Here is a 72,089-nt window from a genome sequence, read left to right as displayed (position 1 = left end):
TGGTGTTCCTACAGAGCAGCAGCCAGGTTCCTCGGTCACAGCAATCATAAACTCCTGCAATCACGCAACAGCTGCTTCCTCCCTTCACAGTATTGCTTTGCCTGTTTATGTCTGTCAAGCCTTTTATAAAAAACCGTGCTGCTAGCAAGGTCTGTTTTGGGATTGTTGGTGTTTTTTTTTTTTTTTTTTAAAGTTGTTTTGAAGGCTCTTTTTAGTTAAAAAGTGCTTGCCACCACAGTTAAGACATGGACTGGATTAAAGTTCAAAACCCGCTCACGTCAGCAAGTGGATGGAAATTGTTACCATCTGACAGCTGGTGGCCTAAAAGGAAAATGTAAAAGTCACAGCATGAAGGATTGGTTCAGGGCAGTGCCACGAGAAGTGACATGGCTTTGTTTTACATCCTGTGAGAGCAGCTCTCTGTTCTGCCTAAGTTTTGCTCAGGGAAAGTGTCCATGGAGATTAACGATACCTGCAGCACCTCCCTGTCCGTGGTGGTCTGGTCTTACTGCATGTGAAACCTGCTCAGGAGAAGCTATATCTTCTGTCATAGGTGACACGTGACAGGACAAGAGTGGCAGGCCTGGCTTAGGACACATAGACTTCTCTATTAACTTTCACCCTCCTGAGCCCCTCTCCCAGGACTTCTCCCATTGATTTCAACCAGGAAAATGCTGAACTAATGAGAAAACAGTCTTATCCAGGCAGCAAGAAATCAGATGAGGTTTAACAAAAGCAAGTGTGGAGTCTTGCACCTGGGAAGGAATAACCGCAAGTATCAGTACAGGTTGGGACATGACCTGCCGTAGAGGAGCTCTGCAGAGAAGGACCTGTGGGTCCTGGCAGATGACAGGTTGGCCATGAGCCAGCAATGTGCCCCGGTGGCCAGGAAGGCCAATGGGATCCTGGGTGCATTAAGGAGTGTGGCCAGCAGGTCAAGGGATGTTGTCCTCTCTCCCCCCTACTCTGCTCTGGTGAGGCCTCACCTGGAGTACTGTGTCCAGTTCTGGGCACCCCCATACAGAAAAGTCCAGTAGAAGGCCACGAAGATGATAAAGGGCCTGGAGCATCTCCCTTATGAGGAAAGACTGAGTGAACTGGATCTATTCAGCCTTGAGAAAACAAGACTCAGAGGTCATCTTGTTAATGTTTATAAATAACTTAAGTGTGGGGGTCAAAGGGACATGGCTAATCTCTTCTCAGTGGTCTGTGAGGACACGACTAGCAGAAATGGCCATAAACTGGAACATAAGTTCTGCACCAATATGCAAAGGACCTTCTCCACAGTAAGGGTGACAGAGTGCTGGAACAGGCTGCCCAGGAGGGTTGTAGATTCTCCTTCTCTGGAGACATTCAAGAGCAACCTGGACATGTACCTGTGCAGCCTGCTGTAGGGAGCCTGTTTTGCAGAGGAGATGTACTTGATGATCTTTAGAGGTCTCTTCCAGGGATCTGTGATTCTGTGATCTAGTCACCTATGTTTGCTTTAATAATGAGCCAGAATTATTGTTTGATATAAAAACACCCCGAAGAAGCCAACTTTCAGAATGTCTTATACTGACTAGTATGCAGACTCCTGACAAACTCTATCACAGAATAGAGGGAGGCAGAGTGCAGAATGCAGATACACATCTTCCAGCACCAGCAATGCCAGCTGAAGAAATTACTATCTTGAGCCCACATATATGCATCACCTTTTATATTGTCAGCACTGGTTACTGCCTTCCCCAAACATACAAGCCAGCTAAAGACATTCACTTCCAAATGTATGTCAGTCATAGTGATTTGCATTACCTTAAACAGATCTTTTTTTTTTTTTTTTTTTCTTTTTTTCTGATACAGGTTATTTTCTATGAAACAACTTAAGGATTGAGCATAAGAGCATTTGAAGATGCTGCCAGACCTCACTGGACCAGTTAGTTACCTGTTACCTCCAGGCAGTGCAATTGCACCAGAAAGGCATAAATGGGGCTCAGTGTCCTCCCCAGTGAGATGTGCAGCTGCTAGGAGATGGAAGCCAGAAGAAGAATGAGAGCGGCAACAAATTTCACAGCAAAACTCAAAGACTTGCTAAATGAAATCAGGAAAACAGAGTCCAAGACAACAAACAGCAGTGACAACGTCAGTCCTGAGTTAAAGCCTTTGGGGTATGGAAGGGGTCAAATAAATCATTGCCTGTGGCTTCTGTACTGCAAAGGAAGTGTTGAAATGTTCAAGAGTGAAGGTACAGACAGCCTGCTTACGTAACCAGGAAGATTACATGAAGTTAGAAAGCACATCCACGTATTTCAGGAAGTGCAGTTTTCTTAGAGGAAAAGAGATGAATGAGATAACTGAGAAAAACTCTTCATCCCGGATGAACCCCAGAATGAAGTTCTTTGGAATCTAGGTCATCTTTTAGAGATGAGATAAGAAATACCATAGAATACTGGATCTGGTAACTGGCACGTAGGGCCACTGTTCTAACATTGCTGCCTGTGTTCTGCCTTCAAGTGCCTAATGGTATGTTTATGTCACTCATATTTAATGGAGAAAAGCGATTCCTGATTTCTGTATGATCTCGATATTGAATCCTGTATATTCTGCATTGCATTCTGCATTGTCTACATATTTTAAGATGCCCACTATGTTAAAAGGCAGATCTCAGAATCTTAATAATTTTTTGTCTAATGAGATTGGCAAAAAACCTTTGGCATATCTTCTTTTGGATTTTTAATTATAAATCCATAATAAGCACAAGTTAAATTTATCTCCATGTGCTTCCTTATCTTCTGCAAAACCTACTGCACTGTTTACAGATTTGTGTCAATGTCAATCAGTGATACTAGACAGGAAAGGAAGTTTTGTTAAAAAAGAAGAAAAAAAAGACAGTATTAATAATAGAGAGCAAAGAACATGATTTCTGTTTTCTGTGATTTGTTCTGTGGTGACTGAAGGTTATTACTACCTACAGGCTGCCTGCTGTTCTCATGCATTTTTCCTAATGGGGAAAAAATTCCAAGAAAAGCCAATATTAATCTTAATAATCACCCTGTCTCCAGAAGGCTATAGAACGGAGCTGTCTTCCTATCTGTGTGTTTTTTCCCTTTGGTCAGATATATGACATGCCAGACAGAGAAAAGGGGTCTCCTCAGCTGTGCCTTCTTGGCAGTTAAAGCAGGAGTTAGCAACTTGGGTCACCTGTAAATCTACTTTGGATGATAGTTAAAAACAAGAAAATAGTCAAATCTGAGTAGTTATATTTCTAGTCCAGAGTTGTAGACAACATAGAATGCAAAATTAATTGCCTTTTATTTGTGTATGTATCACGATAGAGTTGAAGGGTAGTGATACCTTTGCAATGATTGCAGAGCAGTGCCTGTGAGTATGTAACAACTGTGCTTCACAGTATGAATCAGGATGAATACGGCACTGCAGGTGTTTGTGTCAGCACTGGCATGGGGAGTGACAGAGAAGTCTGTCATTTTGTTTTATAGAAGCTGTTCCGTAAAGTAAGGATCCATTGAGGGAAAGGTGAGTAAAACACTCTTCCGTTACCCAATGCAGTTGTGCAAAATGAGAGCCCTTATCTCATGAATTTCTCTACTGATGTCTTATCAATCTATATAGTCTGATGAGCTTAACAGGCATAGAGGCCACCTTTGCATTTCAAATATCTCACCTTCACATTAGGGAGCCATGCTTACACACTTGTTTTCTCTTCTTTCCTCTCCCTTTCATGAAATCAAAGCTTGGGGAGGATTCAGTTCATTTGCTAAAGATGATGAAGACTTGGGGTGTCAACAACTGGGAATAGTGGTGGGGGGCCTTGACTTGAATTTCCTCTAGAAATGAAGGAAATCAAAATTTTTTCTTACTCTATTGTCAACTCATGGCTAGGAACAGAGTGGGAAAGGCAGAACTCTGCTTCTGTTGGCCATGCTTTTTTGCAGGGGAGTTTTCAAGTATTTTCTTAAAGGTTTCTGAGATAAGTAACGCAGAAGACATAGAAAAAAGAAAGACTTCTATTGACACCAAAGAAGCATAAAATAAGCTCACAGCTGTTACCATTGAGTGCATGGGCATCTGGAGGAATTTGCTGATGAAAACTTTTTTCATCATTTGCTGATGAGGCCTCTGTGGTTGGCTGGTGGCTTACTAGGGTGTTGCTGAATAGGTGTTTAAATCAGAGTGGAATATAGAAACGACTTTTCTCTTGCTCTTCATATTGGTTCAAGCACCTCACACATGCATTCATGACCCTGAAGCATATCCCCCTTTTTTTTTTTTAACAAAAGGGATGTGACACATACATAATATAGATAATAATAATAATAATATTAACTTTTATTTTAAAATGGGAATTAGGGCATTTTCATAAATGATGAAGATAATAGAGTGTCACTAATGTTCTTAATTACAATGAATGCCACAGGAGGATCCCCCGTGCAGAGTTCATTTTCTTTTGTTGTTAAATGAGTCCCAACGCTAGTTATTGTTAAACTGTGGGAATCAACATGACCTGCTGACAAAATAGGCAGTCTGCACGTTCTGTAGCCTTATTGCTCCTTTTTATAAGCTCTTTCCTTACCTAATTCTGCTTTCTCCCACCATACAAAAAGAGTATTTTACCCCACTGTTGAAAGAACTCTTGATATACAGCTGAAAAGTGCTGTAGAAGTGCAAACAAGGATGTTGTAGTTGTTGTCACAGAGGTAGTAGGTGTTAACCACAGTCGAAATTAGCATTTTAGTTCTTTGGAAACAATTTGGCTTACTCTTTCAAAGAAAACATCATCTTTTCTAAGTATTTCTATTATTCCTGGTCAGGCTGGAAATTCTTCAACAGGGAACACTGTGTTCTCTTCAGAAAGTCAAAAAACACATTGACTTTTAGGGGTATTTTTTAATGCCCTTGTCTGTACATTGGAAACAAGAGATACCCTTCAGCAAAGCCACAATTCTTCTCCCTGTGTGCCTTTCTTTGCTAGTCACTTCCCTCTCAGTGCTTTCAGAGGATGGGGTGTGCAAACAGGGTCTGATGTGCTCACATCAAGCACCAGCACTGAATTTTCCATCGAAACACAAGCACTACCTGGGCATCCATATGCAGTCCCAGAAGCAAACAGGGATTAGTGCATCAGTAACACTGAACTGTGCATTTTGTGGAACTCTGTCATGAACTGCTTCTACCCCAAGCCTGTTGTTCCACTCTGCTTCATCCCATTCAGTGCCGTATATGAAACTAGTCTACTGTATGATCTCTATACTGTTTAGTGTTGGACTTTGCATTGACTTTTACTCTCGCAGCAGATTTCAGGAAGGAGTCAGAAATATGATAAAAATATGAATAAAAAGGTAGAATTAGAAGACTGCACCTCCCACTGCTTCGTAACTGGCTCAGTAAGGTAGGAAGACTCAAGGTGAATCAAAGTCATCTAATTTCTGTTCTAAGTCAAAGGCTTTAGTATTGCTGTGCTGCACAGTGCTGGAATCCATTAACTGCTAAATCTACCAGTTTCTCAGTTCCCTCTGATAAATCTGGCAGTACCCTCATGAGCTAGAGAGGAATGAATATTAACTGGGATAACCCTAAAATCTGATTCTACATTGATAATGATGCTCATATCACAGACATCAGGGTTTCCAGGGGTCAAATGCAAGATGCTTATGTTTTCCTCAATGTGAAGGTTGGGTAGCTGTATCTGGGAGCTTATGGTGCAGGTAGAGTAGAAGGAAAGAAGTCTTTCCTGTGCAGTATCAATGACGTGTTATTGGCAGTAACTGGGGAAGCAGCTATTCTTTAGAGGAAGGAAGAGATTTCTTTTCCCTTAGCAGAATTTTCATCTTCCCTTTTAGCATGTTGCACAGGTTGTTTGCTAGGATCCTGAGAGTCCTTGGACACTGGTGACACCTTGGTATCTCTTGTCCTCAGCTTGGGGCATGCAGCACTTAAAAGAACAGAAGGCTTCAGTAAGTCATTTTGCTTAGTGTAGACCAATATCTATTACAGAAGCATGTGACAACTGTACCACAGAGACTGATAGAGGATTTTGTCAGTCCTCTGGGCTCTGGTGAAAAATAAAAGTGCAGCAGAGTGTAGTACACATGCTATACCTTGTGTTATTCCTATCTAGACATCTTTCAAGGAGGTCTCCTGAGTTGTCACAAAAGTGACATTTGCATACCCTGTATTTGGCAGAAATAGTGCATAATGAAAAGGCAGGCATACTTAAGGGAGGGAGTAAGAATTTGTGGGAAATCTAGTGTTTTGATTAGTGTGTTTTTGTAGGCAAAAAAATATGAACTATACTTTTGAACCTTGTGCCTAGCTTAATTACTGTTTTACTGTACCTCTAAAATGTGATAATTCTAATAAAGACTAATTTTGTCAGTCAATATTCATAACAATTAGCACAGAACTGGCACTACAGTGTGTTCACAGTGTAAAAGCGTGGCTTTAACATTATCCAATTGGACCAAACAAGAGCAGCAGTGTGCCATGACCAAGCTTCCAAGTAGTAGTAATGGCTGAGTTTCATTCACATATTTTCTTTTGCCTTGGTCATCTCTTTTAATAGAAGGAGCTGCAGAAGGAAATATACTCTGAAAGTACTGTGAATAGCTGTTTGTGGTTATCTCACCTCATCATCCTCGACTAGAAGAGTCACTCAGCCAGAAAATATGAAAGAAACTTAATTTTAAAGCACATGGACCCATGACCACATGACTGGAGCAGCTGGCTTTCACATAACCCTACCTTGGCTCACCAGTGGCTTGCTCTCTTCTCTTGTTGCCAATGGAGAGTCCTTCCATCCCAGCTGAGAGGACTACATCACCCACAGATGTATATTGCTAATGTAGAGAGATTTATCTAGTTAAGACTATGCTCTAACTATGGAGCAACCTGACCCTACCTTTAGGATCTGTGCCAGTTTATAATGGTTATAGCCCTGTACTGCCAGGCTGTGAAACCACTGATCTGGAATGCTCCAAAGAATCAAGTGTAGGAGGAACATGAAAATACAAAGTCTGTGTCTTCATGTTACTTCTGCTCATGTCTTCTTAGGCAGTGAGAGAGTAACTAAAGATCCATGAAAGGGTGCATCTGATGATCAGCATTGCTGGCTGTATACACTTCTTATGACTGTACCACAAGAACCAGCCAAAGGGTGATTTCTACTCTCATTCATATCAGGTTGGCCACATACACCCTGTTGGTTATGAGGAAACCTCTTCCTTTCGCTGGCCCTGGGGTAGCCCCAGCACGTAGGAGTGGTGAGAGAATTACAACTTCGTTGTTGCTGCAACAATTTTCATTAGGACAGGTGCATATTGCATGCTAAGAAAGAAAAGGCTGAATCTGCAGTAGCTTGCAAAGTTGCTCTGGAAGTCAGATTGGTGATGCATTTCCAGAAGTTGGTGGGGCAAGAGGCTTAAAAAGAGACAGACTTGCACTGGCATCCTGGAGCTCCCACAGCTTGATGCTGACGGATACACTCCCCCTTGCCGCGACTCCAGGCACACAGCCACATCATATACAGACTGCAGTGAGCCCACCTTCCCTTGCTAAACTCTCCCTGAGTGCAGCTGCTTTTTCAGTAACATCACTGCACAGGGACTGCCCAGCTCTGCTACTAGAGACTCATCCGTGGCTCAGGCTTAGTCAGATCTTCTGATTTATTTTCCCTACTTCTGCCATGAACATTAGTGTAACATTAATAAAATTCTATTTCCATTCAGTTCTGTGTTGTTGTGAACTGCATTTCTCTGGTAGATATTTGTTTTTGCAATCACAGTGATGAAACACATTTATCGACTGTGGCAGTTACAGGAATTCTAAATAAATATCTGTCTTTGCTTGATTTCAGTAAATCAGGACATTTCACTAGCACCATACTAATAGGGATTTGGGGAATACTATGTGTCTTTGAAATAATTCTTGAAGCAATTCATTCTTGCATCAGGGCAAGAATCCCTTCATTTTGGGCTATTCCCAGAAGATAAGGGATAATCTCTCTAAACTAGATGTTGGTTTGCTTGTTTATTTGTTTGTTTTAAATACAGATTTTGCTCTGGGTTTATATCAATTTTGTTTTGCAACTTCAGTGTGTAAAAACATGTAATTGCAGTTTTCCATCGAATGTAAGTGGTACTATTTATAGTATCTGGCCATCCTAACGTCCAGGGACGTGTATCTAGTTAGTTTCCAACTCCCAGAGGTACCAGTTCTGCTGGTGGGATCAATACCACCTTATCATTCCCCAGAAAAATACACAGACATTGTATATGTTTTAAATGAATTTGTTTTTCTGTACTGATCTTGCCTTGGCTTCTCTTTTGAATGTACTTTTTATGTATTTCCAGATGATAGGAAGATGCTGTCCAGAGATATACCTTGCTAACTCTTTCCAGCTGAATGGGAAGAGATAAATGCATTTGAGAATTTGGGAGGACATGAAGAGGACTGCAAACTGGTGAAAATGCAGGTAAAATTTCTCCATGTTTTCTCTTTAAAGAGCATTACGCTCCTTGTTTGTGCTTCTTGCTGCAGAGCTATGATGGATATTGATTTTATCCCATCATTTGATGTGGCTATTCTTATTTTTTTAATGTTACTTAAAAAGTAATTTCAAATTACAGTTCAAATGTAGAAGAGCTATCCAGTTGTGAAACATCGTTTGGCAATCCCGACCATTTTCATAGATTGAGGCATTTCACTGATTTCATACACCTGAAATCCAGGGATTACTTTCTGAGAAATTCTTTCCCCACTGCTCTCACTTTGATGGAAAGGGTCTATTGTTTTGGGGGCACGTCTGAACACACAGCATACCAATTTCTGGGACAACTCTGCCTTTCAAATGAGACACAAGAGGCAGAGTGTCAGCTATGGCTGTGGAAAAGCAGATCGTAGATAATGGACCCAGATTTTGCCAGGATTAGCCTGGATAAATTGACTTTGCATTGAGCTGCTGCAAAAAACAATGACATCAAACTCCATTACATGTACCCGTGATACGGAGAATTTCTTAAATCTGCCTATGGAAAATTGTCCCCTAAAGTCTTCTCAAAAGTAGCTAAATGAATTATGTAATTCTTTCAGGATGATCATGATTCATAATAGTACAGAATATGGGCTTTATTATGTTACTTTTATGTATGGGTATCTACCGCTGAGATCTATGAGGATCCTTCCGTGAGAAAAGTCCTCAGGACCCTGCCGAAAAGTTGCATGTTTTAGGGTTGCAAATGGTGTATATTAATAGGAAAATTCAATTTATTTCTCTCTTCATCCTTCAATAACACGTGAAGAAAACAACATGGTCTGAACCTAAGCACAGTATTCATGCTGGCCAGCAACCCACTGTTGCGCCACACACAAAATTCCCATTGAGGTCAGTGGAAGTGCCCTGAGCAGAGAAGCTCTTGGACTGAGCCCGTTTTTGTGTGCGTGTATATGAGTGTGTGTGTGTGTTGAGTAATAATTTTCCACACCAGAAAAAAATAAAAAAAAAAAAGAAACCCTAAAACTTTGTTGTCATGCTATCTTACAAGGAAGCTAGTTTCACCCACACAGAGTTGAAAGCACATACCACTCTGTTACAGCACATAAACACTGTTATCACGCTAGTTGCAGAAAGAGCACTGTCACTGGGACATTTTATAGGCATGGGCTTTTATAGTATTCAGCAAGCTATTGAAAATTAAAATGTAATTAGTGTAGCAAAACAATAGTTTGCATCTTTTAATTACAGCTCCATTTTTTTGACAGAATGTTTTAATTATTGTTTTTTCTTCTGTTCTGTTTTTATTGATTTCGTGCCAGTTCAATTGTGTTACCAAGACCTCCCAGTACTCAATGAATTTACCTCAGGGGATTCTGCCTTCTTCATTGTTTTAAAATAAACCAGATCTCCAACTACCTACAAAACAAAATTAGAAGTGAAGGAGGAAAAAAAGAAAGGCAGAAAGAATGGGAGAAAGGAGGAAAGAGGGGCAGGGAGGGAAGGAGGAAAGTTGAGGGAGGAGAAGGATAGATGGAAGGAAGGAGAAAAAAGAGGAAAGGGAGAAATGGATAACGATGCAGAGAAAAAAGACAAGAAAAAAGAGAGAAAAAAGAGAAAGAAAGGAAAGAAAGAGAACAAAGAAAGGAAGAGGGAAAGCAAGGAAGAGCACGAGGAAGGAAGTGAAAAAGAGGAAATAAAAGGATAGGAAAGAAAAGGAGGAAAGGAGAAAATGATTATCTGCTGGTGCTACATGCCTGATTTTTTTACCCATATGTGTGAGTGTGTATCTGTAATCTAGCTATATTATCAGACTTGTTTTCAATTAATTTTGTTAAAAATGTTGCTGTGATTTATTGAAAAATAGTAGCAAAACTCAACTCATAAAGGCATAGCATTGATAAAAATTTGAATGTTAAAATCCTCCACTTTGATAACTTCAGCATAGTCCTTTGGGGAAGAAAATACATGTCCTGATAGGCTAGGTTATGGTAGTATTAACTGCTGTTCTCTGTGGGTGTGCATGCACTCAATTTATTGCAGCTTTTCAGCTGTCAAAAAAAGTGCAAAGTAAGCGGGAAATGACACAGAGCACTGATTTAGAACACTTTCATCTCTATATGGTCTGTTTTCGTTAGTGATCAAGAGAGAGGAAAGTAGTGGTTAGGCACTATCTGTACTACAAAGCAAATGCTGTGGAGGCTATACAGCACATGGTCTTTTGAATGACTGTGTACCTCTAACTAGAAACAAACAAACACACAAAGCACTGTATTTATTTGCGGGACTTTAATAGCTCCTTTGCAACCATCTTTGTACATAACAGGAAGAAAACCATTCCAATTTTCAGTATGCTTTATCCTAAACTATTTTCACCCAATGGGTTAGTCACTATGTATTTTATAATTTTACTTATTATGTATTTGAAAAATCTAACAAATGCTTACTTTTTGCATATTTGAGCCATTATGAAGCAAGGCATTATTTATGTACTGTGCTAATATTTGATTATTTATTATAATTCAGAGAGGCAAACAAGAAGAAAGGCAAACCCGAGAAGACTGACTCTGCATTTTCAATATCAAGATCCCTCAGGAGCCAGGATTTTCAGAGCAAAACCTTTTTCTCCCACTTCCAGAAAAATGTGATCATACGATTCAGACATAGCACTGGTGGAAGGGAGGGGTGGGAGGTGGTGGATGAAAGCCCAGATGAACTAGCTGAGAAACTGATGAATTTGGGAGGGTTACCACCATGTCTCTCCTGGGGTTTCATAGTTTTGTTTCCTTCCTTTAATGAAACATCTGGTTGCCCTTCCTCATGGAGGGTGGCCTCCAATTACTCTGAGTTAGCAAAGAAGGTCTCCTTCGCAACCTCCATTCTTATAGTATTAGGTCTTTTATAGTATTAGATGGGTCTGGGACCATCAGTAAGTACAACTCCCCCATTTTTCAGAAATAATTAAAATCAATCTTTGTCAGGCAACACATTTCTCCATGCTGCATTGCCATTCCTGGACTTTCCACACAAATATGTGAGAAGAAACAGTCTACAAAATTTTATCCAGCAGCTGAGAAACTCTATGACAGGCAGCACAAGGTAGCAGAAAGATATATAACAGAATCATAGAAAGGCCGAGGCGGGAAGGGACTATCTGGTTCAACCCTGGCTCAAGTACCTATGGCCACTACCAGGACCATGTCAGACTTCTGAAGATCTTCTCTATGCCCATCTTCAGTCACTCTCCTTGCAAAAATGTATTTTCTCTTTCAGATGGTCCCATGTGTCAGTCTGTGCCCAACGCAGCTTGTTCTGTCAGTAAAGGAGAATGTAACTATCTGTGGTGAACCAAGCAGGTGAAAGCTAATTCATGTATTTTGTTCTAGTGTTCAGCTGCAATGGGTAGCACAGGACAGTCCTTTGCAAAATCTTTGGTTCATTTCAGGGAAAGAAAGATGTGAGTCTGGCAGTTCATGCTGAAACATCCTCATCACTGTCAGTCACTCATGACTGTAGTGTTTGGCACTGGACATGCTTTTAATTCCAAAGGTGTGAAATATTACCTTCAGGCAACTCAACAAGCATTTTCTTTCCAGAATTTAGCCTTCAAATCCACAAATAGCAGCAATAGCACACAAATCTTTAAAATTAGATAATGGGTAGAACCTGATGCTTTCAATTCTCTTTTAACCTTTGCTGAGCAGCTGTTCTTTCAGTTGCTACTTAATTTCCCTCCGGTGTTATCAGCTGTTGTGTTTTTTTTTAGTCTGTTTGCTTCTTCTCACCTAAATGGTGGAATACAATAACTGTCACAGTAGTGCACCAGCCCTGATGATGTCATGGTCATGTCACAGCGGGCATTAACCCTGGCAGCGCTGTGGCTTTGTCACAGTGAGCAGAATGCTGGTGTTGGCCTGTGTCACAGGGGGTTCACAGATGTGTCACCTGTCTAGGAGCCTGTCTGGGATGGGCAGTCTTGGTGTGAGGCTGAGATGCTGCCTGGGCAACAGAAAGTGGGTTCTCCACTTGTTGATTCACCTGTCTTTGGCAGCCACAAGAATGCAACCAGGAACATGGCCAGGTCACAGCACAACACTGTGCCCCCCTCCTTTATCACCCCACTTGAAAGCATTACACTTTTCTACAGTGATGTCCACCAAGGGATAAAGAAATACACCCCTCTGTCTGTACCCTGCCATGGACCTACAGGCAACTGGAAGATCCCCACAGCCATGGACAAAGGGATCTCCACAATACTCTCCTTCTCTGTGTATAACCTCCTGACAAACTTATGAGGGAAAAGCTGTTGTTTACATCATCAAGAAGACAAATTTTGAACTTCATCAGCATTATTTGTAATAAATAAATATTTAAATAAACTTAATCGGCATTAAACAGACATGATGAGAGCCACTATGAACTACATGCTAGTACTAAAATATCTCGTAGTTGTTTCCTGCTAATTTGCTAGATGCTTGTTCTCCCAGAGAAGCAATGGAAATTTATTAATATCCATTGTTCAGCCCCAAGGACTTATTTGCATTTCCCATATGTTTTATGCGTAAAATATTAAAGTATAAACTTAGAGGCTGCTTTTGCACACGTCTGGAGAGGATCTCTTCATGAAGAATTCACTACACCTAACTCCAGACATTTGTAATATAGAAGTCTACACCTGAGACTCCTAGACTCCCTTTAGAGTCAGTGGAAAAAAATACGCACAGGAGATGATTCATCTGACCTATTTCAGATGTCTACGTGAGGACAAGATTAACTGTGCCCTAGAAGTATCTATTTCCACTTCATTGGCTGTGGAGGACTCGCTGCACTGCAAACATCTCATGTTGGATGCAAAGTGAATTATCCTCAGCAATCCCACACTGTTATCTGCTGTTGCTCCTCACAATATCAACCACCATGAAGCTCAGAAGTTGTAAATGTATGTCTCAACATCAGAGGTGGTTTTAATTTAATTTCTGTCCATGCATGACTCCTGGCTCCCATCTTCCCAAGGACATGAGGTATGAGTGCTGTTGGTGTGGAACTTCATGTAGGACAGGTCTCCTACAGCAGAGGAAGATGGAACAGATCCTCAGCTGCCAGACATATGGGGTTGTGTGTAGCCTTTGGATCTATATATCAGCCCTCCTCAAGCTATGACAGCGCACTGACAAGCTTATCTCCCTTCTCCCTTCAATTCACAGCCCCGAGGATTGTAGCTTTAATGTTTGCCATGCTGCTATCATGGAATTGTAGAGGTTGGAAGGAATCTCTGAAGAAAGTCCAACCCCCTGCTATAACAGTTTCCCTAAAGTAGATTACAGGGGATAGCATCCAGGTGAGTTCTGAATATCTTCAGAGAAGAAAACTCCACAATCTCTCTAGGCAGTGGTCTGCCCTCAAAGCAAAGATTTTTTTCCTCGTGTTTGTATGGAACTTTCTGTGTTCAGGTGTGTGCCCACTAACCTTTGTTCTGTTTCTGGGCAACACCCAAAAGAGTCTGGCCCCATCCACCTGACTCCTGTCCTGTAGATATTTATAAGCATTGAGAGGATCCCTCCTCAGTCTTCTCAAGGCTGAACACCCCCATGTCTCTCAGCCTTTCACCACATATGAGATGCTCCAGGCATCCCATCATCTTTGTGACCCTTCACTGGGCTCTCTCTAGAAGTTCCCTGTCTTTCCTGGACTGGAGAGCCCAGAACTAGACAGAGTATTCTGGATGTGGCCTCACCGAGGTAGAGTAGAGCAGAGGGGGAAGGCAACCTTGCACTTTGCCTCCCATGCCTCAATCTACTGGGACCATGAAATCCCAGGGAATCAAGGACTTGTATAGTTGTCATGAAGTACTTCTGAACAGTACTAAGAAGGTGTTTGTATGCAAACAGTACCTGCACCAATAGTTTGTGTGCTAAGAAGTCAGAGAAGGCTGGATAGAAGAAGTCACCACGCGACAGTGTTTCAATATTAGCATTCAAGTATAAGAAGGGTAAATCTGCAGTAAAGGAGGAAAAACGAAAGAAAGAAGGCTAGAAATAATGTTAGGTATCATTTTTTCATATCAGACCCAGCCATGCTCAGCAGAGCACTAACAAATGTTCATCGGTATTAAGCCTTACAATACTGTATTTTTTTTCATATCATTAGCAAGACAGCCCAAGTGGTTCCCTCCGACAAAGTGTGGTGCTTCTGGCTAGTGATTTGCTCAGCCAGCTCAGTTCAGCTTTGATGTTTATTTACATGCACAATATTGTGAAATTGTTATGCTGCGAATGGAGGTACTGTGAGCCATTAATCTGCCCAATAATACTGTCGTAAGTAGGCTCTGACCCTGTGGTCTGCATAAGATGGGCAGATCCTCATGCTGGGGCAAAGCATGATGCAGGCTGGAGGTCTTACACAAGTGGCACAGCAAGGATGAGCTTACATTTCCGACTGCAATTTCCCAAATGTTTGTTTGTTGATCTCTTTCCCAGAGAACTGTGTTTGGCAATCCATGGACCAGCACACCAGGACTCCCACAAGATAGTGTGATAGTGGCCAGGCTCTTTTATGGGAGAGATGGAATAAGCAATGTAGGTTATTCTCCCCTCTCCAGATGCTTCTGCAGAGTCATCTTTTCTCTCAGGAGGCAGCCTGGCAGCCTCCTGACCTTGCCAGCAGCCAGGTGAGGCACTACTAGCTTAGAAAAGACAAGCATTGCATTTCTGTCCTGCACAGCATTCCCAGCATAGATTGTGTCAGCAACGTCTCAGCACAGTAAAACTTGGGGTAAATACCTCCTGGAGATGGAGGAAATGAGTTGCAGCTCTGGAATAATTGTTTCAGGCTATCTGCTGACTCAGGAAATCATATCTACATCCGACAAAAGCTGTTCACATCTCAAAAGTATTTTATTGGGCAGTAAAAGGAAGAGAATAATTCAAAAACAAGCCTGAGCCTGGTATAATCAGATAATTCTGAAGCTGTAGCCACAAACAAGACCAACTTGCTTAAATATAGCCTATTTCTCTTCTCATGAAATTATCCATATCTTTGTTATATTACAGTAAAACTTACATGTCTTCATCTATGTACCCCTGCAGCCTTCTGCATCTTTTCATTTACATCACTTATTCCTGTGTTTCCAATCCTTCATGTTTTCTAGAGAGAGTGCCTGAAGTTTGAGAAATATTGGAATAAACTAAACTGGGTTTTATATAATACTTATTCTTGTCACATGTGTTTTTTCCTTCTCCAAGTTTACAAAGGCCAGACCAGGATTAAAAGATTTATCTTCACATTCCTAAAAGCAGTGCAAAATCTTCCACCTACATTAGCAGGCAAGTTATCTTTGGATATCATGAACATAAAAATATATTTTAAAATACAAATCAAGTCTGAATCAGCTCAGGTAAAGGGTAGAATCTTGGTAACAGTACAGGTGCTTCTCAAGTTCCTTCAATTTATTAGAAACATAAGAGACGTAAACTCTGAGCTGGCAGAATACTTTCAGATGAAGAGACTTTCCTTTTTTGCTTTCACCTTTTTTGGACATCGTCATGACATTCAAATATAGATGTGAACTACTTGGGTTTAAGAGGAAAGAAATTATCATAGAATCATAGAATGGCCTGGGTTGAAGAAGACCATAATGATTATCTAGTTTCAACCCCCCTGCTATGTGAAGGGTCTCCAACACTAGACCAGGCTGCCCAGACCCACATGCAGCCTCGCCTTGAATGCCTCCAGGAATGGGGCATAAATTATGAGCAAATATCAACTTATCTTAAAACCAAAGAGAGGTATACACTGAAATCTGCAATTCTGAGTTGTACACTCATTTAAAATGAACGAATGCATTACCACATTGTATTAGTAACTTAGCAAGAATCCTGCATGCACAAGTGGTATTTCCTCTTCTCGGTACCAACAGATTTCACAGTGCTTCCACACTGTATAGACAGCATTGCTGCTTGTACCCCGTAGGAAGCAGGGGTGAGCTTGCACTCACACCCTGGCATTGCCTACAGAAGTTGGACTCCAAGTTGCTGCAGAAGCTTGAGAAATCTTCTTTAAGGCATCAGCTCAGCTCCTTAAACTCTGAAGAAGTCCTGGACAGCCTGAGGTGCACCAAGAAGTTGGCTGTGATCTGGAGCCTATAAGAATCTCCCAGTGTCCTTGCACCACTGGGTGCTCTGGGGTCCCTAGGAAAATGCAGCCTGCCAGGAGATAAGCTTTTTTCCCCCATGTATTTGCTTGTGGCTGTTGTTTAAACCTTCAACTGAAACGATCAACTTGTTCAGGCCTGAGCTGTGATGCTCTGTCTCCACAAAAGGCCCCAAAACTTCAAAGGATCAGTTTCTGATGGATCCAAAATCCTAAAAAGAATTGGTTGTCCCTTTTTTTCTCCTGGCTTCAAATGGAGAAGACAGAACTCGAGGAGCAGGGTGGGTCATGCTGAAGACCACATCTGTGGAGAGGAGGGCAGGTTTCTCCTCAGGGTTGGGAGGGACGAGTGGAGATCTTCAGGCTGAAGGACGGTGCTGTCTCAGGAGTGAGCAGGTTACAAAGCACACATGGATAATTCGAACTGGAGTGGTTTCCAACCACGGTGCCCCAGGGCAGCTTTCTGCCAGGACACAGAGCCTGTGAGGTGGAGATCTTCAGTTGGGGGCTGTCAGCTGTTCCCAGAGGCATTTTGCTGTCACCTACACTGCACCCATGCAAAGCGCCTGAGCCTGAGCTTCAACACATGCAGTGTTCACAGCAAATTATCTAGGGCATCTAGTATCATGTGTATGCTATTTAATGTGACTTTGCTGGCTTTCTGCTGGCTGCAAGAGCATGGATGATGCCAAGTCTGCAGCTTGCTGATAAAATGCTGAGCCATCAAAAAATGTTACCACAATTAGACTGGTGCCCTACAGCTGTATTTACTGCACTGCTGAAATACAGCTTTGGTCTAAGAGAACCCTAAGCTTCCTGCTCATTCAGCAGGGAAAAATACACATTTTTGGAAAGCTGTTCTCATCCTATGAGAAGTTTCTGAAGAAAGGGAGTTAAAATGTCTCCTGAGTGCACTTCTTCTATGTTATTGCATACAAAAAAAAAACCCCAGGTTATCAGTTCAGCCTGCAAAAGCCAACTTTCAGGCAGGTGAAGCCTGCTGAGGTTGGGTCCCCTGAAACACTTAACAAAGCTAGGCAAATGCAGCTGGTTTTGGGGCAGTCTTTACACTGAGCTCAGAGGATTTGATTTTCATTGCTACCAGATTCTTGGGCAATCACTGAAGACTGTCATATGCAAGTACATCAGCATGCCCTGCCCTCCTGATATGGAAATATTTTATTTTTTTCACTTTAAACTATCCATTTGAACTCATTTCCAGTCTTCTGTTACTAGTGGGATTTGTAATGATTGTTTTCAAAGCAAGTAATGAGGAAAATAGTCCTTGCCAGTATCCCTTGTGGGAGTGGTTGACATGAATTATTCTGTTCATGTGCAAATTAAGTAGCCACTGTTCTTCTGTGTGCCAGACATCTTCTGTGTTCAGCAGCGTACATGAAACATGTGAGTACAGGTTGTACAACCCAATATCCTATGTATATGTATACATACATACATATATATGTATATATAAATTCTGGTGAGCACATAGCAGAAATTGATTGTTACGAAGGAGAGAGAAATTGGCAGCAATCTCAGCCCTTGCTTGGATCCATTTTCAATAACTTGAAGCTTGTCAAGATCTGTTTTCAACTTGCAGGGTGATCTGAGAGTGCTAGAAATGCCTCCTTTGCCATCTATTCTGTGGGTTTCAGTGCTTGTTTTTACTCCGACTGCAATGGGATGCCAGTATCAAGACAGCTTGTCTCCTTTTTCTGAGTTGTGGGGCAGGAATTTGAGTGGGTGAGGTCTGAGGAGCCGTTTAGACTTACAGTTTTGAAACTTTGTCTTCTTTAGATCTTTACTTTTCCCTTCATGTGTTTCCATTCACACCTGAATCATTCATTATACTGGCAAGCTGGGAAGATCCCTCTCTTCTTCAAGGTAACCACACATTTCTGAAGTAAATTATAGGTTTGGAGATTATAGAAATTTGTCGTCTAGGCACACACCCTGGCTCCTTTCCTTTTCCAAAGCATGTAATAATGATTTGTTTTTCTTTTTTTCCACACAGCTAATGTATACCTAATGTGGGAACAGTTGTTTTTTTTTGTTTTGATGGAACATTAAAGCAGGCTGTGTAACAAGGGAGGAAGTCTGAGAAGTGCCATTTTACTTTCAAACACAGCTTTGAAAATAAGTGGCGAGTCAAGTGATGGTGCTGCATTGCTGTAATCCCCTCTGTGATTTTCTGCTGGACTGTCAGTTTAGGCATGGATTAAGCATTTAACAAAAGCTCAAAAGCCCCATTTGAATCTTGAGCTTGAATGCTCCTGTCCAAGTTCACCTCTCCTTTCCCACTCTGTGATGCTTTCAGCACAAGTTCTGTGTTCACTCTAGGAAAGGACAAAATGGCCACTGCCAAGTTATTTTGACTCAAAGCAACGTCAAAAATAGCAGGCTGGCCTCTTCTATGATACTGAAGCCATGAAATGCATTCTGCCACTCAAATGTAGTACGGATGGCTTCTGGTGGGATAGGAGGATGAAAGCATGATGCTTTGTTGGGAAATGCTCATGTTCACGGTTATCACTCTCTTATACTTCCCAGTCTTTCGTGTCTCATACATAAAGAAATGTAAACGGTTCACCCCATTAATTTAAGTGCAATACAAAGCTGAGCACCCACTGTAGACACTTTGACAGTAGATGAGCTGTCGTACTGCTAGATGACGAGACACTGAAGTGCAGTGGAAAAAGTACTAGATGTAGAGAAAATAATCTGTGCTTGCTAGTAAGTCTTGTTCTTAGTCTCTTGCAAGCAACTGCAGAAAGCATTGGTCTGCCAGCTCTCTCACTCTTGTCTGCCAAACTTGGCCTTGGCACATAGGAGTGATACATAAAGGATGAGGGCCAGGGCACAGAGAGAAGGAAATGAAATGTGAGACTGAGGAGAACCTTTGACACTGAAAATTTCTGAGGAAAAGTTTTTACTTCATTTTGTTCTCCACAGAAGAATAAACACACACACACAAAGGCGAAAAGTAGTGGAAAAGTCAAAGGAAGAATCAAAATCACATATAGAAAAAAGTAGTTCTCTTTTACATTTTTTTCTTATCAAATTTATTGACTAAATAAAAGTTTCTATGCACAGCTTTATTTGAGAAACTCACTGTCTCTGTAAGAAAAAAAGAGCAAATTAAAAGACATTACATGTCTTGTTGGAAAAATGTGGAGGAAAATAGGGAATGGGCTGAGATTAAAAAAGACAGCTGAAACAGGCAGAAAATAAGTCTGTGACCAGGACATTCAGGAAAAAACAAACGCTGCCATATCTGGTGATGAAAATTGGGTATATGAGCCCCATCCTCTGCACCTAAGATTCTGGAAACCTGAAACTGTGAAACATGGGATTAAGGGAAAATCTGAATCCACCAGCAGCAAGAGGTTTGCTATTTCTCTGCTTGTTAGCCCCCAGCTTTTGTTACAGTGAAATTAAACAGGCTATTTGAAGCCCAGAGATAAAAGAACATACAGCATGAGGCACAATTCTTTTCTTCACTTCAGCAAATAATTGTTTCAAACCCTTTATTCCAGAAAATGGACCCTTCTAATCCTTCTTTTGGAGCATCTGTGATGACCTAGATGCATTTGCTAATTGCTGTGTAATGTACTGAATGTATTTATTAGGTTAAGTTCATTTAACAGGGGTGAGATAAAGGTTTTATTAAAGTTTGTTATACTCAAGGATGAAAATTGCAGCCCTTTCTTCCCCCGCTCTCTCTACATGGATAAATTCCAGAAAATACATGCTGGTCCCCTCCAGTATGAGCCATCCACAGATGCATGTTTTCTTTCTATAACCAGCTGTAGCTAATTGCATCAGTGCCGCCTCTACTGCTGCACATGAAAAAGAAACCTGTAATTTATTGCAACAGACCATACTATTTCTGCTGTACATCTTGCCCATTCTGTCATTCCAGTGAAGGGATTTCTCATGGTAAATTGGCAGTTCAGAAGTGGAAAACAACCTTGCTTAGAAGAAAGCTTTCAAAAACACCTCCATATGTTCTATCCAGATATTGATAAAAGAACAAACAGAAAACATATTGTTTATCTGTAGGACCATGATTTCCCATCAGCTACAGATACACTGAGTCAAATTCATACCTCATGTACCTTTTTTGTAGCCAGCAGAAGTACAACACACATGATAATAGCCCATTCATTTTATTATTGCTTGAATAGCATCATGGTGCCTTTGAAAACATACGTAGGTGAGGTGGTGCAAATTAGTGTCAAAAACAGTGGAGCTATGCCAGTTTGTACCAGCAAAAAATCTGGCTCCAGTCTCTGCCTCAGGGAACTTATGAATCATAATGTAATTCTAAGTAGATGTACTGGCTGTAAAATCCAATCCTGTCTTTAATAGCAGTGAGGCAGGAGAAGGCGAAAGGTGAGCCCTAACCTACTTTCGAGAGGGTCATGTCAAGGGCACAGAAAAAGGCCTTTTAATTGTTCTTAGAGCTTTGGGGAATGAGACTGTAATGAAAGGCAGTAAAATGTTAATTACAACTACATTGCTGGACTTAGGAATTAAACATAATTTTGCTCAAACCTGCGGTTTAGCAGCATGAAAGCTTCAGGGACTGCCTTGGTGCAAAGACTTCCCACCCCTTCCTCTGTTATCAGTGCCATCAAAGTCTAGCTACTAGCGCTCATGTAGCTATGTGTGGAGCTATGCTGTGCAATGGATCAAGGAACTGCTCCAGGTTAAAAATAACCCAGGAAAAAATAAACTAATTAATAAGCTTATGGAACATACACTTAATGGCAGAGGTTTTGCAAAATGCTGGGAGAGCCTTATAGAGCTGGCATTATATAAGTGTTAAGTACTTAGTAATTCTCAGCTATTATTATGCAGTGCTATTTATTACGGAGGGCTCAGCCTCTTGTTTGCATCAAGGTGGACATCAAAAAGACTCTACACACAGGCTGTGAAGCCAGGTGGCTGCCCCACAACTCTGCCTCCTTTACTCACTGAGGCTGGCTTGCTTAGACTTCCCTGTGGCCCAGACACAACTCCCTGCCCTAGCCTAGCAGCTGTAGAGGCTGAAGCCTCAAGTGTTAATTGCTCTATTACATTAATGTGAAACTAGAGGGATGGAGTGGAAAATCACAGCCATTGTCTTTTCATTTACCCTAATTGACCAAGAGACAGTGAAAGAGTGGCCTAGAGAAAGCCTCTTCTTATAACACATTTGCACTAGTTAGGAAATTTCACAGAGGGATTTTTAAAATTCTTTACACCCCTTATTAATGCAGCTTCAAAGCTATCACTAAGATAGCAAGAGGATTTGTACCATTTTTAGTTAGTAACAAAAGGCAGTGACTTCAGCTGTACAACTGAATTCAGGGAGCAGATCTGCAGCTGACAGTAGAGAAAACCCAACATTGCTATGGCCTCAGCCATGCCCAAACCTCGAGGGCATTCTCCCTTCATGTGCTGTGTCTGGTCCAAATAGCAGAGGGAAAATGGACATCCTGTGGGATGAAGCAAAATTTGTGGCTCATACTGTGTCACTGCAACCCAGAGAGGTACACTGCCGTGGGACGCATCCAAGGGTTGCCCTTCCAACAAGAAGAATGTTCTTTGAGCACGGCCCTCAAGAGAAAGATTTTGCATTTAAAGAATCATGAAAAATGTGACATGTGACTTCATTCTTGTTTATCTCTGTATACATATTCTTTTTCCCATGATCCTTGAGGTCTCTTCCAACCCTGGCCATTCTGTGATTCTGTGATCAAAGCCTGAATGTTAACTGAAGCAAGACTCCATTAGCTTCAATGAGAAGGCTTTTTTTTCACTTCCCAATAAAAGCTAAGGACTTTTATTTTTATTTTTTTTTCCTGCACAAGGATTAACTGGGCATAGTACACTCCACCACTTTGCTGTAATCCATTCCTATGCCCATTCTCCACCTATGCAGTGTGGTGATGGAAAAGCGGGGAGAAGGAGACTTCAATTTCTCCCATGCTAATTATCTCAGCTGTGCAGGCCTAGATCTGTGCCTGCAGGTGACAGACCATGGAGAAGGCAGCACCAGCTGCCTAGGGTGTTGGGTGTTGGGTGGGCATGACATATACAGGCAGGACATGCTGTTGGGCTTGCTGCCCTCAGTTTCAAGGTGGCCTTAGATTCACAGAATGATTCCAATTCCAAGTGCTACATCCCAGTAAATACAGTGCTAATATGACTCATTGAGTATAGATCAAAGCTGTATACAGAGAGATTCTATGCTAGTAGAAGCGAAGTCAGATGTTGTTCCAACTATGCAAATATATTTTATGCCCTGATGCATGTCCATGGATGGCTTGTGCATGCTACAATTAACTGAACAGTTCTGCCATGCAATTTTTGCTCTCCTAAGAAAATGGGAAGAGGATAATATGAAAGTTATGTTTATAGCATATATTACATCAGACTGTCTCCTTAGTGCATGCAAGGCTTTTCTAATTACACCTAGAGACAGGCTGCAAATTCAGCTCTTTCTTTGCAGTAACATACTTTTTGTTGTTTAACAGATTTCTTTCTGTTAGAGAGGTTTGTGATGGAAAAGGTTGAATTCAAAGCTGCTGATTTAACCAACACAGAATAGGCCATAGTAGTTTCTCAGTTTGTGTCAGCTAATCTCTGCTGGTTCTCAAGTCAAAGCCTACCAAGCGTCCTTGACTATTTTTCAGAATGCAGTTACACAAATATTTTCTTCAATGTTCTGCCCAGGATAGGAAGTTTCCGCACTTTTCACCTACTCACTTGTTTGTTTCTATTCCTGTGCTGCTCTTTGCTGTCTCCTTGGTGTCAACTGGCAATGAAATTGCTGGTGCAATTTTCTGTGGGCCCATGCTGTAAAATAATCATAGCAATGATCATGGTTAAAAAATTATATCCTCCACACACTGTGATCTCAGGTGTGGAATCAGCCAAAATTAGAGATGTCTGCATGCAGAGAGCCTGAAGAATATGTTTTAGTAGAGGTTCATGTTGTCACTGACAGCATCAAGATGCATGAGAGAAGCATAACCAACCATACATTTACAGTGTTTTGTTCTACATAACCACAAAACTAATGCTTTGAGTTTGACCTCATCCTCACATTAAACCAACAAATGTGACTAGGAAGCGCATGGGTTTCTAAGATACCCACTCACTCAAATTTACATTTCAGATGACTCTTAATTTTGCTGTGTGGATTTAACCCTGCAGATGCAGGAAATATACAGAACAGAAGAAAGCTTTTGGGATAAAGCAAAGCGCAAGGCCAGCTTGGGCATGGAGACCTTCTCAGGATGTGCTGTGACTAGGTGTGTGAATATAGGTAGGCCTATTTATGCCTGACTTAACTGGTGATCTAGCTAAAAATAAGCCTGCAATAGAGAGTATACAGCAGGTGAGATATCTGCGTGGCCCAGTCCCCTGAATGGGGGTTTAGTTTGTCATAGGAAGATGCATTTAGTTTATCTTCAAGCATGCTGCATATACAGGCAAGCTGCAATCCTATTTTTATCTGAGTGTGCCCACAGCCTCAAATCTCATCATTCCATCTTCAGGATGAGGTGGAACTAATGCAAATAGGTCATGACTTGTTTAAGGGTCCTCTTTACTCTGCAGCATGTTTACACCAAGGAAGAATTAATGTACCTTTTATCCTTTAAGGAATTCTTTTTATAACTTGTAAAATAACTAATGTTATGTAAAGATAGCAAAAATAATGTAAAAAGGTAGCTAAAAGGTTGATACGACCCAGGGTAAATATGGTGATGATTATGTGTGGAATATAAATAACTTATATGAAGGGTACTAATACATAAAATGCATATTTTTCTTTAAAGAGAGATGAGGAAAATATTTACTACCTTATTAAATCAAAAGAAATATGTAATTAAAAAGCAATCACTAGCTTCAGAGCTGCAATAAGCCTTTTTATTAGGTATTAATAATTTTATAAGGTACTGGATTGCTGGAGGGCTAGGACCATATGAGTTGGTAATAAACCATCTTGATGCATCATGTTCTTTCAGTTTTGCCAGTGAGACATTTGCTGTGCAGGCACTATGCATGAATGTTACACATCCAAACTAAAGCAAATGAAAATACCCTGCTTACCCTAGAACCCCCTTACCAGGATGGGCAAACAAAAAATTGAGGGCACTGATTTAAGGAGAAAATATGTGTTTTGATGCGTGTTCATATGATGAAAATGTAGCACACAGTAGTGCTGATTCCCTGGTGAAAATCTGGAAGCTGTCTCTAACACCTTCTAAATGCAGGTGGGGCTATGAGGGCTTGTTTTCTCTGTTGGACATTACAGCCACTCTTGCTGGAGCAATATACATATATATATGTATGCTGGGACTTAGATGATACCACTGTCATATGCCATATGGAAACCACTGAGATTTCATATTAAGCTCTAATTCTCACCCTGAAAAAGAGTGAAAAATCGAACCATTCTAATGCTAGATCCAAATATGCTCTGTGTAGTCCATTACTGCTGACAGCTCCTAGGAAAAGAAATGAACATTGAGAGCAGATCCCACACCTCCCATCTTCTCCACTTCCTCTGACAATGAAAGCAGATCTGCACACGTGGGCCTTCCTCATTCTGGGAAAACCATCCCCTGGTTTTCCAATGGGATTATGGCTCTTATATCCAAATCTGTTAGCAAGATGACATCAATGAATTTGAAATGCTGTTCTGATGTTAGTGCTTCTCTAATTAGCAATGTTTGAAGTAGCTCTACCAAACTAAGCACATCCTAACCTCAAGCCAAAACTCAATCCAATCCTTCTTTTGAAAAAATATAGTTGCCATTATTTTCTTTGTCAACATTACCTTTCTGAGCACAACTCACAGCTCCCAAGAAAGAAGTCATCTATAAGCACCTTCTGCTTCAAAACAAAATAAGCTTGTATAAATTTAATCCTCAAAATATTTCTGCAAACATTTTCACCTTTGACTCAATAGTTTCAAGAACATTTTCAGCTTCTACAATTGACTTAACAATATCCTGATAGCATGACACATACTACAGAGCAAAGGAGTTCAATAACAACTCCTGTACCTCCAAATCAGTTCTATCTGTGGGAGGACTGTAACACCAACAGCAGTAGAGACATCAAAGAACCAAAAACTGCGTTTTGGACTTTCCATTATGGCAGCAAGTGGGACGCTCTAGGAAAGTTTTCTCTGAGACTTTTCAAGTTACTTTCAAGTTGATGTATTTCAGTATCTATTCTATGAATAAATCTTTCCAGGACTATGTTCATAATCTGGTTAGCAATAAAAACTCACTCAGAAAGGTAGAGAAGCAGAATAGATGCAGAGTAGTTGAGTTTTAATAGTATCAGATCAAGAAGAAAACTACACATATATGAAAAAAATACAAAGCTAAGCAAATCTGACTGACAGAAGTGGAAGGAAACGACAACCTGTCTGCTGTGCAGTCACAGAAAACTATATTTTGATGAAGTAGCTAAGGGTAATATGATTTATAGATTAGTTGGTGTATATTTTTCTCTCCTTTGCTGTGGTGTGGTAGGTATTCTTCCAGTAGTTTAACTTTGATAGAAATATTATATGTTTTAGAACCTTTTTGTCATATAGTCTTATTTGCTTACATGTATGTTTTAAGAACAGCAAGCTTTATCATCTTTGTATATGTTGCTTTTAGAGAGGAGCTTGCTTCTTTTCTCTTTCAGAAATTTGGCATAGATGTGGCAGTCTTGACTACAGATAAAAATGAAGCAGCAATGTGTGCAAGAGAAAGTGACCCACTGTCCACCATGTGAGGTTTGCTTAACTGGCAGATTTGTGTAGATCATGGAGAGTCAGCAATCCTGAATCAGCTAGATTCCGTTTAATTGTACAAAGCGTGGCATCCCCTGGTAACTCTTTGTTATTTATGATTTCTTGACCTATATATGTTTTTTAATAAATTCTATGTGAATATTCAAACAGTGTATATATGGAGATTAATATCTTAGACAATTAGTCACTTAGCCAGGTTACAAAACCATGCATGAGTGCATATGAAGATGTGCTCTTCAAGTAACCAATGGTATATAATTACATGACAATCATTGTGGCAAACCATACACAATTGTTCAAACCATTGTATATGTTTTTTCCATAAAAAGAAATAGAAAGGAAAATTAAGTTTTATGACTCTGCCTTTCACCATATTGCGTTGTGCTACAGAAGTGCTCATTTGATGGCTAAGTCATCTCTCCTCATCCTTGGATATTTTGGGCCATTATTCATATTAATCATTAATACTCTCAATAATATAAAGGATTATTAGTGCTAAAAATACTTAACAACTATGCCAGAGGCAAGGTTATTTTCCAAAATCATAAGAAGGAATTTACTTTTACTTTCTGAATTCTCAAGTTCATTCCAATCCTCCTCTTTAATTCAGAGGCTCTTCACAGAACTGCAGTAGATTTGCCTTTGAAGGCAAACCATAGAATCTTATAATGGTTTGGGTTGGAAGAGACTGTAAAGATCATGCAGTTCTAACTCAGTGCCACAGGCAGGGCTGTCACCCACCAAATCAGGCTGCCCAGAGCCACATGCAAACTGATCTTGAATGCCTCCAAGGATGATTTGCCTTCAAAGGCCTCACCTGGGGAGTTTGAATAAAGTACCTTCAATCTCTGATGATCATTATTCATTTGACCTCTTTCAGAGGCTCTGCAAAGTAAGCCTGCCTCCTCATTGATTGATAACAAAGCCTGGATAAGTATCTCAAATGTGCAAACATCTATACACGGTCAGACAAAACTTCCTCTGAGTGAGAGATTCGCAGACATGATAGCTATCTTGAGACTGAAGTCACACATAATTGGATCTCTTTTTCTAGGGTACAGGAAAATATCCAGCAATGCTTTTGTGCTCTCTGCAATATTACCCAGGGAGTGAAGAAAGAAACTGAAAAGATTCTGTTATTTTATCACTGTTGTATTCTCTTTCTGGAACAATTACGATGTTATTGGCACAGATTAGTTCTTTACTGGGTCAACTGCATGGCAAATATTATTTGGTAATAATTGCACAAAACTGTAAACCTCATTGGAACATTTGCATTTCCTGATACTAAATTTGTGCAACTAATTTGACTCATTGCATTGTACAGATGTGGAGAGAGCTACTCAAGTCATACCTGTCTTCTTCATATTCTAGTAAGCATACTTATGACTAAAACCATGTAGCAACAAAACTTACTGGTAGACTCAGTCATACCACAAACTATCACTTAGTCTCAAATAAACTGTAGAATTTGACGCAATAATTCCTGCTGTGGAGGGAATTAATTCTTCCTTGTTTACCAGAAACATTTTTTTTCCTATTTATTATTGGACTGAACATGCCACATGTTAGTGAGAACAAGAGAAGAGCTACATAGTTCTTTTCCTACATGTTGACAAGTTAAAAGTTTCAGAGGTTCTCCCCAGCCATGGTTTATATTTAAGCATCCACAGAATTTCTTTCCTGAGGATCACAGACACATCCTTGATAAACAGGAACAAATAAACAAACTGAATCACATGTAATTGAAAACAAAGGTTATGATTCCTAATTAAATCTGATTAAAGTTTGTAAACCCCAATTGTATATCCTCAACCTGCTTTCTGTGATATTTTTAAAGTACTTCTAGAAGTTTTATCATTAAAAAAACACTCCCTCCCATTCCTCACCCTCCCTCTCCCCTCCCCCCAAAAAACCCAGTACTGCCAGGCAGAGTTAAATGTTTCTTCATTGTTTAGATAGTATATGTAAATCCCTTTCTCCTGGATAATGATTGAAACCATTGCAGGCTGATTATCCTTCCTGGCTGAACACCCTGACATCCTTCAGGTACAAGGACAACTAGATTTACTCATTACTATTTTGAAAACTTCTTTAACAACAGTGGAAACAAAGTGCATTTTATTCATAATTTCTGAAATACTTTAAGAATTTTCTTTTAGTGCCCCTTGTCACTATTTACTAGATACCCTTTGTGATTTAGCTGCCACATTAGCCCTCACATACCTGAAATACTCACAAATACCTACATATATTATCATTACTAAATAGTTGCTACTGCTAGTACCAATAACTTTGAGTGGAGTGCAGTCCCCAGCAAAGTAGAGAGTAGTCAAGAGCTCTAAGACCAGTTCAGATAACCATGGTCAAGGGTAGATAAGGTGTGAGGATATAGCAAGACAGTTCTATCCTTGAATGTTTCAGATGAAAACACAGGAAGAAACAATTTTCAGAAGTTTGCCCTCACAAATGTCACTAAATGGATTCCAGTGGTATTCTGATGGAGACTCATTTTCAATGACCAGAACCTGTGGACTTCATGCTAAGTGCAACCAAAGGCTTGTTTACATGAGTACACTTGCTGCTGAGAATGAGAATACCCTTAGGATAGTTCCTTCTTTCACTTTATTTCTTTTTTCGACACGTGTATAATGGGCAAGAGACAATTATGGCAAGTAATAGCCAAGGTAACTGAGGTCAGGGACACTTGTTGACCAAGGGACATCAATTCTGCTACATGACTAATTTGAGGTTTAAGAATTTGTTTTTGTTCCATGTTGAAATGAAACCAGAAATGCTCTATCAGTTGTGTGTACTGGTGAGATGAATGTGTCACTTTAATAAGTGGATGGGGAAGAGATGGGGCAGGCAGGTGTAAGACCTAGGTGCAGCTTCCTGCTCTACCAGATTGAAGATAGGGATTTTCTATCATACACTAGGGATTTGAACCTGTTTCTCCCATATGTTCATTCAGTACCACATCAACCAGCTCTGGAGACTTTCCTTTGCATCTTATCTTTCTTATTGCAACATAGATAGTTCAGTGCGATGTTCTGAGAATCTCTGAGAAAGCTTTTATATAAGATTTTGGATTCCTCTGCTTTTACAGCCTGCAAGAAAAATGATACTTTCATTACTACTGCAAATCAGATAAAAGTTCAAAATGGCAAAGGCATCTAATCATCCTAGGTGCACTTCTCCAAAGGTAGCTGTTGCAGTGTGTTTGCTGTAGAGTGCATGTTATGACAGAATTGTGGGTATGCTGCAGAAGTTCCCATAAATTCAAGGCACACATGCTAAAAAACTGGGAAGGGAACAACTGGACTTTACCAAGAGAATTAGGAGCACAAAACTTGCAAGGAGAAACTGAAAGAGCTGGACTAGTTTACCCCGGGGAAAGAGAGGCTATGGGATAATCTAGTAGAAGCCTAAAATTGCCTAGAGGGAAGTTGCAATGGAGACAAACTCAACTTAATAGCCTCAGACTTTAATATGTGGCAAAGGACCCAAGATACAATTTAGCAAAATAAGTCCAGACATTAGGAAAAATGTTTTCTTCCATCAGCAAAATGGTGCAGCACTTGACCTGGTCACCAGAAAAGTTCCATCCTTCATGAGGTGTTCAAGACCTGGAAAGACAAAACCAAGAGTGATCTGATTCTGAATGGGAAGTAATCTTGCACAGAGTGAGAGCCTGGACTTGACGATATTTAGAAGCTTCTTCCAACCAATATTTCTACTATTCTATTAATACGGGTACTTTTTGAGGTAAATATGAGAGAAAACTCAGTTGTAAAGAAAAGAAAGAGAAGTTTAAAGCAGAGGGACGTCATCTGAGGATGGTGATACTATACTGAATTACCATTCAGAACCCTCAAAATGAAGAATATGAGATCTCTCAGTACAGAAAACTTCTTTAATTGTACTCTTGGGATTCTGTATGCTAAGTACATTGAGATACTATAGTATAACAGATGTAGTTGAAAACCTTCAATTAATTTACAACAGTGGTGCAACTTGGAAGACAGGGAAATGTCTAGCTCTTCTCCCTCTGAGACTGTCACAATTCCTCCAGCAATATTATCTCTGTTTATTTTTCAGTACAGCCAGCTGTGAGGCTGTGAGACTTACAAGGTGTCCATTCATTTGGATTACCAACAAAAATGGTTAACCAGGAGAGATGAGGACTAGTAGCACCCTCTTTTAGCTTAAGAAAATAGAATATGCTTGATAAGAAACACTAAGTTGGTCAGGATAGTCAAATGTGTATCCAGCTTCAACAACATGTTGGTTATTTCACATTCACACCTGCAGAGTTATAAATGATCATGCCACCAAATTCATAAGAAGTGCTAGGCTATTAAGGGATCTATCAATGCTCTGACATCTCAGAATGACATTTCTGATCACAAGATGACATAAAAATCCTTGTTTGGACTTTTTGACAGTGGATTAAAATTGAACCATATAATCTTCAGGTTTGTAGATAAACTTACATGTTAGGAATGTGTTGAGATTATAGTGGAAAATTAACAATTATGAAATCAATTCAGGGCCATTGCTTCAAACCAGCCATGATCATTCCAAAATGTCATTCCTCCAGCAGAATCAGAGAACACAGAAGATCCAGGCAGCATGAATGATCCTAGCTATCTTTTTCTCTGCCTTGAACCACAGCATTTTCCTCCTGCATGTGAAACTACTATCTGTGTTGATGCCTACCATCATGTACACATGTATTTATCTACTTATTATTTGATCAGTCCAGTTACATATTTGTTATTTATTTGTTCTCACCGAGGCAGTTGCTGTGTGGTGGGTTGATCTCCAGAGTGTTAGGTGAATTACCATCCAAGGAGTTTATTTGAATTTGTGTATGTTGAGGGCAGACGTCATGAGAAAGCCACAAGATTATCCTTCATGTAATTGTAGTTTGAAATAGGTTGTCACTGCGGCAAGTATTTGTGTCTTTCTGTAAGGATAAACCACATCTGATAAAGATGACAATCACTATGGTGTTAGAAGGTTAACTGAAAAGGAGGAGGATCAGTGTGAGTCATGCCATCAGGAGAAACAGTTCTACCCACTTATTTTATTACTTGGTGCTTCTCAAAAGGTGCTCCAAGACACAACTTGAAAGATGACTGGGTGCTGTTTGTGTGCTGTGGGATGCTCTTCATCTTCCACCAATAGAGGTGATTATTGAGGAAGCACATAACTATAAATTGAAGACAGCAAACTGGTAAAAAAAAAAAAACCCTCTTCCCCTGTGGTGTTTCCTGCTGTGGTGTAACAGCAGGAAATACAACGCAGATACACCTTTTCCTTCTCCCGTCTCTAGCTAGGACTAATCACTCTAGGAACTTCTTGTCTATTTTTTTTTTTTTTTTTTTTTTGCTGATTCTTTAAATCAGACAAGTTTCACACCTGGGTGGCATTCCATGACATCAGCCACTTGCTCCATGTTTCTTTCCACTGGAAAACAACAGATCCCATTTTTCTTTTATTTCTGTCCAGGGAGATAGCTACCTTCTTGTACAGATGGAAGGCAAAATTCATAGCATATGTTTTTCTCAAGGCAAGAAAGCAAGCAAATGAGGAAAACCTACTAATCTTCCTTAATTTGCAATTAGATTTTGTCCTGCGTTTTAAGGCCAGGATTCCATGGTCTTCAGAGAAGTTACAATATACGTGTCACAGATATATGACAATTTAGTCCACTATAATTACTGTCTCTCCTAATTGGCTCAGAATTTCCATGTTTTATTTAAAGCTTTTCCTTCATTTACTTTGCTGCAGGCTTTCGATCCTGCTAAATCAAGGTCTCCCTGCAAAGCTATTATGGATTTGGGAGGAAGTAATGGATGCTTCATCCTGGAGTTTGTATAGATTAGTTCAATTTCTTTTGGAACCTATTGTAAAGGAGTAAAACAGGCCAAACTAGAATAAGAATGATGTCTGCAGCAGATCTTGCCATCTCCACCTGTATTATGTTTTGTTTCCTTGAAAACATATATGGCGGGAAAATTATTTTCAAACAATACCTCTGAATTTCTGCAAGTACTTGCTTTTAAAAAAAATTCTTATTTTTACCCGAAGTAAAATAGTATAATATAAATATAGTAAATAATAAAAAGTGTTGGACAAATCCTATCCTTGTAATGTGGGTGGTACACTTGCATAGGGCACCTTGCATATTCAGTATTCACATAATTTCCCCTCTAAATTGACAGAGATTTATTCCAAACTAGCTCTGTATAATCCAACTCTATTTTGTCTCAGTGAACTGCGGGGATTAGTCAAATTAGTCAAGGACAAAGGAAGTTATAATCTGTCTGAAGGAGAGGCTGCCAGGTTGGATGATCTTTCCTACTGAAAATTCCCACAGGTCCACTTTGGGTTCATGTAGTGCACATAACACACATAAGGCCTACCTATCTGCAGCAACCATACTCATTCTCACTTCAGAATCCACCTTTCCCATGACCTCAGATAGTTCAAGATACCTTTACTTTATGCTGTAATTAAGTTATCTATACTTGAAATCTTGGTCCTTGTTCCTCCGGAGTCTGGGTACGTGAGGAATTGCTAAGCCAGCTCTAAATGGTGAATAAGATTCAGTCAGCAACAATCATGGCACACAGTTGGAGTCATTTATATACTGACCAAATAGATTCTTAACAGACATTTTTGCTTTTCTCTGTTGAAAATGTGATACAGTGCATATTAATCACCACTCACCCGGCACCAGTGGAGAATGGAGATATTCCTTGGGAAAGAGCAACTGGGTATCCTATTACTCTTGGACACTCTAAACTCTAGAGAGAAACTCTAAAAACTTAATGCAATTTAACTTCAAATCTTCTAATAAGGAATTAGCTTTGCTAGCTAAAATAAGCCACTAAAGATCCCTTGTTCATTCTGTACAAACTTGCAAGTATACACATTATATTATCACAATGACTTCAGGGTAAATCATGCTTGGGTTTCATGCTAAGAACTCATATGAGCGATCTGGTCTGTTTTGTTTTCTAGGCTGATCATCACTCAGGAGTAAATAGGCAAGTAGAGAAAATGCAGTACCATAGCATTACTGATTCTGTGGGAGAAAACTCAGTGTCTGCATAAGATTTGTTACCTGAATTGTCGACAGCCAAGAAGAATCTTTTAAGCATTCAGTAAATCTGTAGCACCTGCAGTTTCACTGCTTTCAGAATTAATTTCGAGAGAGAGATGATAAATTACTGCTGATGAATAGAAAATTACTAATGAGCAATTCTTCTTCATCATGATCTTAATGGTCCATGCAGCAATAGGAGGTGGTTGTATAATGAAGTACCGATAACCCACATGTAAATTCTGAGGAATAAAGGAGTAAATCCATTCTTATAATTCCACTGAGTGCAGAGGACTTTGTTTGGAACCATCAGCATATTGGTGAAGCTTGAATTTAACTTATCAGTCTTGATCAAAACAGAGCTAGTCATCCTGTCATGTTTATCTCACTCTAGCTTTACTGTAGTACGTACTCAATTAACTGTTTTAAAAAATTATGCAAAGGACCTGGAGCTCCAAAGAACCTATTTTATAAAAGATAAGTCCTCATCAGTTTTGAAATATCAGCATATTGTTATTCTGTTATTCTGGCTAGAAGTTTTTCAGAAAGAAAAGGTGTGCAGGAACAGGAACTTAAAAAGAAATCTTTATCACTGACAACTACCCATTAAAACACTTTTTCCATATTCTATTCTCAAAAACATTGTCAAAAAGGCCCCCAAAAAAGCACGAAACTTGTGCATTCTTTTCTTGAAATGCTTTGTGTTCCCACCCTAATTTTACCAGTGGAAATGACTATTTCCCAAGGGAAAGTTAGTGCAGTTTGGGACATGCCTGAATATAGCTGGTTAAAACCTCTACAGTCCAGTATGTATGTGTGTAAGTCACTGCTTTTCTGGAACTCCAGATAGGTTGCACAGCCTCCTCTTTGATGGTTTTATTTTTCTTAATAAAATCTTGGAAGAAGAACAACATCTTAACTGAGAGCTAGATCACAGTAGAAACAAAATGCAGATACGAGAAAGTCAAATCAGCTTTCAGAGCACCTCCTTTCCCACCTGCCTCCCTTCTCCATCTCAGATACCTCATTTACCTACACAAAGAAAGAACCTGACATCACAGGTATCAGTAATCTTTTCAGATACCTACTAGAAAATGGTCTGGTATCACAGTAATGCAAATGCGCAAAAAATGTGCAAAAACAGAATAGGAGATCTGAAAGCTTTAAAAAAAAATAAGGCTTTTTATAAACTTCCTTTAGTCTTCCTTCCTATCTTTCTCCAATTTCTCTAATTTGTTGATAGAATCAAGATTTTCTTTTTTACAAGTCTTGATACTACAGTACTGGAACATCTGACAAAAGGAGAGTAGGTGGAATACTGTAGCATCTGTCAACAGGAGTACTTCTTCCTGTCCCACTGGCAGATGGAGAAATACATATTTATATGGTCCTCGCAAAATCACAAAGTACGTCTGGGGCAGGCCTGGGAGAAAGCTCAGTGCTTGATTTCTTGTCCCGTGAGAAACCATTCCACATAACCATAGCCATAAGAGCATCCATTCTTGCTCTCCACTTAGTTTCTACATTCTTTCTTACATCACTCAGCATGTTCTCATTTAACTTCTCCACTCCCAAGCACCCTCCCAGATATGATAACTGTTCCATACTAAAGCCCTTTTCACACAAAGTTCTTGCCTTACTGTGTGAAAGTAGGAGTAGACCATCAAAGGGTGTTCACTCCTCTCACAGACCCTACCAGTCTATGGTTTATACCTCATGATTCAGATTTTTCAACAGTTTAATTTATCCTTGGATCCTTTATATTCTTTAATTGATCCTCGTGGATCACTGTAAACTGTTATACCCCTTCATTTTCTACTGTTGTCACTCTACAACGCTTTTGAATTGATTATTGAATTTAACCAGCCTTTTGGAAAATCATGTAAATTCAGTGTGCATTACACAAGTCAGAAGTTACTGTAACTTTCATTAGTAGGCCTCCTGAGGAATTGCACAGGAAAGAGAGAAGATTGAAGAGGTGCTTAGTAAATATGGCAGTGGAGAAAAAGCTCCAAGCCTCTATGAGTAAAGCTTTTTCTAATGTTAGAAATACAATTGCAGGATTGAACTGATGTAGAAGTGCCATCTGTGAAGTTCAACTGTCTGTCATGCAAGCTTTTTCCACAGAGTGGAAAAACTGGTTAAATTGCTAGCTGTCCTAAGGAAGCAGATGGTCTTGACTGCTCTTCATTTGACTGTTCTATATGCAGTTTGACAAAAAGTGACGATTTTGGGGTTCATAATTTATACTTTTTCCTCTCCTTTTTTGTCTTTTAAGGATTTTCCTCCAGCTTACCTTGGACTGCAGGGCTAAAAATGCAATTTCAGTAATGTTGTTTGAAGTTTTACCTGTCTTGGCACAACTAACTATATACATCACAAGGATTCATTCTGGTCCCACATTGTTTTAGCGCTAGTATAAGACCCACTTTCAAAACTCTGTAATCAGGAGGAAGAAGAAATCCCTGCTTATGACAAAAATGACAGGACATAATTCAGGGGAAAAAACCCACTTTTTTCCATCTTGACTTTTTCACCACACAGCATTAGAAAAACACGTGGTTTTGGTAAGAACTAATGCCTGAATGCAGAAGTTGTGGGCCTGATCTTGTTGGTATTCTAGTGCAAGGAATGGCCTTCTTGATCTTATAAAATGCCAAGCAGTCTTTCTTCTTTCTGAGAGTATGATATTCTAAGACATAAGTTTACCATTGATTTTCTGTGAATACGTGTACAAAATCACTCAAATGCTTGAAGGGAAATGAAGACAAAACATAAAAATTTAGGTGGATGGAATGAATTTTTTTGTAACAACTATACAGGCTATACTGCCAGTTTATTATGAATCCAGATCTTGGAGGCAATTAGTTGCATGGGACTTCTGGGTTGCATTTTTAATGATCAGTTTGTGTTTCTAGTCTTCACTGGTACAGAAGAAAGGTGAAAAGTTTGGAGAGAGTACACCCTAATGGCTTAGAAATTAGAATACAAATAAAAGAATGTAAGATTTTCTTAACGCCATTTCCTAGATTTCTCTGACTTTTTTATTTTTTAAACATTTGGGAGTGACTGTATCGTCAGCTCATCAAACTACTTTGCTTTGAACGTTGTGTAAGTTAGATTTTCAGGAGACTATACTGAAATGAACTATATTTTTCATATATAAAAAAAAACAAACAGACAGTTGTGCAACTGCAGACCAGCGACCTGTTTGAATCCGTCTTATCTTAAATATATCATTTGGAATGTCAACTCTCTGAGGTATTCTCCATCCTTTAATAGTTTCACTGAGAGTCATCCCTCTGCCCACTTACGAGCACAAGGAAAAATAGGAATTAGTGAATCACTGGCACATGATTTTTACATGGGAAAAAAAACATGTTGTTGCCCAGTGCACGCTTTTTTTCCCATAAAGAATAAAACATTGGGAAATGTGAACATGTGGGTGCTGCCCACAAAAATGCAATGAATTATTTTTCATTCTTTGCTGTTTTCTGTTTGAACACTTTAAACAGTAATAAAAAGTCCTACCAGTTAAATACTGCAGTGTAACACATACATTTTACTAATAAAATGTATGTACACTTACATCAATATACATTGCTTTAATACACTTTATTGCTACACTTAGATTTGCAGCTGTTAACTGCTCTAAGTTATTAGGAACTGTTGTTTCTGGCATTTGTGGCTTTTTTCCATCAAGTGTTACTTCCCTAAGCCACTTTATTAACATCAAAAGAAGGTGAATTATTTAAGGATTAGAATGAAACACCTAATAGTAACAATTGTTAATTGACTTCAGACTAGTATTTTGGCACTACTTAATATAGCTGTTGTAATAGTACTTTACAGTAGATGGTAGTCAGAAATAGCCATTGGACCCGCAAACCTATGATGGTCAAAAAGCAAATTCTTCATTCAGTGGAAAATTGAGCTTCCCATTCAAAATGGGAAGAGGAAGAAATGTAGGTACTTTTCAGTGGAGCAGAATCACAAGTCAGTGATTCATTAAATCCTGTTCTATCTTGTGCTCATCATTGGATAGATAGATGATTCTCTATGAAATTACATCTCCATAATTGTCCTTTTCCAAGATAATAAAAAATTCCAACAAGGTCTGATTTGTCAAAATTTCTGAGGAACATCCAATCCAGTATGAAAAAAGTCAACATCTTCAGTTTGTATAGAACACCTTCTATGAATGGCATTATCATATATTACGCATCTTCTGTATTTCACATTCTTAGCCTGCACTAGCATTTAGTTTTGAATTTCACAGAATCACAGAATCACCAAGGTTGGAAAAGACCTATAAGATCATCCAGTGCAACCATCCACCTATCACCAATAGTTCTCACTAAGCCATGCCCCTCAACACAACGTCCAAATGTTCCTTGAACACCTCCAGGGTCAGTGACTCCACCACCTCCCTGGGCAGCCCATTCCAGTGCCTGACCACTCTTTCAGAGAAGTAGTATTTCCTAAGTCCAGTCTGAATCTCCCCTTGTGCAGATTGAAGCTACTCCCTCCAGTCCTACCACTGGTTACAGGGGATAAGAGGCTGACCCCCAGCTCAATACAACTTGCCTTCAGGAAGTTATAGAGAGCAATGAGGTCTCCTATGAGCCTCCTCTTCTGTAGACTGAACAATCCCAGCTCCTTCCGCCACTCCTCATAAGGGTTGTGCTCCAGACCCCTCACCAGCAACATTTTTTTTTTCTTTGTGTGCCCAGGTGTCCACAAAGGCCAGTAGCATCCTGGCTTGTATCAGGATGAATTTGAATTCATCATTGAATTTTGTGTTTTGAAAACACTGAAACTTTTGCAAGAAAACTTTTCCTTCAAAAACATTAATTGCTGCATTTTGGAATAGGACCATCATACCATTAAAACTTAATGCCTCATAAAAGAATGCTGATACTTAATGCTGATGGCAGTAACCAACATGAAGGATCACAATTTATATATAGGTTTAGATGAAGTCAGTTGCGTCATCTTTCTATACTACTTTGCAGTGTAATTCATCCTGTGGCTTGAACCAGTTCAAAAATGGTAAACCTGAATACTACTCTGCTTCAGTGAGATGTGCATGGTGCACAGGCAGTATAAGGGTCTGCTGAGGGCTCTCTGGAGAGTTTAATGAGTGTTTTATTAGCCCTGCCTCCTGCTTCCAAGGAGTGCAAGGTGGAGTTTTTGAGGCTGGATGACCAGTCACTTGTAGCAACTCTGTGGGAAGGTTGAGCTCGTTGCTGTAAAATGTTCTAGCTGGCTTTGTAGCATGATCTACCTGGTAAGGCTCTGCAAAAGCCACCAACTGCAATTTGCATAGGTTTTGGAAAATTGAGCTAGTGTACTCACTTTGCAGTACTGTGGGACATCCCCTCTACTATTTGTACTCTTGAGTTTCAGTATGGTGTGAACTTTAAAACTCAAAGTGAAACAGGCCATAGACATGCAGACGTCATTGTTGTGTTACTACTGGTACAGACTGAAGAATCTTCAGTTCCAACCGGAGGCTTTGCAGGAGCCATTTCCAGATTCTGCAAAGGGGAGGCTTTGGCCAGTGATGCTGCTATGGGTCAAATGCCTGCCTCCAGCCCTGTATGCTTACAGGTACACCCCATAGCTTTTACAGCATTCCTGCATGTATATATTTGACTTCCCTGAAGATGTGAGCTGTGTGGAGGAAGAAAATTTAAAGACTGGGGAAAATAAGTTTGATAGAGTCTTTTCCTAAGTCATTAGAAATGACAAGGATTTCTTGTACAGGGATTAAAAATAAAGTAGATTCAACATCTCTGTGTTCTGAATAATTTTTACAACTTAGGTAAACACAAAGATACTTTTTAGTTTGTGGAAGTCTCATTTTGTTTTATATATCAAAGACTCTGAAATGCTTTATGATTACCTTGAGGTAATCTACAACTGTAGTGGGTTTAAAAAGTAATGAGATGACTTTACATTTAAACTATGATTTTGTGATCCTATGATTCTATGAAAATAGTTTTGAATTAAGAATTTCTGATAAAGACATAAATATGTCATAAATAGGGCATTAAGAGACAGGCGTTGAAGAAATAGTTTTCTTCATAGATATCCAGTAAATATTAAGTGAGTAAGAGAAAAACGCACATAAGTTAAATTAAATTTCACTGAATTTTAAGATTTTTTTTTCTAGCAAGACAGCAGAGCAACTATTTTGATTTTCAGTTTCTGAACAAGTATCAGAACTGTTACCAATGAAAGGTATTGAATGAAAATGCACATTATGATGAAAAACTCTTTTTCATAGAAATGCAGAATGTTATGATGATGTTTTCCAGAAGTACTACCTTATTGTCTAAAAATCGAATTCCAGTTTACAGATAATTCTTAAAGAAGTTAATGTGACAAATTATTGAATTTCCTCTTCTACTGCTTCATCTTTTCCTTACTCTAGTTCCACAACAATTGCAACAGTTGCTTTTTATTCTATTCCTCATTAAAAAAGGCAGACAAATAAAAGGAAGTTTCACTAGTAGTGGAGAATACCAGACTTTCCAGCTTGTTAAGTGAGAATATTCTACAATTGCAGAGAGAACCAACTCATAACTAGAGTCATTGTTTTTATTAGAGAAGACCCTCAACTTAGTTTTCAGAATAAAAGAACAAATTTTCAGTAAATATATGTGCACGGTTTCTCTGATTTTTTCTCTGTAAAGATCTGATACAGAGTTAAACTCCTGAACAGAGTATTTTCAGCATTTGTAGATGAATATGTCAGATCTGCATTTTGAATTGAGATAGAGTAGTTCATCTTACTGAATTGCTTAAGTCAGTCAAGGAAAGCTTACCCATTAACTCTCACCTGTAGGATACAATAAATATAAAAAAATTCTGCCTACTCAAATGCTTCACAGGATACCATATTTACTGCTATGTGATCAGTGGAAAGAAACAAATCTGAATTCTTTTGATACTCAGCACCTTATCAGAAGAAAAGGCCATTTCCTGCTTCTAATTCACTTGTTTTTTAGTAACTAACTAAACATGTCTCTGGTTCTTGTGCTGATTGCAGAACTTTGGGGTCCTGTAAGTAACTCTTGCTGTGTTTGTTCTTTCCAAAATTACCCTCAACTAAATCATTAACAGGGTAACCACATCTCAGGCCTGATTTCAAACAGAGCAAGTACACCATTGACCACAAGAGAAAAACAGACAGCAGCCTGCAAGCAGAGCAACAGGAACTTTGTGGACATGCACACTCATGCACACTGGTGAGTACACACTCAGGCATGAGCAAACATATAGAGCACTAACAGAGACTCTGGAAGCTTTCATTTCTTTGCAAGCTTCCAGGAAGACAAGAGGAGAAGCAGCTTTGAATTTTCACCAGCCAGGCAAGAAGGAGAAGAGCGTGGGCGATGGAGTGGGAAATTTTGTGTGAGATGGAGTCAGACTCACAAGACAGTCTATTACCAGGGCAGTCGTGGGGAGGTCTCACTTTGGCAGACTAGCTACTTCTCCATGTGCTGGCTCAGAATGATCAGTTGAGTTTGCCACCACCCATATTTGTGGGTATCAATGTGATAATGCAATGCAAATCCCAGGCTATGGACTGTGTGAAAGAAGACAAGAATGCATTTTGAAGGTGAAAGCTTTGCATGACTGTGATCATGTGGGCATGGCCATCTCATATGTTAGGGAAGTGCAAACTTCTCAGCCCATGTTAATGAGAGGACTCAAACCTGGCAGATTTGTGGGAGTTATAAATCTGTCCATCCCCAGATCTTTCTGCCTGATTGCTCAGGCCAACTGTTGAACATGCAGAAAGAATCTTTGCCATGTGATTGCTACTCAGACACCATCTATGTAATTTAGATTATGAAAGGCCTGTGGTGACTTTCAGGTTTTGTCATCAGTAGCATGTTTTTGGTGTGGGTGGTGTAGCTGTGCCAAGCCCAGCATATCATGATGAGGGAGCATGAACTGTTTCAGATAGTTTGCTATAATAACTTTGCCGTGCTTAATTAAGTCACAGATTAATCCAATAGGAAGAGCAATCTGAAGCATATCTTTACTGCAGTGTCTGAATTCTATCAGAATAGTAAGTCTTCAGGTGCAGAACACCCAAACATAGAGGCCTGACTCTATTGGGAAAAGGAGGATGTGAAGTACCCATGATTCCTGCCACAATGGGCAGGCTCCTCTCAGAGTCTTATGGGAGAGCTGAGTGCCTAAAATGCATCTCCTGTAGCTTTATTTCTGGAAAATGGGCCTAAAGCAATGAGTTGTATTGGTCCTCTCTGCAGATGCACAAGAGACCCTTCTCCTACCTATCCTTTTCTTATCTCTGTGTCTCTATCAGATGTTGCAATAGCTTTCCACGCTGTTCTGCCTGACAGTCTTTGGGCATTTAGATGAATGTACGAAGATGCTCTCAGTTTCCATATATCACTGAAATCTTGGCTAGTTTTTGTGCTCTCTTTTCTCCTTCCCTTAATTGCCAGACCTCACTTTAATCGATAATAACAGAAATGCTTTAGTGGTTGGGCAGCGAGTACCAGTCACCTCAGACAGAAGAATATCATTAGCTTAAGTGGAAGGTATAAATTTAACACCATAATAAACCTGGTCTTGAGATCAATCTTTTTCTTCTGGAGAAACAAACGTGTCACAAGACTGAACTGACTAAGTTCTGATCCCCGCTTTGAATGGCCTTTGATGGTGGTGTATCAAAGAAAGAAAGAGTGGATGACACAGTTTCCTGCAAGTACAGATTTAATGATACCACACAGTGTAGCTCAGAGAAATGGGAGGTGGTGAAATACTCCATGTTGGACTCCATTGGGCAGTGCTCTGGATATTGGTCAATGCGTTCCAAACAAAAACAAACTCCAGTTTGTTCTAGAAAATGAGGAATGCAGTACAGAAAACTGGGTCTGTGCCACAGAAAGCCAAGTGATATTGGTGACTAAGAAGTTTATACCATGTTGAGTAATTCTGCTCTGCAAGGCAATGCAGGAAAAGGAACAATTTAGCACAGCGTATATGCACATTTATAGAAAATTAGCTTAGTGGAAACTGCCAGAAGAGAGTACTGATTGGCTTGCATTTTGTGAACACAGCAGCAAAATAAAACAATGCTGAGAAACAGATTGATGTTGTTCTCAGTTACTGTGCACAGATGAAACTTTTATTAAGACAAGTCAGCTTGTTCTGGTAGCAGCTTGGAAACTGCCTTCCACAGTTTTATGAGCTAAGACCTGCTCCCTCTTCTGTTACTTCTTTTTGTGGGTCAGAGTACAGAGAATGAGTACTCCAGAGATTTAGAGGCTTAAAAAATGCAGAACTAAAGGTATAGCGTCTGTGTTCTTCTTCTCCAGTGGAGCTGCATGCATGGACTGAAGAAATGTGAGATCATGACAAGTGGTTTGGCAGTGGCTTTTGCAGGTTAAAAAAGATAATTGCCATGTTGGACCACATTGTCCATGCATTTGTATTCATGCAGTGATTTGGTGAGGAATCTATCCTGAAAAACTCCAGTTGAAAAACATTATATGCTAAGATCACATTGACTTGAAAGATCTTTTTTTTTAGACTAGCCTTTCAATTTGTCATTTCAAGAATGAAACAATGGAATGTGCCTTTACAAATTAAGCAAAGAACAATTGGTGGGGAAAGGTAGCATCTTTTTTACTCAAATTGGTGGAAAAACACGGAATTCAAGACAGACAGATCACTTCTTAGACACAAAGACATTCATAATATATGGGTTATGATACAGCTGGCTGCATTCATGTCTCTCTTTCATTTTTCCATAAGCAGTTTTTGCTCATGTGAATGTTTGTGGTGATGTCAATTTAATAATCTTTGTAGATGTACATAAAGTTACACATTTTACGCCATTCTCAACTCTGCCATTTAAAGGAAATTACTCCAAGTCTCAGATCAGGAAAAGAAAAGTAGAAGGCAAATAATTATTTCTGGTCCATGTATTAAGAAAAGAGAGGGTTGAGTATCATCGTTGTTGTCCGTTTAGTTATCATATATGTAGGTATATCTACACTGTACACTGTGGCTTCTAAATTACTTGCCAGACTGACTGCAGGTTATATGTTTGAAACTCACAAAGGTAGCATATCTGGAAAAATAATTCCAGATAACTTACATGTATATTGTAAAGTATTTAGATAGAACATGTAAAAATATGATAGTATAAACTGTAGGAAAATACTGATCCTACCCATTTTGCTGTAAAATTAATTATGGTTCTGTACTTTCAGATGGTGACATATAGCCTTACAGATTTCTAGCAGCACTATTGTCATTCAGTTCCACCATGACAATATCATGCTCCAGTTGATATGAGAACCTGCAATTAAAAATTTCAGTGGTAAATTCTATAACTACAGAGTTAGAGACTTGTCCTGAAAATCCTAAACAGCTGCAGGAGTGCATTTAATAGAATTTATGCTAATAATTGTTGAAGGAGTCACATGCATAGGCTGGAGTTGTGGACAAATCTCACTTTCAGGTCTATAGCTTAACTGACAGCATGCCTGCCTGACAGCAAACAATCTGTATTTCTGTCTGCATGTTACATCTCATCACAGACTATGTCCATGCATGTAGCAGATGTTATTTTCAGTGCACTCATTTTGAACCTACATGGCTTTCAAGCTGACAGTGCCAGTGGCTGCATTTTGTTATGCCTTTTTCGATGAATAAAATAAGCTTAACTGCATGCTTTGGCAGTGCAATCTGAAAAGAGTGTCCTACTGATTTTTTGTATTTTTCACTGAAATATTACTGAATAACAGCTGAATTTTCTGCTGACTTCCGACTCATATCAATTTCCAGTGCACATACTTTCATAAGTATGTCCAGAATATACAAGTGAAAATACGTGCAAATAATCAGTTAAACGCTCCATTTGTTTTCATTCTTTTGCTACTCACAGCACTCTGTAGGATTTTAATTTTCTAGATGTGTGCAATAAAAGAAAGCTTTTCAATTAATCCAAAAATCTATTCTTCACTTACTGAATGTGGCAAACAATTTCATTTAGTTTATTTCATCACATATTTATTTTTGCTGATTAGAGCATTAGGGAAGAGGAGGCTCAAGGTAGACTTTGCAGCTCTCTACACTTCCCTTAAAGGTGTTTGTACTGAGGTAAGGGTTGGCCTCTTCTCCCATGTAACAGGGATAGGACGAAATGGAATGACTTTAAGTTGCACCAGAAGTTCAAGTTGGATATTAGGAAAAATTTATTCTCAGAGTGGTGAGGCACTGGAACAGACTGCCCAGAAAGGTGGTGGAGTCACTGTCCCTGGAGTGTTCAAGGACCATGTAGGTGTGGCACATACAATATGGTTAGTGGGCATGGTGGGGATGGCCTGATGGCTGGACTAGGTATCTTAGAGGTCTTTTCCAGCCTTAATGATTCTATGATTCTATTCTATGATTTTATGTAACCTGTAAATCTTACTGACCTTAGATATTCACCTGAATGCATACACCAGTAAAATACATACACCAGTCCAGAAATGAGAAGGAAGGGGAAGAGAAAAAGAGAGGCAAGCCTGACAGATTTAATTTATGTGGATTACACTGTTTATGCACCATATCTACCTCCAGATAAATGTCATAAGCTAGACTAATCAGCCTGATTATGATGTGAAGCTTCTAAAGATACCTTGGGCTTCTACATATTAAAAGGAGCCCAGATAAATGAAGCTTTATTTTAAATCACAAGTAACTTTCTGGAGTTAGCATATTGCAATGTATATTCATGAAAGGAACCAGACTAACAGGTAACCGGATCCACTGTAAACTGCATTACTCTTCCTTAGACATGGCCAGAAAGGGCCAGCATTTAGCATGAAAGAATAGCTCAGTTCCTGTTCCTATCAAACCCTTGACGTCTCTGAGATTGCCAACAAGGATACCCTTTATGGAAGTAATTTAGTGCACAAAGAAGCACTTACCAGGAAGTAGACTGAGACCACCAAACACATTTTACAGTGGAGACCAAACAGTCATTTTGCTGAGGCAATTTTAGGTCACTACCAACTAGAGCTAATTCAAGAAAGCAACCTTAAGATAACAGTCTCTACATCTCATCATCCGACTCCCTGAGGCATTCAGTCTCAGAGTTCCTTTTCTGTTATAAACATCATTCCTTCATAAGATAAGAGGATTCAGTAATCCAGTAAAAGATTAGAAACAGAAACAAAGCAGAAAAGTATTTGAAATGTTTTTCAGCAGTACATAAAGTGCAGTGTTCGTGTGAAGAAGAGTGAAGAAAGTCCACCAATACTCCATAATGCAAGAGATTTCTCCATGGGGGAGCAAGGATATCTCCTCCAACAGCTCATTTGTGGCTGCAAGCACTGTAATTGCACAGAGCTCCCTGAAGTATATTCCTACACTGAGTTATCTTAATTATCATTTAATATTTGCTTGCCTTTAAGTATAAGATTTCTGCTTTCTTTCTGTCTTCAATTTTTGTTCTTTCTGTTCAGTCTCAACGATAATAGAAAAGTGCTCTCAAGAGCACACCTTTTGCCATAGATATGCAGCTGTTAGGTAGAACAGCAACAAATACAATCCTGTCTGTAAGCAACACATACTATATTGTATAGAATAAAAAACTAGAGTGTATTTTTAATCTAATCACATAGGGATTTTAAGCTTTTGCAGGGACTGTGTAGGTTATTTTCTCACCTTTTTATACTCACAAGATAAAGTTGTTTTTTTCTTCTGATTATTTGCATTCCAGACTAGGAGGTAATGGCCAAGGAACATTACAAGAATGAAATATAAAGCAAATGTGTTTCTGTCTATGCAGTGCAAAACCATATATTCTTCAAAACTAGATCATGCACAGTCTATCCTATGGATACAGTTAAATGAATCAGTAATCATAAATACTAAAAAGATTACTTACCCAATTTCATGCCTGTAGATGATCATATTCCAGCATTTCATTTTAGCTCTCCTCCATCACTTCTAGAGAAAGTGTCTTTGTTGGCCCTGATTCTACCTTGTAATAGATAGCAAAAAAAAAAAAGTCAGTCAAGTCTACCTACCTACTTTACCACTGAGGCCAGAATTGTCAGGAACTATCCTTCATGACACGTCTCAGTCCTCAATACCCAGGTATTACTGGTAATATGCTGGCTCATCTCTAGAGGAGACTAAAGCAAGAACTGTTGCCTAGTTATCCAAATATACAGCAATGAGGAGGATAAAAAGGTTTAGTTATTATGTGTGATAACAGTCAAACAAGATATTGTGTAGTAGTTTTTTCTTTGTTTTTGTTTTTTGTTTTTTTTTTTTTTTCCAGTAGAAGTTAATGTTTATAAAGGAAACGTGTACATCAGGTAATTTAGAGAGATGAAACAGAACTCTGAATTTGAACCCAAATACTGTCACAGTAAAATACTGAGAAGGCTTTGGATGTTTAGCACTTTTTAATGTGGGGTTCATAATCTAGAATACATAAAGTTTTGCCTATTAATAGGAGTAAATTTGAAGTCTGATTAGTATGTAAATCCAGAAATGAAGTCCAAAGTTTGAAATCAGGTCTGTCTTTTGCTTTTACAGTGAGACGATACAGATAATTTGATTAGGTAATATTCTGTGTTTATTTAATCCAGAAGAAAGTACCCAGTGACCAATGGCTGTAAGTGCCAAGTTAGTTCACAGTAAGATATTTATTCAGCTCCTTTTCTGTCATCAGACATATTTCCAACAAGAAAAACATCCAACATATGTAAGGCTGATGAGGAAACAAATAAGTCATACATAGAGCATTTATTGGCCACAGTGGTGGGGAAAAGTAGTTGGCTCTCCCTCAGTAGAATGAGGTCAGACCGGGGGAAAAAAAAAGAGAGAGAGAGAAACTAAGTGGACTTATAGAGTGCAGCAATATCATCTCAGTATCATATTTTGTGATGTTGCAACAAATGATAATCACAGTGATACAGCATGTTCTTTCTGAAAGAAACTAAACTCCACAGTTCTCATGCTCTGTCAGAGCTATTCTATCAACAGTAAGTCACCTCTAACTTTTTTTTTTCAGGATGAAGTCATAAATCAGATTGTCTTCCATAAGACAATTTAGAAGCTCTCTTTCTTCCTAGAAAAAGCCTCTTGCCATTTTTGTATCTTGAATAAGTCACTGAAAGCATCTTTTCAAACAACACTTCCTTCCATTTGCTTGCTTATTTGTGGTTAAAATATATTTATTCACTCTGTAGCTCTCATTCTGCCAAAGAGCAAACATGAGCAAACATGCAAAACAGTCCTCTAAAATAAATGACAGAGCTACAAAAGGCAATTTCTGTTATCCCCTTTGTAAATCTGGAGATATCCACAAGATGTTTCATCTCTGGTTTCCTTGTTAGATTACCTCAATGGACAACAAGGAATCCAAAGTGGTGTGAGGCTCCTAAACTTCTCTTTGGATGTCGCCTCCACCAATGAATGTAGACTCAGTCTGTATTAGTTAAAATAGAAATGAATTGAAAACCGTAGTAAAGTGGGCTATGATATATTTCACGTTCATTAGTAATGTCAGTGTCATAGTTTAGCATATTTGATAGGAAAGGAGAACAAGTAATCTGATAGAGTACAGGAGATGTAAAACAACATGGACAGCTGGATTTCTTTGGTGCTTTTGATTCTTCCACGTGGCTTTATAGGCCACATTTGTGTCCTTCAAGTTTTAAAACAAATACGCAGTGGGAGCTGCTGTGCAGATCAATCACCAATCTGGTGGTTACTGTAAAGACAAGCTCCCAGACAGATTTTCCAGTGCTGGTTGTAATCTCCTCCAGCAGCTTCTGGGTGATGGAGCTGAGCACAGAATGTCAGTGTCTAGAAGGAATGATGACCCAAGGCCAAGTATTTAGGACTTCAGGGATAAGGAATGGTTTTCCACAGCAAGAAAATATTCATCACACAAAAAAACCTGAAACATGTACTTGGCAAAAAACTTTGATAGAAAAATTATCACTTGCTAGAATCAACTTTTGATAATATGAAGTTGGAAAAGTTAGACAGAACAGTTCAGCTTCCAGAGAGTTCGCATCTAAGCTGTTGAAATGGCAAAAGGTTTTACAAGCACTTTGTGGCATGAAATGCCTTTGGCAATAGGAACACTTCACATCACTTGCCCTGCCTTTCTCTAACAATTTTTAATGGAAGCACTGAAGGTGATTTCAACTGGCCCATTCAAGTGTTTCTCTCCTCCTATTACTGCTGTATGTAGGACACAGTAAAGCTAAACATTGCAAACATGTCCAACAGGTTCTACCTTTGGGGTGCAGCCAGGGCCCGATTTCCTGGCCCGAACACACCTATGGTGACAGAGTTCGTCTGTAGGAGTCTTTCAGTGCCCCACACCTCCCAGGACAAAACACCCTCTTCCCTTTTCCTGCTAGCGGCATTGTACTTTGATGAACAAAGAGCAGACACATCTCTGTGGCAGATGGACAAGAAATTACACAAGAAAGAGTGTAACAAAGTATTTCCGTCTCACATTTCTGTGGAAATCCTGTTTGCTGAGGTCAGTTTTGCCATGTACACAACCCTCACCATTTTTAGGGTGATGAAGTGCAAGCTCTGGCATCAGACCAGGGGCAGTCATTGTCCCAGCCTCACAAGGGGCGGAGGAAGATGGGGAGATGGACACTGTGTGGCCATGCACTTGTGCCTGCATAGTGTTGGGTAGATGACTGTGCTGTCTTGGGCTTGGGGTGGCCCAAATGTTCTCTGTCACGCCTGCAGGAAGCTGCCTAGAGGAGACAAGTCCAGCCAGCCGCCTTCACAAGCATAATAAATGCTGAAGGAAGGCAAAAACTGTGGAAGTTTAGGAAGGGTATTTATGTAACCAATGACTAGTGTAGTTTCCCTCAAGCAGTTTCCACAGTATTCAATGTAAAATATAAGTCCTATAAGTCCTTAAAAGTTATGAGGTCTTTTCCTCAGGAATGCAGGCAGTAGGCTATTTGATTTTTACTTGTGTGTAACACAAGTGTGTGTTTCACTTGGTTTCACAGCAGCAAGTCTCCTTGTCTAGCCATCAATGCCTGCTAGACATTTGCTACCAAAGGGTAAAGCCATAACAGGTCTGGAGGAGGTGCTCAACACAGAAAGAACAAAGGTCTAAGGACAGCCAAGGAAGATTTCTGCATCCTTTGATGAAAGCCTCAGATGGAAAGGCAATGCTGTGCTTTGTGTGCTTGCCCAGGCAGACTGCCAAGGGTAAGCAATTCAGCTTTCTGACTAAGGGAAAGTAAATGTATCACTAGGCCCAGTAATGGAAATGTGACCCTTCCAGAGTCACTTTTGCAAGACTGTGAATAGTAATGCAAACGTGGGTAGGAATTGCTTGCTGATGTGGGGTAATAGAGCCAGGTTGATGAGAAGTCCATGAGGAATGCTGTCCTTGCTCTGGAAGGAACAGTGGATACTCTGATTATTACAACAGAAGAAAGCCCAGTACTGAACATGTGGCTGAGGCTTTCAAAAATTACAGCCCAATCACATACACCCAACTGGATGCAAAACTCCAAAACCCAGCCCCTCTACCAACACAGAAATTGGCAAATAGTAATAGCAGTGGTCATGATAGGAACTGCAATTAGAAAGGTAGTAGGGCCATAGTCTGCCTTTTTCCCTTGTTTTCACCTTCTCCTCTTCTTTAGCTATTACTTCCCATTTGGACATTGCCAGATTTCTGATTATACTCACCTCTTCTTCCTCCCTCTTCAGACCATTATAGTATCTCAGCTCTTGCTCTTATCATTAGAGCTCCTATTATAAGCTATTTAAGTGGGCTGGGACAGGTACGGTTCCTCATAATTACACACCATTTCCCTGCTCTGAGCATCAGCCAAGTCTGTGCTGTGCCACTTATCACAGTGTGATTAAAAATAGTTTTACAAGACTATGCAAAGCAGTGCTAAATCCCATTCTTCCCACATTAAAAGCAGATGCTACAACAGACAGAATCAGATTGAGAAAATTTATTGAGTTAATTTAGATGCATACAAGCTTTCAAAGGACCAATTTAAGTCTCTGTTTAAATGGAACTGGCAGTAATTTCAGATTTAGGAAAATATTGATTTAGCATAGACCAAGCCTTCTTGTACAGTGTCACATTGTCCTTAAGTTCCATCCTTGGTACCAAGGAAATCAGTAAAAATCTGGATAGATAAGGAAAAGCTGGGGCCCAGTTTTGCGCATCTTTTCCAATCTGTAGATCATATGTGTAAAGAACCACAATTCATGCCAGTATCAGGAGTTAGTAGAAATATTCCTATAAAATCCGTCTGTCTATTTATCAAATAATTTAAGCTTTTAAAGTTTTAAAAAACAAAGAAAAGAAAATAAGAAACTATTCATGAGATTTTAGGTAAGCCTTGTTTTTTTCCCTTTCATTACTGTTCCCTGAAGTTTAAATCAAGAGACTCTCAAAGTCAGGAAGCCAGACAGACTTCCAAAATATGTGGTGACGCTAAGGAGCCTGTGAACCGGAAACAGACATTTACTGTCTTCTTTCCCAATCCAATTGGCTCCAAGTATCTGTGGCTGGTGTTCTGGGATTTTGGGTTGTGGCCAGAAGACCCAACCTGAGAGACCGGGAGCATCCAGATCATGGAGGTCATGAGTCGTCCCATCTCCACCCACCTCTCTTGCAGGGAGAGTTTACAACACTGGCACTTTCACAACAGGAGAGAGGAAAAAAATGAGGATGTTTTTAATCCATTAGACTGCTGCTGATTCAGTAATAATAAACATGACTCTGTTTCCTTGATTATTCTGTACACAGCAAACATTTGTGTAAAGTGTCAGTTAAGCACATGTACTGTAAGCCTCTCTCATTGAAGTGCGTCTGCGTCAATAACAAATATATGGAAAAGTGCCTTTGAGTGCATTTTTGTGTGCCAGCGTGAGCAGGAAAAAGAGCAATAATTCAATTCCCAAGACCCTTAGTCATCATCTGATCTTTATTTCTGAGTGTGATCAAAGTACCAGCTTTTGAGAAGACAATTTCTCTTTGCTATAAAAGTCAGGAGATAGTGCACTTCCCAAGAGCCTACTAGCAATGCACGCTCTAAAAGTTCATGATATTTGCAGGCAGAGAGAGGGAAGTTTGTTCCTGCTATTGCTGCTGATTTTGCTGTGCGTCTTACTGCGCTACAGACATCTTGACTGGCCTCACTGATTTAATGATGAGTGTTTGTTGGCCTGCAAAATGCAAACACATTGTAAGACTGTTTGTAAGCTAGCTAAACTTTTTCAGACAGTTTACATGCTAGAATATGTTCTTTGCACTCATTGATCTATATTTCCAAAGTGTATTTTCCTGTCTCAACGCAGATTTTCTTTCGCTCCTATTTCACCTTATTATTGCAAAACTCATTAATGTTGCCTAACTTCTGATTACGTGAGTAACATAAGGTCATTTATATAACAGCAAGACTAATTTATGTTTTACTGAAGATGTACAATTGCATTCAGTGAGAAAAGATGAAAAGGACAATTGTACAAAAATGTCAAACTCTCCTTTTGAAACAGCGCTTTCAATATGAACTTCATGTTTTGTTTTGTTTTGTTTTTTAAAGAGCTTAGTAAGGCTAATATTAAATGCTTTATTTCAGATGTAACTTTTCAGATCAAAGAACAGTGAATTATTATAGAGTTTTCAATTTTGCTTACCTTCTCCCAAAAGCCCATCCCTCATTTTTTCCAGCTCAGTCACAGTATAAAACATTTACCATTCACACAATTGTATCTCATAGACTAACAGAAGGGAAAGCGCTTTGGGACTTCACTGAATCATGAATTATATTTATCATTGTTATTAAAAGAACAATATTTTAGTGAGCATAAAATTTGAAAGGTTAAACTGAAACGTATGTGGTAGCTATCTTGTATTACATTCTATTGATATGAAAATGGAAGTGACTAGGTATAAAAACATAAACTGGAGAAAAACAATTGCAAATTTTTCTAGATATTATTATTCAGACATTTTTTTATCTTCAATCTTTTTAATACAACCTGATTCGCATCACACTTAGAGTGATGATCTGTGTCTCACCTCTTAGGCTAAACCTGCTCACCTAGGACTGGTCTCCTTCTGTCTGAAAGATTTTAGCATTAAATGTGAATGTTTAAACCAGTTCTGTTCTGGCTTTTTTGCCTCCTGGTAAAGTAAGAATGTAGAGCTGAATCTGCAGTCAGAAATTTAAGCCTATCTGTATTTTGACATTATCTGGATTAAAAAAAAAAAAAAAAAAAAGTACCTAAAAGCACAAAAACAATTAAAATACAAAGAGTGACATTTTAACCCTGTTGAAATTTGGTGGTGGAATTCTCAGAGACTTTACTGAAGCCTGAACTTCATTCAAAATATTTATGTGCTGACAGCCAACCAATGCCTTTCTCCAGTAGCTTGCGAAACCATATCCCACTCAGCTTGCCTTTCCATTGATGCTTTGTCCAGTAACAGAACATACTAAAATGTGGCATGTTACTCCTGTTAATGTTGAGATTCTCACTCCTGCTGCTTACTTTTTCATTATTTAGTGGCTGCATTTTCCTTTGCCTCTTCCCATAAAAAAATTCTGCCTTCCTGTGGTGTTTCCTATGCTGGGAAAGGACACATCAGACCTAATCTCCTTTTCCAGACATCTCCTTGGGACTCCTCTCTTTTGTTCTTCAGTCTCTTGGACTTCATTTTATTCCTTCATTTAGAAGGTTAGCATTACATAAACTCTAATAACTACAGTATCTTAATGGATAAACAAAAAGCAATGAGTTAAAAATGCAGTTTCAACTGTTTCAACTCAGATGAAAACTAGTAATCTGGAAATAGCTGACATATCTCAGAAATATCTGGGAGGCAATTTCTACTGCCAGATATCATTGACTCTGCTAATAAAGCTCAGTGCTGAGCTTTCCTTTGCAAGATGTACCTCAGTCAGGCAAAACACAAAAGAGGGAATGCACATGGGAAACCTGATGAGGGGACAAAATTGTCCTGGCTGTGCCAAGCTGCAGCACCATGTAGATGGTAACACACACCCTGAAAGTGTGTGGGAGCCTCCACAGTAGAAGTGTGCTACTACTTCATCTCAGGGAGCACGGGGAGCTTCCACCTCTGCATACACCTTGGTTCCTCAAAATACTGATGACCATAAGGTAACCGTTACAGTGTATTTCCTAGATATTATATAGAACTGGAGTGTGAGGGATTGCATATGTTTCACAGTAGGTGAGTCTGGGGAAGCCAGGAACCAGATGGTACAGGAATTTCCACGTGGCTTAGAAGTCCTGCAACTTTTTCTAACTTACACATTGTGTGTCCACAGCCAGCTGGACAACAGTCCCAGATCCTTGGCACTCATGGCACATTTTTCCAGTAAGCTCTAATAAAATGCTTCCTATCATCCCATTTCATTGGAATGAAGAGTGTTCCCACAGAAAGTGTGCAAACTTGGCAAAACACAGTAAGACCAATGTTATCCCAGCAGAGCAAACATGAAATAAACCCTTCTTATCATGTAGTAATCAAAGGGCTTTTCAGAGGACACTGAAACTCCTTTTAGGTACTGTGGGATAATACATTAGGTGCCAGACTGCCACATTTATCCTCAGTTCTCCTCTGAACTGGCAACAAGGATAAAAAAATTAACGACACTGTCCTTAGACATGGCTTTGCAATATGCTACATGTCTAGACTGCTGTAAAATCAGGAGGATTTTGTTTGAACATCTTGTTTATATGACTCCCATAATAAATAGCCTGAGTCTCCATAGTTGTATTAAAAACACATTGGAGTAAAATCTATGCATGAGTATACCACTGAAAATCCACTGTCAGCTATCAGGAATTACTGCTTGACAACAGAACTTGTTTTGCCATATTTGTAGTCATTGCACTAAACAGAAGTATGACTCAAAGGTGTCAGAGCATCAATGGAAGAAAAGTAAGATGAAACTTAAGGCTCTTAAAATAAAAGGAGACTTAAATCAGATTTGACTTCATGGTCCTATACTTCATCTGCAGTAGGGAAGACGCTCAGGAAATTCAAGATATTATGAGATTCAGCAACCAATGTTTAACCCAATGGAGAGCAAATGGAAAATGTCATTTCCCCAAAATTAATGTGTTTGAGACTTCAATCTGAGGAGAAGCAGACCTTGCAGAAGAGTGTGTTGTCCAAGAGAAGATGGATGGTCTAATGGAGAAAATCTGGTATTTCTCATGGTGTTTTTTCTAGCAGTATCTTACCCATATACATGAGGCTGTCATCAGCAGACCCCTCTACACCAGGAGACACATTCCCAAGGGCTCCAGAGGAGCCATCTCAGAAGATGCTGGTGGATAGGCAACAGACAACATTAGTTTTGTCCCGGCATCATCCAATCAATCACAACTGTGGGCTTTTCAGCAGCTGACATCTCCCCAGCTTTACCACCAGCTGCAGAAAACAGCTGCAGAAGCTGGAGAGAACAAGGAAGTAAACAAGGCTGAGGAAGACAAGTAGACTGAGAAGCTGCTTCAAAAAGGGACTTTCTTGAACTTGAAAAATACAACTTACTAAACTTCAGAAATGTGCAATCTGTTCTGAGGAGAGAAACCTCAGCTGATGGCAAAAGATTTTGTTCCAGCTGCAGAATGACAAACCACCTCTGCAGAAGATCAGGATGACATTGGCCACCTTCCAGGAGATCTGCAGGAAGCACAGCATTGAGCTGCAGAGGCAGTGCAGAAGAGGCAGTACAGTAATAGAAAAACTCTCTTATCTCTTCAAAAGCCATCACCATCCTGTCTACTTTTAACCAGGTCAGCTTGGTATGCTGCTGTGAGGCCACTGGGGCAAAAGCAAGGAGATTTCTTCCTTGTGTACTGAGGCTTGTTAGCTGCTGTAGCAGGTATATTAATGCTATGCATCGCTGGTCTAGGAAAGTATCCACATGAAGGCCTTTGAGAATTCCCATTTCTTTTTCTCTGATGAAAAATCCAAGTGTGTGGTTGACAGTAGTGTGGCAATCTACAAAGGTTTGATCTTCGCCTATGAGCCAGATGAACAGTTACATACAGCACACATTAAGACTGCCTACATTGTTTCAGACAGGTTTCTCTCTCAACAAGGAGTTGGTAAATAACAGAGCATCCACAGGGAGTAACTTCCCCAAATGCACCTCTCCTATGTAGTAGTTGGCCATGGGAGCCACTTGTACTGCTGCTATTGAGAGCTGAGAAACAAAACCACCATCTCCTTTGTGATAGTTGCTATCGCCTGACTGAGGCATTAGGTAAGTCATGTTCAGCTTAGCTATTTATTTTGCCTTGAGGAGAGTAGAAATGATTATGGCTGGTAAGTCTAATTGAATAGATGGCATGTCTAGGTGGTATGGATGTTTGTGCTCTGTTGTAGAACTGGAGTCTTGCTGTGCTCTGTTGACAGCGTTCCTCTACCTGCACTCATCTTTGTCTTCTGTCAACAGTTTATGGGCTGTTTCAGCCCAGTTCCAGGACTTGTGGAGTGGGAGGACCCATAGACTAACACCCTGGGGAAGGGAAAAGGGAAAAAAGGGAAAGGGTAGGAAGATGGGCCTTAAAACAAAACAGAGGCAGCAATCTGAGGAGGAACAATTTACTAAATAAGATATCAGAATGCAAGATAACACACTGTAATATAATATAATACAGTATAATTAGAATTGAAGCTAATAAATGAAATAAAATGAAAGTGTCCAAAAAACTGAAGGCTTTACTCTAATGCTGAGGTGAGACGTCTAGTTGGGATGAGCAGAAGGAAAAATAGAGAGCATCTCCTGGTATGCAAACTGTTTTATTTTTCCCTCTGAATGGAAAATGGAAACAGAACAACGCAAAGTGCTCTGGGCTATGTAGTATGTAGCTCTTCTCTTCTGAGAACTGGGTGCTTGGAACTTGGGGCATTATCTCTTTGAGTCCCAGTGCACTACGTGATGTTATGATGTAGAATAGCAACAACAAAAACTATAAAACCATGACAGCTTTGTATATGTGAGTGCATGTCAAGCAGTTTATAAGAGCTGGAATGTATAGTTGCCCTTGCAGGTGCTTCTGTCTTGTGCTGGTACAACCAGAGAGGGCCAAACAGTATAGCATTTAGCAGACATTCATTTGGAGCCAGGTAGGATGCCTCAAGTGTTTTAGATATGGCATCTAAAGCAGATATCTCCTCATTGAAGCATGCTCCAGTGAGAATACCCAGATCATGGGAAGAAGAGAAACTGGATTAACTGCAGGTTTTGGGGGAATCTGGTATATAACAGTGACAACATATTTGCACTAGCCATGCTTTTTTAAAGAGGTCAGCTTTTCTTGCTAGGATTCTGCATCTGGATACTTCAGGGCTTTTTCACTTTGCTTAATTTTCTGCACCTAATCTGGTCACCAACTTGAGAAGACTAACTGCCCAGACTATCTTTACCATTAATGGAGAGACAGACTTGTTCTCCTAGAGCGATTTAATAAACAACTAGTTTATTCTGCGCACCTCTGAATCCATCCGATGCACCTCCTAACAGTACAGGGAATCTGTAGCTTCATAAATTGGGGATTTGAATCAGTCTCTAAATTAATATGTTGTAAATAAGCCTCTCTAGGCCCATTTCAAACCTACTTCATAGATTTCACTGGACTTGCTCTGTATTTACGTCACTGTTTGTGATATCAGAATTTGGTGTATCTTTAATCTTCACTTTGGCATCTCTCAGTCTTCTTCAGGAGGCTGCTAGGGGGTTTGGTTTTTGTTTTAATGTCAGTGCACTCATTTTTTAGTTTTTGGTTTGAATGGATATGAGCACTGGCTTCTCTGAGACATCTGAGATGCTTCTCCATCAGTGGGGACAGCTGTCAGCAGACTCTATAAATTGTTTTCACTTCCCATCCCTGTGCCTCAGTGCAGCACCCCATCAGTGATATACATTAATCACATCACATTTACTAAAGCAACTACAGAGTAATTATGCTAACCCTGAAACCCTCTTGGTACGCTAAATATGTTTAAAGCATATTTATGCTGTGCTATACATGGCTACATAGATAATCTGACCAGTCCACTCTCAAGATCAACAACTGAGGAAAAGAAGGAAGTTTCAACATAGCTGAAGTGAGATGCACCTCTGCAAGTTTACCAAAACGAATCAACTTGCATCAAAGGCACAGTCGCCCCGTGGTGGTTATGTCCTGTGAAGGACCAAGGCCACAGTGTAGGCAGGGTAAGATGTTCTGGACAAACTGATGTTAGCAGCTCCAGAGGGTTTTACTCTGTCATGGTGATGTTCTTCTGCCAGTTGGGAGTGGGTGCCTTGGTGGCCCAGTATACTCTGGAAGGTTGACTGCTTCAAGTTCATCACTACATGTGGAATCAGAACACAACAAATAGTCAGCAAATCATGGCTTGAATCCTCAGTTTTTAGAAGAGGAGAAATGAGTACTGTCATGTCCCTGGAACCCATTTTACTCTCCTGTCTGTCACAGAGGCACACATACAAAAAAGGACCTAGGAAGGTGAGTGACCCCAATTTTTCCATACATGTGTAATACGTGGGGAGGTTCAGAAGCTTTGTGCTTTTTCTGAAGTTTTCCCCAGTACATATTTATGCAAGATCTCCCCCAAATATGGATACAGGGAGAAATGTTTGGCCTGTAGCAGCTGAAAACAGTGAGGAGGAAGCAGTAATTGGTGGTGATTTCCTAGCTGACCCCAGAGACTTGTGCCTGGGTGCAATATCTTCTCTATGAGAACAATCACTAGAAATGTCATCTGAGACTGCAGTTAGATCCAAGTATAAAAAATCCAGGATCAGAAAAATAGTGTGAGGAGGAAATAGGTGAATCAAGATATAAGATCCGTGACACTGCAGGCTGCAAAGAAGAAAAGGCAGAAATGCAGTGTTAAAAATATTTTTAGGATGGCCATAGACTCAACTCAGATCCTGATAATAAAGGAGAAAGGTTTCAGTTTGGATTTCCTCTTACATACTCTGAATGCCCAGAACATCCAGTGAGTCAATTCAATTTGCATGCCTGATTATACAGGGTTGGGCACTTATGGTGCACTTAGGAAAAACACGCAGAACTATGCCCAGAGCAATCCTATGGAGGAGTGGTGTGATGTCAGCATTGCCTGGGGAAAGAGCGATTTCTTGCAGATCACTGAAAATCAAAAGTGCTTTCCAGGAAGAAAAATGTGGCAGACGAAAAAGAGCACAATCATGCATGAATTATAAGCAAACACAATTCACTTTCAGACATGTAACTGAGTCACAGAGGAGTGTATGAACCCTGTCTCTTTTGTGACTCAAAATATGATTATTTGCAATGTGACAGAAAGTTAAGTCCATCCTACATGTTACCTTTCCCACAAAGTTTTAAACAAGTTTGACTTCTCCTTAAGTTGATAGCCTTTCTGATGACAAACATCAGTGCACACGTTTTTTAAACTCAAATCATGTTGTGATTTTGCTCTTGGGGTCCATATTTTTCTCTCTGTCTTAAGAACTAGCAAAAATCAAAACAAATTTAAGGAGATGTTTGTATATGTAAGAGAGAAGGCGATGGAAGAAGACTCAGACTGTTTAACAGTAAGGATTCACCATGAACAGCAAACAGCAAATCCCCTGTCCCATATCCTTGTCTCTTATTTTACATCAGAAGCTTAGCAGTTCAGATTGCTGGGCCCTGAAATTGTGCATTACATGCATGCCCTTTGCCAGACAAATTACAAGAACAGGCTTCAGTAGGTGTGATTTCCCACTTTTAATTTTTGCCCAATTCACTTCCAAAATACATACTCAGTAATACTGTATTTACAGACCACAACTACCACTACTATCTCATGAATTAACTCAATCACACTTCTTCACAAGGCTGAAGTACTTGTTCTACAAATAAACCATTTAAACACTACATATATTAAGAAACGCTTTCCTATAAAATAGAACAAAGAAATCATAAAACAAATCAAAAGAAGCATAGCAGGATCTTGCACATAAAGAGCTCAGCACAAGTTACTCTTCTTGCTTGACATGCTACTGAAATAAAATCTCTTCTATCACCAGAAGACCTTCATTGCTTTTCCACTAAGACTTCAAAACTACACATTTTGTTCCATCTATCACGTTTTCTTCATAGAAACATTTTGGGCCTTTTTTTGCATTTTCATACATTAACAAAATCTCCAAAAAAGTAGATAACAAATATCTCCAATATTAATGAAAGAGAAAGATTGTTGGAGTTTTTTTTTTTTTAATTATTATTATTGAAAACATGCTCTGTGTAGAATGTTTGACAGTGCTTGGGAGAGGAAAAGGAAGCAAGCAATCACACTAAAATGAGTAATTTTATCCTGATGTACCACAAAATACAAGTACCAGTAATAGCTAAATCAGTTCTCACCCTCATTTATATTGTAATCACAATTAAGCTAAACTGATGTAAGTGAGGTTTCAACCATTCTGAATGCCATGAAACCGAAGTTTCATAGTGATGTAACTACATTGGCTTTAAATAAATTTAATTACACCTCTATCAGATTTTAAGCATAAATAAATCCTTGGTGATGACATCAATGAATCTCCTCTGTTATGCCAGTGAGCATCACCATTGCTTGCACTGAGTCACTGCGCCAGCCCATCTTGGTACCTCCGTGCCAGAGGAATAATCCTGGAACTGTGGCTGCAGCTGGAAGCCAAGATGTTGCACTCAAGCCTCCAGAGAGGTGCAACATTCCACTGAAATGCTGGGAAACGTCCATTTGATACAGGTTTCTGCCTCAGTAGAAGGACTAAATCCTGCATGGCTGTCTTAGATACAGCCCTGACTTCCATATAGAGAATACCTAAATGCGGTTTCCGCTTGAAAGGTGTTTTATTTATTTTTTCTCTTTGTTTGTCTTGCTTCATAGTTTGGAAGTGAATCACTAACATCCAGAAAAGTACAATTTTTACTAACTTGAATCATAGGTGGTTGGCTCAGGCCCACATGCATGTGCAGGCACTACCTTTAAAGGTAGTGCTCAGACTCTAAACTCATCAAACAATAGAAACATAGATAAATAACATGCATATGCATTCTCACAATCGTAGACTGGGAGCTTTTGTTTATGATTTCAAATGTACCAAAATGTACAGGGAGAGACTATGCTATGGAAAGGCAGTAAATAGTTCGATGATCCACTCTGCGTCAGGTTTCAGGCTGATACAGCTTTAAATTATTAGTCTTCTCTGCATGCCGCTGGAGGGGGACAAAAAGTGATGATGTGGTTATATTTCTTCTGAATACTTGGGGCATGAACACTTATCCAGCAACAGACCGTTTTTGCATGAGTCAGGTGCTTATAAGTCATCAAGCATTGTTTCCCATTGACCAGAAGGGTGCAGCTTCTCTGTAAAAAAGCAAGCTGAGAAATGTTGGGATCATGATGAGCTCATTTCCAGACCTGCAGTAACCATATAGCAATTCATGCCATACAAGTTAAATATTTTGCGGTAAGGGAACCATCCAGTTCACATGGTCATGGATGAAGGATCCAAGGAGTAAGGTTTCTGAGGAAAAGTCAAAGTTTTAGAGAAAGGGCTGGGAGCTAGGAAAGACACTAGGAAAGAAACTAATCTCTACAGCTGTGAGAGAGAATAGCAAAATGTATACAGGAACAGGTATAAATTAACATTTGGCAGTGAGGTAGAAAGGCCTCAGGAAACTACTACAGGATTCCATCAGGGTAAACTTTTCAAGATCAAGAGCCCAAAGCAAAGATAGGTCCATTGTGTGGGAGAGTAGATGAAACTGTACTACAGTTTTCTAGGAAGACAAGACAATACTCCTATGCCCTGTTGAAGAGAAAGAAGGTAAACCTGTGATGTGCAGATGAAGTGCAAAGTTCTGCAATCTTCCCTTTGAATTTCACAACAAAATGAGTATTTTTGGAGTTGTACATTTGAAAATAATGTTCTTAAATATTTGTCTCTAGTGGCTAACCCTTGCAAATGAGTAGCACATCTGCATCCAAGTTAAAATACTCTTCCATACCCTAGAGCAGTGTATTTAAGTTTCATTGCAGCAAACTACCTGGATTCAGCAGAGCTGAAACCAGCCTTGTAGTGCTGAACTTCCTTGTCATGGCCAGCTGGTCTTCCATTACATTTCACATAATCCATTCAATATTTTCCATTACCTAGGTAAAATTCTGCTCACATTACCCTAAGTAACAATAGTTAGCTGAATGTGGAGCCCTCCACATGTCACAATACAAAGTGTCCTTGCGTAAAAGCTCTGCTTCAGCCAATGTCATCAACACTTTTAAAGTATGGCTTGAAGCAGAAGCACCAGAGAGAGTGCTTAGGTGGGAGATCTCAAAGCACCCCCCTGCACTGATCCAGTACAACTATACTGGTAAATTATACAGTGTCAGTGCCATGAACTGGGGTGCTGGGACTTTGTCATGCTACTTAGTCCAGACCTGCTAGCATTCCTCAGGATATCTTGGGTTAGAGCCCGAGGGCCTCAGGCCCTGCTCCAAGGAGTCGGGGGCATGCAACACAGTTGCTGTGGTCAGAAGGTGACACAGAGCTGGAGACTACCCTGGCACCACATTGCTTCAGGGTACAGCATGTGATTTCTTGAGGCTGCTATGTTTCCTGTGTCTTGGGTGCTAAGTCTTCACTGTGTGTGTGAGAAAAGACTTTAAAGGCTTTCAGTTCATCCTAATGAGATACAGATCTACTGGTGGAAAACAAAAACAAAAACAAAAACAAAAACCAAGAATAAAAGTTTTGAAAGATAGAAAAGACTGTTTCCTGCCTGTTTTAGCCTCAAGTCCTTATAGGATGAAAGTTGCATTTATGCTGTATTGGATATGGGAGCAACATGCAGATAAGAGATTCATGTCTCTTCCAAGACAAAAATGTGCTGGCTTCAACCCTGTTCATTGTAGTCCTTAGGGTAGATCAAAAGTAACTTAAAGTAGGGGTGATGGCTTTTCGACAGTGCAGATCAAACCTCCAGACTCTTTTTATTAGTCCAATGGTTCTGAGCCCCTTCAAGTCGAAGAGATGTGAGACCATCTTGCTTCTGCTTCTGGCAGGCAGGAGTAGAAGGAACTTCCTCCCCAATTTGACGGGAAGCAACACTGTTCAGCTATGTACTGAAGTTGTGCTTGGATTTCAGGAATTTGCTTGTTGCTTCATATGCTGAAGTACACAAAAGGATCAGATGCTCTCAGTAAGCCAGGTTCTTGTTTTGACAGAAAGAGGAAAGTATGCAGCAAGACATAGATAACTTATCTGTGTTTGCAGTAATTTTTATCTTTTTTTTTTCCTATTTTATATTATATGAGCAATAAAAATCTATTTACAAGACATACAAATTTCAGTTTATAGCAAGAAAGATGTTTCTCTCTGTCTGTGCTGCCTCTGCAAGTGTCAAAACAGACTTGTATTTCATACCAATAAAACATTGCTTCCATGCCAAGAACAGCAAGAAAGAAAACAAATTGAAGCTATTTCCTCAGAAAAAATAAAAATAAAAAAAATAAAAAAAAATCTAATTCTTACAAATCTGCCTCTGATCCTGTAATGGACTGGTGGGAGAAGACACCATGGGAACCCATTCAGCAGCTTGCCTATGTAGATCCATTCCAGTAGGCCCCCCTGTAGTCTCCAGACCATACTGGGAGGATGCTTCTTTCCCTTGATTAGTTCCTTACTTCTCAAGTGTTCCAGCTCATTTCAGAGGGCACAGGGTTGTGAATTTAGCCCAGAGTGTGAAATCCAGAGTTATTGCTAGAGCTGGTTAAAAAATTTTCCAATGGAATGTTTTTTTTTTTCCATCAGAAAATGCCATTTTGTCAAACCAAAACTCTTCTCTGAGGCATGTTGATTTTCACAACCTTTTGTTTTGGGGAAAAGAATTGGTAAGAAGCATTGTGAGAAGGTCAAAATATTCCATTTCAGCATTTCTGGAATGGAAGCTAAGAGAGAGGAGGTGTTTTACAAAGCTACTTCTAGTTTCAAACTGTAATTTGCTTTCTATTACAGAGAGAAAAGCATTGTGATAGAAGGATTTTTTTTTTTTCAGTCATGCCAGTTCATTTGTTTTCATTCTGATTCAGAGCAAAGTAAATATTAACTTTATAGAACTCCTTTGGAGACGGAAATATCTTTTACTTTCACAGCATTAGTTAGGGCTATTTAGAGTTTTTAATTTAATGGAGATGCATTTTATCCATTAATCTTTGTAGCAATTGCTTAGATAATGATTTGATCGTATCAATTTTCTTGGTCAAACAAAACCCAACATTCATACAAACAACACTTAGCTTAAATAAATGGTCACAGATTGTGAACAATGAAGAAATAAAATGTTAATGTGACAGCTGGTTGTGATTTATCACAGTATTATTGTACAGATTTTTAAACAGTCAGACCTATTTTATGCTTGTTAACTCTGAAATGATGATAAGTAGTAGATAATATACTTTGAGTAATACTTCTAAATATGGCCCTGTTTCAGTAGAAAATTAATTTTGTTCAGTTCATCCCATGAATTGGAATGTGCTTAAGTCAATCAGGTCTATCTATCTACCTGTCTGTCAACCCATTTATCCATTTATTTAGGTGTTTGTGAAATATTTTGTACTGCTTGCATGTCCTCATTGCTCTTATTTTCTTTTCAACACATCGTATTGTAGGTCTAGTTAGTCACAGAGAATGTTTAGGTCTGACACAAATGAATGGAAGGATTAAACACTCAGTTTATTATCAGTGCCTAGTTCTGAAATAATGCCTCACAGAGAGATTTCTCTGTATTTATATATTTTCTAGCTACACTCTACATGTTTTTTTCTTGAACAACTAAACAGTACAGAACTGTATGCAAACTTGCAACACATTTGCAAATGTAAAAGGATGTTGAAAAACTGAAGGAAATAAAGATGTTAGAGCATATTGTGGACCTAAAAGAAAGAGCATCACTGTTAGATCCTGTTAGATTTCTAAGTATCTTCTTTAATAAGAGAGTTGTGTGATTCATAGGAATCTAGAAACCTGTCCTAAGCAGAGACATATTTCCATCTCTCATGGGCAGAGCAGACACAGCCAACACTGTGAGAGAGGAGATGCTATGGCCTCTCCTGCCATCTTCTGCTGGCCCAGTTCTGACAAAGCAACAACTTCCAGTTACCTGAGTTAGTCCCCCAAAATCATAGGGGTGAATTAAAAACATCAGGGTCCTTATTATTGTGTTCCGATCTTTGAACTCAATTCTCTAAGAAACCATCAGAGATCCTCAGTTATTCACCTGACCCCAGTAGATGGTGATTTTGGTATGGAGAACATTAGAAAGCATCGGACATCCCCACTTCTTATCTGGGCTGTGTGGTTTGCAGGTCCGGAGCAAGTGACTCCTATATATGCACCTTGGATAATAGGACTGGTAAATCTTGACTGCTTGACTGTAATCTACAAAGTATCATTCTTACTTACAGGAGTAACACTAGCTCTTCTGCTAACACAAAGCATACTGAGCCTAGCAAGTCTTTAAAGATTATAAAGACAAAAACAAACCAAAACAAACAACAAAAAAAGCCAAGGACACTGTGATTCATCTCAGCTGGAGTGGTCCATAATTGACCATTCCTTATCTATTCCATTTTCATATGTGCATGATAAAGTGGAAGGAAACAGATCAAAGTGTGTGCTTGATGGACGAATTAGAATACCCGTGTATGTGTATAAATCCAGTACCACCACAATTTATAGAAGGTTTATGTCAGTTCTTTTTGGAAATATTCATAGGATAAAACAATCAATTATTGCAGTTTAAAAAATAGAACAACTCATTTCTTTAGAATACAAACTGTGCTACAGTTTACAAAGACTGTAATGTAACATCATTATAGAAGCAATAAATACTACAGGAAAAAGGCTTTTGTCAGATCTTAAAAATGTGCTCCCCGGGCTTTTCAGGTTGCTTTCAGTCTCTTCTTGCCCTCATCACAATAGCATTCCATTCTATCCTCCTGCAGCACAGCAGGCCTCAAGTCCTTTGTTTATGCCTCCATTTGGTGCCAGGCTCAGGAAACTACTGTCTCACCCCTCCTTAAGTTTGACCAGTATCTATGTGGACAGTCCAGAGGTGCAAGCATAGGGACACAATTCTAACAAGCAGCAAGGTATCCATATGAATTGTAGTTGCTTTCTCTGATAGTTTTCTAGACTTGAGTGTTCATTCCTCTGTTGATCTCCTGCAATTTCTTCTCTGCTTGTTTTGAATTTAGAAGAATAGGCTAGAGTGACCCTTTTCTTTCCTTCTTGTATGGCCTATTGCTATTTGGATTCCTAGGCAATGGATCAAGTTCTGGACTCTGTTAGAAAACATATTTTTCAAATAACATTCTTCCTTCCTGTAGAACAGGCATTTATGTCAAATGCACTATTCAGTGGGCTACCTCAGTTAGATGATGGTGTCAATTGCTTGCTCTTTTTAAATTTGTTTACAAGAAATGTTCTTTCTTCTTTTATTTTCTGAATGTGAGAGGGATTAAAATGAAAAATAAGAAGGGAGCAGCTTGGCAGCTGCATAGACATGTCTTCAATCAAGTGCAGACAGGCTGATCCTCATGGGCTCCCAGGCAATGGGATCCAGGCCAGCTGAGAAATTCAGCATGTCCAAAAGGATGATGCAGGTGAGTTCAGGCTGGGCACAAAGGTGGGAAGGCACCAGCCAGGGGCACTGGGCTGTGTAGACCTGCCCAGAGTCTTTTCCTGCCTTGTGGGTTTCTTTTCCAGTCAACATTTTGCCCCAGATATTCTCTTGAATTTTCTCGGCACATGCTCCCAGCGTTGCTCCAACCTTATCTATGGTAATTCTGTCTCTGATGCTCCCTTTCTTTTTTCAAACAGAACAGCCATTACCTGTTTCCTCATTAGCCTGAATGTAAGAGTTGTTTCTACGCTCATCATAGCCTAACCCAACTCACTGTAGCAATTATAATCTGGCACAACTGTGGAATAACTTTTATCTTCCAAAGTGCTCATCACCTTCATTCTCTGCTACCAAATACCTCAGACTGAAGTCACGGGATTTTTCTCCATGTTAACAGGGCGTTGTATGAGAATGGCTGACTTTTGGGGTGCACCTGTAGAATGTCCCTAAATGTAGACAGGCTTCTATCAACTGCCCAATGATAGAGGCAGGGACACTAGGCAAGACCAAAGACAAGATGTAGAAGGAAATATTGCGTTTAACTGAAATATTAAGGATAAAAATATTGACCTACTTCTGTATCCCAGCATGGTTTGGATTGGGAAGGACGTTACAGATCATCCAGTTCCAACCCCTTGTCACCAGCAGGGATACTTCCCACCAGATCAGTCTGCACTTGACCCCATCCAACCTGGCCTTGAACACTTCAAGGAAGGGGATTTGAATGTAAATAGGATTATTTCCCTGAGATAAATCCCTTTCTTAGATTGCTCATTTTCTTCGTAATTGTTACAGGCTCATGGTGCAATTTAACACAAAAGTCTGTACTACTGACCTTTAGAAAAGGTAGCATTTTCAGTCAAAGAAATGCTTTCTGCTATTTGTGCTGAAGCCTCACTTCCCGCCTACACTTACACACAAGCCTTCTGCAACCAATGTGGCATTCAGGAGGAATCTTCTGTTCAGTAGAAAGTTTTCCACAGTTACATAAGTGAAGCCTATGAGCTGATGCAGAGGTAGCTGAAAATGTGAGAGTGAGATTTACAGTAACATAATTAGCTCACTTACAGTAAGAGGGAATGCTCTTTCCCGCGTTGGAGTGAATGCCATAGGAGCCTCCCGCTACTCCTACCATGAGTCACATTTCCAGAGGCATTTCTGAGAGCCAGCCACCCTCAGGTGCTGAGCAGCATTTGTTTGTGCTGTGAGTGAAAAATACATATGCGTGTGCACAACCTGAATTTGATTAAGCAAACATGGGCAAAGAAACCAGAGGGCTGTGGTTTCTTTGAATGTCTGTCTGTCTGCTCGGTGACAGAGCCAATTCTTGTAGTCTCAGCCACAATACCTTGACTCATCACGCAGTCTAGAAGAGGCGATCCCCGGGGGGGCAGGAGCCAAACCACATGGGAGTAGCTCGGGGAGCACTGGCGGCCTTATCGGTCCTTCTCCAGGCTCCACTTCTACTCTTGCCTGCACCGTGGTGAACTGGAAGCCCAAGATTTATCACTGTGGCCTCAGCAAGTACTTTAACTTCTGCCAGGTTGAATAACTTTGAAACTGCCTTGGCCTAGGGATTGAAACACATGGTTTGGAGCAACCCTAAGTTCCCTTCCAGGCTTTGCCTGGGCAAGTCATTTATCTTTGGTATACCAGCAGTAGAGAACTGTCTCTCAGTTCACAATAAATAATGTCTTGCGTGCATAAAAACACTTATCTACCTCCCAGGCATGTTGTGAGAATGGATTGATGTTTTCAAGGAGTTCTGTAAGCCATCCATGAAAGAAGCTAGAAGCATGAAGCATGTAATTATTGCCATTATCTCACAGAACCATCCAGGTACTGAAGGAGCCCTGGTTTTGTACATGCAAGGCAGCAAGGGCATCAGACTTGCAAACAGAGGGAGAAAAGGTTTCCATTCCGTAGCAGCTCCAAGTGAGCCTCAGTACTTTTTCCAAATAGTGCTAGATATGGGATTGATGCAATTTTTTGTTCTGTGTCAACTGGGTGAATTATAGCTACTGGGTGAGCTACAAAGAGCTGGGAGCAAGGATAAGAAGACAGGGTAGCTTTGCTCCAAAGGGATGCAGACAGCTTCATAGCACTTAAATACATGCAAAAAGGTGTCTAACTTCAAGACTATTAAATTCACATAAACAAAGTGAAAGAAAAGAGGTAATATAGTCCTTATTTTATAGGAGCGTAGACTAAAGATAACACATAACTTTCTGGAGGTCATCCAGGAGCTTGTGTCAGAAACAAGACTTGGTGTCCTGAGACCTGACTTGATCCTTTTTTCTCTCCTTGGGTTATCTGTCTTCAGCTTTGAATACAAATGTGCTGATCCTTAAGGTAAAATGGCTTAGTGATAAAAACACATCTGCTGGCTACTAAGTCAGAAGGAGAATGGCAGGAAGGTGTGCCTTGTGCTCAGCTGAGATCTGAAAGCATCTCCAGATAAAATGAGGATGTGAATTTCTGTAGCTCAGAACAAGGAAATAACACTGATATTTTCTCTGTGAGTGGTAAAGTGGTTTTTGTAGTGCTAATGTGTCAGCTTCTGTGTAAGAAAACTCTATCCTCTGCCTTTCCAGGTAAATTCCTGCTGCATCAGAAAAATGTAGTCCATAGCAAGAGAGAAAAAGCCTTCATCATCAACCTTCTAAGGCAATCATGATATGTTTATGTGAAAAAGCCCTTATATTGCCCCTGTGGGACAATCATTCTACCACTGAGCTTTTACAGTTGTTTTTAGGGTTTGTCTCTCAGTAAATACACAAGAGTCTACGAAAAGCCACTGAATTTCTAATTGCTTTTTAGAGTACCTCCCTAGTGTCTAAAGCATCATCCCATCTTTCTGATGAAGGTACGAACTCCTTCATTACTTCTAGTCTAGATCCATGCTGCATAGTTGAGAGTAATGGTCTTCGCAATGAGAGTGTAATTCTGCCATTCTATTTCAGAGACTCCTGAGGTCTTGCCTTGTAGTACATTCACAGCATACAAAGAGTCATGCCAATAAGAACCCCAAAGTATTTCTTCTGAATATCTGGAAAGCAGTCCGAAACCACTTTCCTAAAGCTAATTACAGTGAGAGCCTTGATTTCAGTGGGAACAGGATCCACTCTTAGCAGAGCAATTAGAAATACATGCAGTTTGAGCATTTAGACTTTGCAATATGTTAGTAGTCTCATGCATCTCATCTCATGCATATTTTAAGAGTAAAATACATTCCTGTTATTCTCCATATAGCAGAGTAGTTTTCAAAGTAGGAAGGTATTCAAACAGTTGCTAAGTTAAATTAATGATTTTGCCCTTCACTGTCACAATACAAACAATTCAATATTCATGGGACATTAACATTGTTCTTGGTTTATTTTATTTTATTTTTTTATTTTAATTTCTTTAGATTTTACTCAGTGTTTTCAGTGAACAGAGGAGAAAGAAAGAGCAAAGGACTGGTTTAAAGCCTCTGCAATCAGCCAGCAGTCTTTCCTTTGCTTCAGTCTTGGATCATACCTTGAGCAAGTTTGGATGCTGGTAGCCAGTATTTTGAAAAAGTTTTCATTTGAACTATGACATAAAAACACTCCTCTGCCACATTGTCAACATCATAAAAAAACGCAAGCAATTCATACTGCTTGAGCACTGCAACATGTTATTAGGAAAATTTATACCAGCCACGATGATATTCTGCAAGCCAAATTTTGGGTTTTCACTCAAGTCAGTGGCATTGGTGGTAAAATCAAACCCCACGCTGAGTGATTTTTTTGAGAATTCAGAGACACGTGTGGGGTTCTTGTTTTGTACTGTAAATGTGCTCTGAGCATCAGATTTAATTATTTGCTGGGAAGTAGCAGAAAAAGTACATCTCCAGGAGTAGGCTGTGCCCATGGTCCCAGTAGGCTGAGTGGTGGCTTGAACAGAAGGTCCTGTAGTTCCCAGAAGTGGGCCTGTACTCTTCTAGGTTGTGCTTTCTGACCTCTTGCAAAGAGCAGCTGATTTTGCAGGAGAATATGCAGAGTGAAACCACTACAAACGTTGATCCTGCTAAAAATAACTAACTCTCCCTTCCCATTGTTTAGAAATGGAAAGTACAAAAATTCCAGTGATTCATTCTCTTATCTATCAGAATGAGGAGGAAAAAGCCACTTAAATACAAGTGAAATCTTTTACTCAGACATATGGCCTTACATGAAATTCCGTTAATCTCTTACTTTAGAGTAATAGACAATGTATCCTGAAAACTCATATTCAGATCCCTCCTAAGAATCCATTTGAAATGTGTGGGCTGACAGGCAATCTCTGTTCAGCTTGGTCTCATGGGTTTCCCAGTGATTGCCTCTCTAGATAACAATAAAATGTTGATGGTTTATCCTGTCTGGGTTTTTTCTTAAGAGAGCCCTGTTCTCTTGAAATGGTAGAGTAAGCCCTCTCCAGCTTTTCCTGATGCTCTGTGCTCTTTCAGTAGATAACTGCCTTTTACACTGATAGTTCCAAGCTATTCATGCTGGCACAGCTGTGAATTGACATAGAATGAACAATGACAAAATTCAGAAGGTATTTGCGTAAAAACAAGTTAAAAATCATGATGCATATTGATTAGAGCAAAGGAATGCAGAAACTTATGTATTTACTTTTTTATCCTTTCCTGCTCCTTTAGTTACTGACCTTAGTTAACTTACAATATTAGCTTAAAGTTCTAATGTTTCTAATCTGGTTACAGTAATTCATTCCTTGTTCTTCCAGTAGCCCAATTTCTTCATTCATCCGTCTGAAGTCAAATGGAATTGTTTTGTACAAGAATAAAGGCCGAGCATTTAACATGAATCTTATCATTTTGTGTATGTGTGAAATAGATAACCACAAACCACTTATGCCAACACTGCCACTCATGGGACTTTATTTCAGATTAAATGTGTCCTGACATCTAAGTATTTCACTCTTTTTTTATTATTATTTTTTTCTTCTTTTTCTTGAGACAGAGAGGCATCTGATTATTCACAAATTCATTAAGGAAAAGAAAGGGCTACAAACATATGATTTCATAATGCATCATAGGACTTGTGGCTAATATGCCAGAACTACAAAGCAAATGCTATGCACTAGTTGGATGTGAATGTAGGTGAAAATGGATTTAAACATGTATGTAATAGATAGATACCATAGCCAAACATCACAACCTTACTTTATGAGCCAGGATTTTTATGAGTCAATAGAAAGTACAATGCAGATGAAGAAAGCAATAGAGAGCTGCAGTAGCTGATCCAGAGACCACATTTCAGACATAAAAAGTCAGAGCGATCAAGATGACCAGTGAAGTTCCCAAGAATCAGATGCTGTGGTAAGACTATCTCAAGATTTATTGTTTGGTCTAGACATGAGCGAGAAGTGAGGAGGGATGGGAACAAGGTTCAGTGATTTTTAGGTGCAAGCCATTGTCATCCTAGGTCAATAGGTCCATTAGTCCATTCTCATTCTTTCCCAATTTTATGCATTTTAAGACCTTTGTAATGCTTCTCAACAGCTCTCATACTCTTATTCCTACATCAGTTGAGAACTCGCTAGAGAAGAAAGGACATAACACACAGGAGAGGTAAATTAGTGACTGTCAGCCACACAAAGTTCCCCTAACACCTCCAAATATGCATAGTATTTGCATACCCAGTCCTCAAATTTTCACCACCATCTCTGATGACAAGTCCACAATTGCTAATGACATTTATTCAAGAGATTTTATTCTATTTCATTGTCTAGGA

This window comes from Lagopus leucura, unplaced genomic scaffold (assembly GCF_019238085.1).
Source record: "Lagopus leucura isolate 7727_CA_CO unplaced genomic scaffold, USGS_WTPT01 Super-Scaffold_73, whole genome shotgun sequence".
In the NCBI taxonomy this organism is placed as follows: Eukaryota; Metazoa; Chordata; class Aves; order Galliformes; family Phasianidae; genus Lagopus; species Lagopus leucura.
This window is presented reverse-complemented; position numbering follows the sequence as displayed.